The 60948-nt window shown below is 52.9% G+C and overlaps 2 protein-coding genes across 2 annotated transcripts; one reads left to right on the top strand and one right to left on the bottom strand.

Annotated features, from left to right (window-relative positions):
* Positions 1-2156: 2156 nt before the first annotated feature.
* AASDH (aminoadipate-semialdehyde dehydrogenase) lies at positions 2157-21020 on the top strand. Its single transcript, XM_038769263.1, has 16 exons — positions 2157-2273; positions 4483-4750; positions 6654-6774; positions 7383-7702; positions 8219-8411; positions 9356-9597; positions 10237-10343; positions 11827-11999; positions 13386-13578; positions 14862-14977; positions 16375-17020; positions 17147-17310; positions 17886-18011; positions 18707-18838; positions 19512-20021; positions 20935-21020. The coding sequence occupies exons 2-15, from the start codon at positions 4521-4523 to the stop codon at positions 19896-19898; spliced, it is 3150 nt and encodes a 1049-aa protein (XP_038625191.1). The 5' UTR covers positions 2157-2273; positions 4483-4520; the 3' UTR covers positions 19899-20021; positions 20935-21020.
* CRACD (capping protein inhibiting regulator of actin dynamics) lies at positions 20558-58241 on the bottom strand. Its single transcript, XM_038769124.1, has 12 exons — positions 58083-58241; positions 37380-37551; positions 33947-34040; positions 30494-30595; positions 30155-30310; positions 29344-29406; positions 27654-27836; positions 25020-27398; positions 24706-24988; positions 23657-23850; positions 22869-23034; positions 20558-22085 (listed from the first exon to the last, which is right to left on the bottom strand). The coding sequence occupies exons 3-12, from the start codon at positions 34022-34024 to the stop codon at positions 21925-21927; spliced, it is 3765 nt and encodes a 1254-aa protein (XP_038625052.1). The 5' UTR covers positions 34025-34040; positions 37380-37551; positions 58083-58241; the 3' UTR covers positions 20558-21924.
* Positions 58242-60948: the final 2707 nt, after the last annotated feature.

The raw sequence follows: 60948 nt of genomic DNA, 5'->3' as shown, positions 1-60948 counted from the left end.
CAATCAATCAATCGTATTTATTGAGCGCTTACTGTGTGCAGAGCACTGTACTAACTGCTTGGGAAGTACAAGTTGGCAACATATAGAGACAGTCCCTACCCAACAGTGGGCTCACAGTCTAGAAGGGGGAGACAGAGAACAAAACCAAACATACTAACAAAATAAAATAAATAGAGTAGATATGTACAAGTAAAATAAATAAATAGATTAATATGTACAAACATATATACATATATACAGGTGCTGTGGGGAAGGAGGTAAGGTGAATCAGTCAATCGTATTTATTGAGCGCTTACTGTGTGCAGAGCACTGTACTAAGCGCTTGGGAAGTACAAGTTGGCAACATATAGAGACAGTCTCTACCCAACAGTGGGCTCACACTCTAAAAGGGAACTGAGGTGCCGAGAATGGTAATAGTAATGGTAATGGTATTTGTTAAGCGCTTACTATGTGTCAAGCACTGTTGATTCATTCATTCAATCGTACTTATTGAGCAATTACTGTGTGCAAAGCACTGTACTAAGCCCTTGGGAAGTGTAAGTTGGCAACATATAGAGACGGTCCCCACCAAACAGTGGGCTCACAGTCTAGAAGGGGGAGAGAGAGAGCAAAACATTAACAAAATAAAATAAATAGAATAGATATGTACAAGTAAAATAAATAAAGTGCTTAAGAAATGCCATCATTATTATTATTACAGCCCATCAGAAGCTCTAGCGGGCCGGTCCTTCGGGCGCGCATGCGCGCGTCCCCAGGCAGCGAGGCGGAGGCTGGTGCGTGTCGGCGTCATGACGTCACGCCGTCACGCACAAGGGGCCGGGTTTGCTCCGCCCACGAGGCCGGGCCTGAGGCGACCTCGGCTGTCCGCCATTGACGTGAGGCCTGCGGCCGGAAGCTGAGGTAATGCCGGGCCCAGGCGTCCTTAAAACACCAACGGTCACCCTTACTAGTAGCCTTTTCCAGGCAGTAATAATCATAATACTATTTATTTATATTTATTTGGCGTTTACCAAATGCCAGGCACTGTACTGAGCGCTGGGGTGGATGCAAGCAAATGGGGTTGGACACAGCCCCTGCCCCACGTGGGGCTCATTTTCCAGATGAGGGAATCAATCAATCAGTCAATCAATCGTATTTATAGAGCGCTTACTGTGTGCAGAGCACTGTACTAAGCGCTTGGGAAGTACAGTTGGCACCATATAGAGACGGTCCCTACCCAACAGTGGGCTCACAGTCTATAAGGGGGAGACAGAGAACAAAACCAAACATACTAACAAAATAAAATAAATAGAATAGATATGTACAAGTAAAATAAATAAATAGATTAATATGTACAAACATATATACAGGTGCTGTGGGGAAGGAGGTAAGGTGAATCAGTCAATCGTATTTATTGAGCGCTTACTGTGTGCAGAGCACTGTACTAAGCGCTTGGGAAGTACAACTTGGCACCATATAGAGACGGTCCCTACCCAACAGTGGGCTCACAGTCTAGAAGGGGGAGACAGAGAACAAAACCAAACATACTAGCAAAATAAAATAAATAGAATAGATATGTACAAGTAAAATAAATAAATAGATTAATATATACAAACATATATACATATATACAGGTGCTGTGGGGAAGGAGGTAAGGTGAATCAGTCAATCGTATTTATTGAGCGCTTACTGTGTGCAGAGCACTGTACTAAGCGCTTGGGAAGTACAAGTTGGCAACATATAGAGACAGTCTCTACCCAACAGTGGGCTCACACTCTAAAAGGGAACTGAGGTGCCGAGAATGGTAATAGTAATGGTAATGGTATTTGTTAAGCGCTTACTATGTGTCAAGCACTGTTGATTCATTCATTCAATCGTACTTATTGAGCAATTACTGTGTGCAAAGCACTGTACTAAGCCCTTGGGAAGTGTAAGTTGGCAACATATAGAGACGGTCCCCACCAAACAGTGGGCTCACAGTCTAGAAGGGGGAGAGAGAGAGCAAAACATTAACAAAATAAAATAAATAGAATAGATATGTACAAGTAAAATAAATAAAGTGCTTAAGAAATGCCATCATTATTATTATTACAGCCCATCAGAAGCTCTAGCGGGCCGGTCCTTCGGGCGCGCATGCGCGCGTCCCCGAGCAGCGAGGCGGTGGCTGGTGCGCGTCGGCGTCATGACGTCACGACGTCACGCACAAGGGGCCGGGTTTGCTCCGCCCACGAGGCCGGGCCTGAGGCGACCTCGGGTGTCCGCCATTGACGTGAGGCCTGCGGCCGGAAGCTGAGGTAATGCCGGGCCCAGGCGTCCTTAAAACCCCAACCGTCGCCCTTACTAGTAGCCTTTTCCAGGCAGTAATAATCATAATACTATTTATTTATATTTATTTGGCGTTTACCAAGTGCCAGGCACTGTACTAAGCGCTGGGGTGGATGCAAGCAAATGGGGCTGGATACCGCCCCTGCCCCACGTGGGGCTCATTTTCCAGATGAGGGAACTTAGGCGCCGAGAATAATAATAGTAACAGTAATGGTTTTTGTTAGGCGCTTACTATGTGTGTCATTTATGAGCTCACCTCCTCCAGGAGGCCTTCCCAGACCTAGCCCCTTCCTTCCCTTCCCCACAGCACCTGTATATATGTATATATGTTTGTACATATTTATTACTCTGTTTTACTTGTACGTATCTATTCTATTTATTTTATTTTGTTAATATATTTGGTTTTGTACTCTGTCTCCCCCTTCTAGACGGTGAGCCCACTGTTGGGTAGGGACTGTCTCTATATGTTGCCAACTTGTCCTTCCCAAGCGCTTCGTACAGTGCTCTGCACACCGTAAGCGCTCAATAAATACGATTGAAAGAATGAATGAATGAATGAATCAACAGTGCTTGGCACATAGTAAGCCCCTAACAAATGCCATTACTATTATTATTCTCGGCGCTTAGTTCCTTCATCTGGAAAATGAGGGAAAATGAGACTTCTAGACTGTGAGCCCACTGTTGGGTAGGGACCGTCTCTATATGTTGCCAACTTGTGCTTCCCAAGCGCTTAGTCCAGTGCCCTGCACACAGTAAGTGCTCAGTAAATACGATTGAATGAATGAGTGAATGAATACAAGGTGTTCAGGTTGTCCCACGGGGGGCTCACAGTCTTCATCCCCATTTTACAGATGAGGGAACTGAGGCCTAGAGAAGTGAATTGACTTGCCCAAAGTCACACAGCTGACAATACGATTGATTGATTGATTTAAAAATATCAGCCTATAGGCGGGACTTGACTGAATCTGAACCGTTATGTAATTAACCGATATCTGGAAAGTTGTAATAAGGTTTACTTTAAGGGAATCGACTCTGAGTACTGTATTTCAGTCATTTAAAAGTGTCAGTCTAAAGAAACCTGACTGAATCTGAATCCACCATGTAATTAGCCAATATCTGGAAAGTTAGAATAAGGGTTACAGTAAGTGAATGAACTCTTTGAGTACTCTATTCATCTCTGTCATTTTAAAGTGTCAGTCTAAAGAAACTCAGCTGAATGTTGTTCAGAGAAGCAGTGTGGCTCAGTGGAAAGAGCACGGGCTTGCGAGTCAGAGGTCGTGGGTTCTAATCCTGGCTCCATCACTTCTCAGCAGTGTGACTTTGGGCAAGTCACTTCACTTCTCTGTGCCTCAGTTCCCTCATCTGGAAAATGGGGATTAAGACTGTGATCCCCACGTGGGACTACCTTTCAGTCGTATTTATTGAGCACTTACTGTGTGCAGAGCACTGTAATAAGTGCTTGAGAAGTACAAGTCGGCAACATAAAGAGATGGTCCCTATCCGACAACGGGCTCCCAGTCTAGAAGAGGGAGACAGACAACAAAACAAAACATGTAGACAGGTGTCAAAATCGTCAGAAAAAATAGAATTAAAGCTATATGCACATCATTGACAAAATAAGTAGAATAGTAAATATGTACAAATAAAATAATGATATCCAGAGCTTAGTACAGTGCCTGGCACATAGTAAGTGCTTAACACATAGCATCATTATTATCATTAGGGTGGCAAATTGTATAGCTACTGATCCAAGTATAAACACTCAATCAATCCATGGTATTTGTTGAGCACTTACTGTGCTCAATACCTTGCATCTACCCCGGTGTTTAGAACAGTGCTTGGCACCTAGTAAGCACTTAACAAACACCATCGTTATTATTATGTAATTAAAACCGATTCCCTGTTTAAATTTGTTATGACTTTGGTCTGGGAGAGAATATTGTCTCCCTAACAGGTCTGGCGATCACTTGGAGGGCAAGCATGGATAACAAGTCTGTGAAGAAAGACATCGGTGCTTTAAATTGCAAGGGCGTAACAAATACCATAAAAAAAAATCATTGGGGCGGTACTAAAGTGCATTCCAGTAGTATCTATTGCTTTTATCTTTTTTTCCTGGATTGCCTATAGGTAGTGTTTGTATACCGTTTCTTCTGACTGTTCTCTGGTGGGGGGTTTCAATATGTTCCCATTTCAGGGAATTGGAAACCACCATCAAAATGACGCTCCATGAGTTGGTGCAACAGACAGCCGTGCTGCATTCAGACCGGCCAGCCGTCTGTTTCGACCAGTGCAATGACCATCTTCCCGTGTATTTCACGTATAAGACAGTCGTCGAAGTGGCCACGGAACTCACCGGGTTTCTGCAGACGCACTGTGACCCCCAGGAGACACGTGAAATCGGCCTCTGTTGCTACCCTGGAATAAGGCTGCCTTCTTGGATTTTGGGGTGCGTCGTGTAAATTGGGATTTTTTCACATTTAGACTCTCCAGGAGACGCGTGTGCTTTCTGCACTGAGGAGTCTCAAACGGGAGGCCAAGATCGGGTCACAAATGAGTACATCTCCTGAAACTCTCAAATCGACCCGGATTGCTTAATCCGTCCTGGGAAGGGGGAGGGAGAGCACATTATTCCTAATGAAACTTCCTCTTTAATCTCTTGGGCAGAATTCCGACCCGAATATATGCGTATTTGCTTTGTGTGTGCTAGAAATCGTAGATGTTGTCAGTCATATTTATTGAGCACTTACTGTGTGCAGAGCAGTGCACTAAACACTTGGGATTGCACAATGTAACAAAAATGTGAGTGGCATTGACCTGGTAGAAAAGACCTTGGGCAAGTCATTTCACTTCTCTGTACTTCAGTTACCTCATCTGAAAATGGGGATTAAGACTGTGAGCCCCACATCAGACAGGGACTGTGTCCAACTGGAAGAACTTATATCTAGCTGAGCACTTAGTACAGTGTCTGGCTCATAGTAATCAATCAGTGGTATTTATTGAGCGCTTACTATGTTCAGAGCACTGGACTAAGCCCTCAGGAGAGTGCAACACAACAAAATCCGTAGATATACTCCGTGCCCATAACGAGTTTACAGTCTAGAGGGGGAGGCAGGCATTAATTTGAATAAATGAGTAATTTCTAATATACTATTTAAAGGTATGTACATAATGTAAAGCTAGTAAGCACTTAACAAATACCATAAAAGAAAGAAAAGAAAAGCTCCGCCCTGAAGATACCAATCCCTACCTCGGTCAGTTTGGTCCAGCCAAATCATGTAGTTGGAACAAAAAAAAAAAAAACCCTCAAGAAAATTAACAATTTTCATACAATTGAGCCACTAGTGGGAACCAGGATATAAGGCCGTTCCTTGCACCAGATTTCTTAGCTAGGATTTCATCTGTAAATTAGAGAGAATAATTCTTGCCCCCTTCTCCTTGATGCAGGAGGAGAAAGCGTATTAAAACTAAAAGTAGGAACTTGGGGGAAAAAGAAGTACTGTTCTAACTAAGGATTGTGGTAGTAATAGTATTGACTAGGGTTGTGGTAGTGTAGTGGTGCCTCTCGTAGCCCAGATCAGGTGCTTAAAAATGCAGGCCGCAGTGGTTACCTTTGTGCAAACCGAGATTACACAACATCTTCTAGGTTTTCCCTCAATCCAGTATATGGGACCTTGCAGTTTCTCTAACCTGTTTTACACGCTCTTTGGGTGCAGGAAATATAAATTATGGCAAGTGTGTGTCAAGCTAGGAAATTTGGGGTTGGGGAGGGAACATATATTCTTCATAACTGATGATGACTGTCCTTACTATGTGCCAGGTACTGTACTAAGCGCTGGTCAGTATCCTTTATAATAAGACGAACTCTGTGGCTTAGGTTTCAGTGGGCCCTTTAAAAACAGATTCCCCCAAAATGAAATTTTTTAACCAAGAAAAATGCCCCTGAAAGTCCTGAGAATTTCTAAGTGTAGGCTGGGTAGAGTAATAGAAGCCTCTTTTCTTTAATGGTATTTGTTAAGCACTTATTATGGGCTAAGCACTGTACTAAGCTCTGGGGTGGATACAAGTTAATCAGGCTGGACACCATCCACGTCCCACAAGGGGATCACAGTCTTAATCCCCATTTTATAGATGAGGTTTCTGAGGCACAGAGAAGCGAAGTGTCTTCCCCAAGGTCACACAGCCACAAGTGGAAGAACCGAGATTAGGACCCAGGTCCTTCTGACACCCAGGCCCATACTTTATCCAGTAGGCTAAGCTGCTGCTCTTTAAAATGTGTTTAAAATGAGTATATATTGCTTTAAAAAAAGAACCAGGGGATCCTGAATTGGCTCATCTTTTTGTCTCCCTAGAATTCTCCAAGTCCCTGCTGCTTACTGTCCGATTGACCCAGATGCCCCAGCAGTGTACTCTGCATATTTTATGAGAAAATGTAACCTGAAGTACGTCCTCGTGGAAACCAGCCAAGTGGATGTAAGTGTGGATCCTGGACATTGCGTTTTTTGCATAGTTGACCACGAATTCTCGGTTTGAAGGGCTTTTCATCAGAAACCAGAATTCACCCAGTTTTCTTTGTGTGTCAAGAGCTTTCAGCGCTTTCAGTCATTGGGAAGTTGTAGTAAAGGGGCGGTCTCCTCTTCCTCCCCTTTCAGAGTACCCAAGCTCACATAGCAGACAAGTGACGAAGCCGGGATTCAAACCCAGGTCCTTTCAATCGGATTTATTGAGCGCTTACTGTGTGCAGAGCACTGTACTAAGCGCTTGGCAACATATAGAGACGGTCCCTACCCAACAGCGGGCTCACAGTCTAGAAGGGGAAGACAGAGTCTCCCCCGCTACACTATAAGCGCTTGAGGGCAGGGGTCACAGTCTGCCAACGCTTTTGTTCAGTACTCTCCCAAAGTGCTTAATACAGTGCTCGGCACACAGCAGGCGCTCAATAAATCCCACTGACTGACTGACTGTTGAACACGGCCGTAGGTACAGGCTCTGGTGACCACCTTATAGAGGACTGGGCGGGCGCTCATGCCGCCCTCAATTTGGTCTGATGTTCCGGGAGCTTAGTTTCCGTCTGTTCACAGAAGTTCCAGTCTTCCTTCGCAACTTGGTGGAGCCAACATACGATACCAGGGGGCCACCTCGGCCTGACGCTCTTCAAACTTCACTGGAACGGCGTCGACGTGGACCTCCCGACCAGAGACAGCAAAGAGGAATGCGCAGAGGGAAAAACGAGGGATGCTGGGAGTTTTCCGAACGGGTCCGGAGGAGGTCCAGGAGCAAGCATGGATGCCAGGGCGCCTCGTTGCCTGGCTTACGTTCTGCATACGTCCGGGACGACGGGTGTCCCCAAGATAGTCAGAGTGCCGCACTGCTGCATAACGCCAAACATCCAGCATTTCCGGTGAGCGGGTTACCCCCCTGCCCTCTGGGAAACGGCATCCAACCGTTCGGGCGGAGGGGAAGTGGCGTTTGGGAGCGGGCACGGTGGCCACCTCATAGCCGGGCGATGAAGTGGGAGCCGGGGGTGGTTCTTGCAGGAGGGCGCGGAGAAGTAGAGGTGGTCTGCCCAGCGTCCGTGGCCCTGCTCCCACCAGATAATACTGGCAAGTGGGGCATTTGTTAAGCGCTTACTATGTGCTGAGTGCTGGGATAGAGACAGGATAAGTCAATCAGTCGGCATTCCCTATCCCACCTGAGACTCACAGGCTAAATCCCCGTTTTACAGATGTGGAAAACTGAGGCACAGGTTACTATTACAGCCCAACTGGCTGCATCTTCGGCACCTAGAATTAGCAGCACCCATCGGGTCAATCTAAGGACTGTTTGGCCCCCTTTCACCATCTACTTTTCCATCGGATCTGCCGCTTCTTACCCAAGGCGGGGTGGATTCTCACAGCGGTCTAACGTTCTCTCCCAGAGCCATTTTTCAAGTGAGGCCAGGCGACGTTTTGTTCATGGCGTCTCCCCTGACCTTTGACCCATCGGTCGTGGATCTGTTCGTCGCTCTGACCAGCGGCGCATCCCTGCTGATCATCCCCGACGCCGTTAAAGTGGTCCCGTCCCAACTCGCCGCAGCCCTCTTTCATCGACACAGGGTCACGGTCCTCCAGGTATCAGTCATTCAATCAGCCGTATTTGAGTGCAGGCCGTGCGCAGGGCCACGGTAGAACAGAGTTGGTAGGCACGTCCCCTGTCCACAACGAGCTTCTAGTCTAGAGGGAAGAAAAATATCCCAAAAGCTGGCAGCCTAGGCGTAGAATAGTAATAATAATGATTATGCTGTTTGTTAAGTGCTTATTATGTGCCTGGCACTGTTCTAATAGTAATAGTAATTATGATGTTAATCGCTTACTATGTGCCAGGCACCGTTCTTAGCACTGGGGTAGATACAGGCACATCAGGCTGGTCACAGTCCCTGTCCCTTGTGGAGCTCACAGTCTTATTCCCCATTTTTACAGATGAGCGAACTGAGGCCCAGAGAAGTGAAGCGCCTTGCCCAAGGTCAGACAGCCGACAAGTGGCGGGGCCGGGATTAGAACCCGTGACCTTCTGATTCCCAGGCCCGGGCTCTACCCACCAAGCCATGCTGCTTCTCAGCAGGTTACTGATCGTTGAAAGCCCACCCCTTTAAAGAATGAAACATTCTCAATCATCATCAGCAGTGGTAATTATTGAGCGTTTATTGTGCGCAGAGCGCTTTCGGTGTGCAGAGCACTGGGCTGAGCACTCGGGAGGTTCAATACCACAAGAGTTGGTAGACACATTCCCTGCCCACAGCGAGCTTCCAGTCTGGAAGGCATCGCTCGGAAATCTGGCTTAGCAGCAGACCAGCGAGGTAGGCTTGTTTTCCCCGCAGCTGTTTTTTAGCTTTTGGAGAGAACCCTGGGATGCCTTCCTGCACTCTGTTGGTGTCCTTCTCTCTGGACTGTTTCCCATCCTGCTACCTTCTGTCCCAACCCAGGATAAGAATTCAGAGGCTGCTGAAATGGATGTCTTTTGGAAGGGAGCAAGAGGACCCGTGGCTGATAATCATGGTGTGTATGTGTGTCTGCAGGCCACCCCAACGTTGCTGAGGAGATTCGGGGCTCAGCTTCTGAAATCGACTGTGCTGTCGTCTGGCAGTCCCCTCCGGGTCCTGGCCCTGGGCGGAGAACCCTTCCCCTCCCTGGCCACCTTCCGGTCCTGGCGAGCCGAGGGCAACGGGACGCAAGTGTTCAATGTCTACGGCATCACCGAAGTGTCCAGCTGGGCCACGTGCTACAGGATCCCAGCGGCCGACCTGGACCCCTCTTTGAGGTGAGGGACGGGAGGCTCTCCTGCCTCGGGGACAGGGGTCCCCCCTGAGAAATGCATTCGCGACCCAAGCTCCAGTGGTCCTTTGGCACCCCCATTTGTCTTCCCTCCCGGTGACGTAGAGACCGAGTGCGAGGGGTAGGGGGAGGCCCACCGCATGGCCTGGGTTGTAATCCTGGCTCCGCCACTTGCCTATCCGTGACCTTGGGCAAGTCTTTTAACTTCTCTCAGTCTCAGTTCCCTCATCTGCAGAATGGGGATTCACTCCCCGTTCTCCCTACTTAGGCTGGGATAATCAAGTCCTCCAATCAGTCAGTCATATTTATTGAAAGCTTACTGTATGCAGGGCACTATACTAAGCGCTTGGAATAGTACAACAGACACATTCTCTGCCCATAATGAGCGTACATGATTATCCTGTGTCTACTCCAGCTCTTAGTATGGTGCTTGGCACATAGTAAGCACTTAACCATAATTATTATTATTCTTTGCATTATTTTCGTTATTACAACTTGGATCATTTTCCTCTTTGACCGCCTTGAGCCCATGAGCATGCTAATAATAGAAACCCTCCCGTGGAAGGAACCCATTTGATGTGCGGATCACGTGTTCCGTGGTGGGTCTTGGGTGTCTTCTGCACAGCTCGGAGAGTCCTGTGCCCCTGGGAGCCCCGCTGCTTGGGACAATCATCGAAGTCAGGGACCAAGACGGATGTCTAGTTGAAGATGGCGACGGCCAAGTCTTTATAGGTCTGTTACTGGTGGGGACACGACCCTCCCCCTAGCCCCTTCTCCGGTCTGACTCCTCAGGCCTTGCAGTGGTGGAAGAGTTCGGATCGCTGTCCCAATTGTTCTTTTTTTTTTTTTCCTTTTTAGATGGTATTTAGTATATACTGGGCACCGTACTAAGCACCGGAGTAGATATAACCAGATTGGACACAGTCCCTGTGGGACTCACAGCCTTAATCCCCATTTTACAGATGAGGTAACTGAGTCCCAGAGAAGTTAAAGTGACTTGCCCCAAGTCACATAGCAGTCGAGTGGAGGAGCCGAAATTAGAACCCAGGTCCTTTTGACTCCAAGACCCGGGCTCTATCCCCTAGGCCACGCTTCTTCCCGTTGACCGATTGACCGTTAAAGGTTTTGAGAGGATCGCTCAGGCGGGCAGCCGAAGGCCGACCAGCTTCTTTTGAGGACTAGAAGAAATGGGTCGGCAGGCGGGGCGGGTTCAGGCCCAAAGCGTCGAATCGTTTCCAGGGGCGATGCCTCTCGTGTCCGGGATTCCTGGCGGGTGGTGGCCAATGTGTGTGGGTCAGTCATGCCGGAGGCCTGCCCCACAATCGTCCTCCACAGAGTAGGTTAGCTGCCGCTCAGGCCTGCATTTCTGGCCTCTGGGACAGAGGCATTCTCTGTGCTGTGCGCTCCACCGGTCTGAAACCCGCCTTCGACGGTGCCCTGACCAGGGGCCAGAGGGAGGAACGTCAGCACTCCGCTGAAGTGGGAGATTAGATGGCCCTCCTGCACTTATTTTCCCAGTACAGTTAGTGCCTTTGGGACCCCCCCAATCTGGTGCTCAGAGAGAGGGCCCCATTTGTGTCCCCTTTCTTTCCTCCCCATCCCAACCAGGCTCATACCCACCTCCTTCCCCCGGGTCACCATCGAGGCGGCAGGGATCAGGCAGGGGACATACTGCCACGGGCCACCCCCTCCAGGTTCAGACGGCCCCAGGCTGGCAGGACACAGGGCCTCCGGGCCCTTGTGGGCCATCGGGCCATCTGGTGGGGGCTGTGGCCTGAGGGAAAGTTTAGTATGCTTTGTGGGGGTGGACGGCCCTGACCGTCCGATGGCCAGAGCCCCGGAAGAAGGAACTGGAGGCCCTCCATTCCTCTATGGGGCCACAATGAGGGGAGCCCAGGAGCTGGGGTTGGGCAGGTGGCCCCACCTTGACCGTAGACAGCACGGCCTAGTGGATAGAGTGCAGGCCCGGGAGTTAGAAGGACCTGGGTTCCAATCCCGGCTCCTCCACCTGTCTGCTGTGTGACTTTAGGCAAGTCACTTCACTTCTCTGGGCCTCAGTTCCCTCATCTGTAGAATGGGGATTAAGACTGGGAGCCCCATGGGGGACAGGGATTGTGTCCAACCTGATCAGCTCATATCTACTCCAGGGCTTAGAACAGTGCTTGACGCCCAGGAAGCATTTGACAAATGCCTTCATCGTCATTATCGTTATTAGGTGGTGAAGAGCGGGTGTGCTTCCTCGACGACGAAACCACAGTGCCCTTGGGCACCATGCGAGGCACGGGGGACCTCGTGACCGTGAAGGGGAAGGACATGTTTTTCTTGGGCCGAAAGGATAGTCAGATTAAACGCCACGGCAAGCGCCTCAACCTTGAGGGAGTGCAACAGGTACGATTTCTTTTGTCCATTGAGCATTTGGGGGTGAAAAGAGTCAGAGGCCATTGGCTTTTTTATTTCAGTTGCATGTAGGGGGTGTGGTTTTTATCAAGCTGTGCACTGTACTAAGCGCTGGGAAAGAGTGGAATCAGACACGGTTCCTATCCATTGGGGGGCTCACGGTCTAAGAGGGGGTGGGTGGCTTAACTGCCTGTTGTTCCCACACTCCTGTGAGATGTCTGGACTCTGGGAGATGAGGGAAAATGGTTCTTTCCCGTCTTGTCAGCACGTGCGCCAGTGACCAGATGGGCCCCCGGAGCTCGGTTATCTGCTAGAGTGGTGGTCTCCTACCTCGTCATCATTTAAAGAATCCACGTGTCCTAGCCCTGCCCAAGAACAATAATCATCATTGTAGTAAGGCGGGGCATATGTCTCCCAACTCTGACGTTTTGGACTTTCCCAACTGCTTAGTATAGTGCTCTGCACAGAGTAAGCGCTCAATAAAAACCACCAGTTGATTATTAAGCGTTCACTTTGGGTCGAGAACTGTTCTAAACTCGGAAGTATGTACAAGATAATCAGTCCAGACACAGTCCCCGTCCCCTATGAGGCCTGCAGTCAAAGAGGGAGGGTTACCAATGAGGAAACTGAGGCACAGAAGTGAAGCGACATGCCGAGGGTCACACAGCAGGCAGGGGGTGGGCCTAGGACAAGAACCAAGGTAATAAGGTATGTTTGGTTTTGTTCTCTGTCTCCCCCTTTCAGACTGTGAGCCCACTGTTGGGTAGGGACTGTCTCTATATGTTGCCAACTTGTACTTCCCAAGCGCTTAGTACAGTGCTCTGCACACAGTAAGCGCTCAATAAATACGATTGATGATGATGATGGTGATAAGGTAATTATGGTCTTCATTAAGTGCTTACTGGGTGCTGAACACTGCACAAAATGCAGGGTAGGATCAAGATAATTAGGTCAGGCACGGTCCTTGCCCTGTGTGGGACTGATTGCAAGGGGTTTTTATTTCCTCCCGTCCGTTCATTATTTTTATTATTTTTATGTCTGTTTTCCTCGCTAGATTGTAAGTTCTTCGAGGGCAGGGACTTTGTCTACCAACTCTGTGGTACTTTACCAACTGGGGATGGGGACGGGGGGGAGCACTCTCTGACCCCATCTCCCTGCCTTGGTGTGGCCATCTGTCCGGCCCAGGCCATTCTCACCCGGGACCGGTCTCGGAGCGGGTGTCAGTGCCAGTATCCAAAAGTCCCAAAGCCTGATCTCGGAGCAACAGCTACTGGGTTTAACGGCGAATTCAGAAAAGTCCGGTGTTCTTCCAGCTTTCTTCCCAGAACTCCTGGGGCGGTTGTTCCCCCGCTGATGTGACACCCCATTGTGTTGCAGGCCGCCGAGCGCCTCTGTGGAGCGGAAGCCTGCGCGGTGACGTGGGGGCCCCGGGAAGGGCTGCTTCTCTTCGTGGTGCCCTCAGATGGTCTGACCAAGGAGCAGCTCCTGGGGCAACTGGAAAGACACCTTCCGAGTCACGCGGTCCCCGACGACCTGGTGTTTGTCGAGGCCCTGCCGTTCACCTCCCACGGTAAACTCCCCCGACTCTGGCCGCTCAGCCTGCCCGCCGGCATCTCAGAGGGCAGTTGGGCCCGGGACCACGGCTATCTCCCCACTGAGCGTCTCGCTTCTGCGTTGTGGGGTCCTGGAGTCAAACGATACCAGTGTGGTCTGTTGCTTTTCTCACTCCTTGGTGCTCTGTGCCCGTGGGCAGTGCCCCTGCGGAGGACATTGGGGACATCTGCTGACTGCCTGTCCATTACTTGTTCTGGTGAGGAGGGGGTTGAGCAGTCACACCTAACACAGACTGTGAGCCCACTGTTGGGTAGGGACTGTCTCTATATGTTGCCAACTTGTACTTCGCAAGTGCTTAGTACAGTGCTCTGCACACAGTAAGCGCTCAATAAATACGATTGATTGATAAGTCTTCTCCCTCACACACTCCTCTCTTACACACTCTTCTGTCACGCTTCTCTTACACACACTTCTCTCTCTCTCAGCCTTTTCTCACTCCTCACATACTCTTCTCTCTCCCACACTCTTCTTTCACACAGTTTTGTCACATACTCTTCTCTCACACCCCTTGTTACACACACTTCACTCACACACACTCTTCGCACATATTCTTCTCAAACTCTCTTCTCTCTCTTCTCACACGTGCCCTTCTGCTACGTATGCACTTTTCTGTCTTCTCTCAATCTTTTCTTTCATACACTTCTCTCACACGCTCTTCTCACAGTATTCACGCAGTCACACACACTCTTCTCACACACTTCCTCACACGTCTGTCTCACACACTCCTCTCTCACATACACACATGCACATTAGACACTGACCTGTCTTCTCGCTGGCTCTAATTCTCTCTTGGTTTGGTCTTCCTGATGCTTCCTGAAGTTCCCCAAGTAGCTGGAGTGACAGGAGCCAGTGGTAGCAAGGGGGTCATGGAGCGGGGGAGCGGTCTGGAGGATTGTGGCAGGAGGAGGAGGAAAAGGAGGGAGGAAAAACCCTCTGAACAGTTGTGACGGGGAAAGCAGCTCGAATGGACTGAGAGCAAGAGGAGTTGGGGAGAGAGCAGGCCGAGATAGCCTCTCGGGGGCTGCCGGAAGGCCAGGGAAGCTTCCCATTCCAATTTGGGAGAGATGATCCAAGATGTGATCGGCTCCGACCCCATTCCCTGCTGGGCCAGAAGGGAAAGGAACGGCATCTGCCTGCTCTTCCCATCGTAACGAAACAAATGATTGCATGTCTCTGCACCTCTGAAGAGGCATGGGGGACCTGAAATTGAAGCTAGTCTTTTTCCATTTTGACGTTAAGGCAAAATTGACAGGCCTGCATTGACCAAGATGTACTGGAGCCACCGAAAACTGAATCGTGCCTGCAGGCTCCGGGGAGAAGAGCAACTCTGGGAAAGGTTGCAGGATTTATGGACGGTAGTGGAATTTTTGCTTTTTAAGTTCTTTCCGTATTGCACTGCAAGAGGGTCATTATCCCTGGGGCAAGAATTAAGCTTTCTTAATGAAGCTGAACTGATTATTATCCCCAAGCACTTAATAGTCTCCACACAGTAAAGGCTCAAAAAATGCCTTTGATGATGATTGTGGTAGTTGTTGAGCACTTACTGTGCGTCAAGCACTGTTCTAAGCGCTGGGTTAGATACAGGTTAGATTGGACAGAGTCCGTGCCCCTCATGAGGCTCACAGTCTGGGAAGGGGGGGAGAACGGATATCCCCACTTTACAGTTGAGGAAACTGAGCCACAGAGAAGTGAAGTGAATTGCCCCGGGTCAAAAAGCATGGAAGTGGCAGAGGTGGGATTAGAACCCAGAACCCCTGACCCCTAGGCCTGGGCTTTTTCCACTAGATCGTGCTGCTTTTCTGATGCTTCCCAAGCTCAACTGCTGCCCAGTCTTCCTGTTCCAGACCCCTCAATCTGAACAAAACGAAACAATACACTTTTGTCTGTCGCACGTGCACGTCAGCTCTGAGTCTCTCTTGGTTTGATCTTCCTGCTGCTTCCTGAAGTTTCCAGGCACAGCCCGAGTAGCTAGAGTGACAGAGAGGACCCAACGGTAGCAGGGGGGCATGGAGTGGGAGAGCTGTCTGGAGGATTGTGGCAGGAGAAGGAGGAAAACGAGGGAGGAGAAACGCTTTGAGCAAGTTGTATTGTTGGTATTTAAGTGCTCGCTGTGTGCCAGGCATTCTGCTAAGCACCGTGGCAGATAACCAGATCATCAGTTCGCTCAGTAAGGGAGAGATCAAGCATTGAATCCCCACTTTTCAGATGAGGAAACTGAGGACAGAGAAGCGAAGTGCCTTGCCCAAAATGGCTCTGCCACCAGGCTGCTGTGTGACCTTGGGCAAGCCACTTCACTTCTCTGGGCCTCAGTTCCCTCGTAGGGCACAAGGGACAGGAACTGTGCCCAGCCCGATTTGCTCATATCCACCTCAACACTTAGTATAGTTCCTGGCACGTTGTAAGCGCTTTACAAATGCCAAAATTATTCTTATTATTATCGGGAAGCAGGTGGAGGAGTCGGGATTAGAACCCAGGTCCCCTTTTAAGCACTGATTCATTGACCTATCCACTTGGCCGTTTGCTTTCTTCCTCCTATCTAAATCATTTTGCGTCTAGCTCTCCGCTTAATACTCCTTGAGAGCAGGAGCAGGTCTTTTTCCTCTAACGAAGTCTCCCAAGTGCTCAGGCAAGCGCTCCGCAACCCCGGGTGCTCAGTAAAATCGCTGCTCGATTGCAGCTTAAGGGGGCCCGTCCCCCCCCCCCATCACTCACCGGGGCCCACCCTCCTCTTTGGCCTCCTTGTGTCCCGCAGTCCGTCCTGAGCCCTGGAGGAGACCCTCGAGGAGTTCCCAAGGACGCGCTGTTCCTCAGCAGCGGGGGGGACTCCTTCAAGTGTCTGCGGTTCCTGGAGGAGGTGGAAGGCCTGGTGGGCACGGCTGTTCCCGGGCTGCTGGAAGTGATCCTCAGCTGCCCCATCTCGGAAATCCACAGCCACGTCCTCCGGGCGGTGTTCCCCAGCGCCAAGGGGATGAGGAAGCGCCGGCGAGGGGAGCACTTGGGCCCGGAGGCCGGTGATGCCGACCCGGGGCCGGAGCCCGGGAGGCCCGGCGATACCGACCCGGAGCCGGCCGCCTTCGCGGCCGTGAGCCGCGGGAGCCAAGGCCCGGAGCTCAGCGCGCCCAGCCGGGGACCCGCGGGCCAGCGGGCCGGGCCGGGGGCCCTGACGCTGCGGGTCCGGTGGCGGTCGGACACGGGGCGGTGCGTGGACGCCTCCCCGCTCGTGGTGGTGGCAACGGCCCCCGGGACGGCCCCCTCAGCCACCGTGTACGTGGGCTCCCACTCGGGCCGGCTGCAGGCCCTGGACCTTGGCTCCGGCCGGCTTAAGTGGGAGCGGGTCCTCGGCGACCGCATCGAGTCCTCCGCCTGCCTGTCCCGCTGCGGACGCTTCGTCGCCGTCGGTAAGTGGGGGCGGGGGCGGCCGGGGGAGGAGCCGGCACTGGTCAGTCACCTCGAAAGGTGGGGACCCGAGCCGAGCCGCCCCGTCTCCCCCCGGGCCCCCGGCCGGGGTCCTCCTCCCCAACCAGGCTGCTACGACGGCTTCGTGTACGCGCTCCGGAGCGCCACGGGGGAAACCCACTGGCGTTTCGCCACCCGGGACGCCGTGAAAAGCTCCGCAGCTCAGGATCCTTCCACGGGGCTCTTCTACGTGGGCTCTCACGACCAGCACGTGTACGCCCTGGACCTATACGTGAGCACTCTCTCATCGTATCTCCCCTCCCCGGCCCCCAGCCCGGGATAGCTGTGAGCCCACTGTTGGGTAGGGACTGTCTCTATATGTTGCCAATTTGTACTTCCCAAGCGCTTAGTACAGTGCTCTGCACATAGTAAGCGCTCAAGAAATACGATTGATGATGATGATAGCTGGGGAAGAGGCAGAGGAGCCGGTAGCCTACCGTGCTCCGTCTGTTAGGAGGAGGACGAAGCCGACAAGAGGTGGCTGCCAATTTGTTCAGTAACTTGGCGGCTGCCACCCCAGCTTCGAGCCGCTTCACTGTGCAAAGCCGGGCAGGCCTGGTCGGGGGAGAGCGGCAGGCGTCTTTACCCGGGGCGGTTGGGGGCGGGGGTCCTGTGGTGGGCATCAGCCCCGTTTCAGTCAAATCACTGTCGTAGTTATCGAGCGCTTACCGTGTGCAGAGCACTGTACCGAGCATTTGGGAAAGTCTAATATAATAATACGACACGTTCCCTGCCCACCACGAGCGTACAGTCTAGAGGTGTCGGTGACTCGGGGGCCGCTGAGGGGGTTTGGTCTCGGCCCCGCAGGAGCGGAAGCGCGTCTGGGAGCTGCACTGCGGAGGAGGAGCCGTGTTTGCGTCCCCGTGCCTGAGCCTGGCTCCGTACTGCCTCTACGTCGCTACGCTGGGAGGACTCTTGGTGGCCATAAATCCGGTAGGTGGTCGGCGGGCGGGCGGGAGGGCAGTCTGGCGGCCTCAGCTTTTCACCCCCGTAGTCCGCTTCGCGGCCAAGGCCGCAGAGGGTGGTTGCGGGGGTGACCCCTCTGATCCATCGGGCCCTGGTCAGGAGAGGGGAGTCCGGGGGCACCTCTGGCTTTGGAAACAGATGATGCCAGCCGCTGCCCTGTCGGAGGCTGCTGCGGTCCAGCTCATTCATTCATTTCATTCGGTCGTATTTATTGAGTGCTTACTGTGTGCAGAGCACTGTACTAAGCGCCTGGAAAGTACAGTTCAGCAACCAAGAGAAACAGTCCCTGCCCACAATGGGCTCACAGTCTAGACCCTCCCAATTTCTCCCCAGAACAGGACGGCCCCGGCTGTCAGAGGGGTCGGGACTGGGCCTGACCTCACCCCCCGGGAGTGCAGGGTTCCCGAGGTGGTCACCCGCAGCCCGTCCACCACCACCACCTCCCAGCCCTTCCTGGGGCGGAAGGGAGAGGGGCCCAGACTCACCCCCCCCCCCAACTGGCTGGGGAGGCCGAGCTAAAGCCCGTTCCTGTGGGCTTTCCTCCGATTTTTACAACTAGTGGCACCGCCGGGGGGCCACAGTTTGCAGGTGGCCGTGGTGGGGCAGGGGCCAGGGTTGGATCTGGTATATTGACGGTGACCGGTTGCCTTGGCCATTACCAGGCGAGCGGGCACGGCGTTTGGAAGCACTCGTGCGGAAAGCCCCTCTTCTCCTCGCCCCGGTGCTGCCCGCCGGGGGTCTGCGTTGGCTGCGTGGACGGGAATCTCTACTGTTTCAACCACGCTGGAGAACAGGTGAACGGGCCCCTCGCCGGGCAGATCCGTTGCTCCTTTGTGGGGTGGGGAGGGCCGGGCCGGCGACTCTCTCAGCACGACCCGATTCCCGGCCTCTTCGCTCCCCCAATAGCCCCGGGTCACGTTTCATGGTTATTACCCCCTCCCCCAACTCCCACTCCCTTTTTCTTTAATGGTATTTGTTGAGTGCTTACTATGTGCCACGCACCATACTAAGCACTGGGGTAGATACCCGCTAATTAGGTTGGACACCGTCCATGGCCCCTCAGGGGCTCGCAGTCTTGAAACCTGTAGGAAACTGAGGCCCGGAGGAAGTGAAGTAATAATACTAATTGTGATCTCCGTTAAATGCTTACTATGTGCAAGCACTGCCGTAAATGCGGGGGTAGATACAAGGTAATCTCACCCAAGTGACTTGCCCAAGGCCACACAGCAGACAGTTGGTGGGGTCAGAACTAGAACCCAGGTCCTTCTGACACCGAGGCTGTATTCGCTAGGCCACAGTGTGCCACCCTGGGGACTTGGAAACAGCTTTTCTGGGCACAGCCATGCACATACTCCCAATCAGTGTTGGGCGAGCGCTTAGTCACCCTTGCCGTAGACCGGTCAATTGGCCCCGGGCCTTCGGCTGGACGCCGCGGGCTGAGCTGGCCTCTGCTGTCACCCCCTCCAGGTGTGGCAGCTGTCCACGGGCGGGCCCATCTTCTCGTCCCCCTGCGTCTGGGCGGCGGACGAACGGAACCTCTTCCTCGGCTCCCACGACGGCTGCGTCTACTGCTGCGACCCGGAAGGCCGCCAGCGGTGGAAGTTCACAGCCTCGGCCCCGGTGTACGCCACCCCGTTCGCCTTCCGGAGCCCTCGCCCACCCGGCGAGACCTTGGTAGCCGCGGCCTCCACGGATGGGTGGCTGTGGGTGCTGGACGCTCAGAGCGGACGGGCGCGGGCCACGGCGGAGCTACCCGGGCAAGTCTTCTCTTCTCCCGTGGTCTGGGACGCGCTCCTTGTCATCGGCTGCAGAGATGACGGCGTGTACGGGCTTGAGCTGGTACCAGCCTCGTAGCCTCCAAAGCCGGAGCCGTCAGCCTGGCGCCGGGGCCTCCTGCACCCCGATGGATCTCCGCCACCCCCGGGCCCCATACGATCAAACCTGCGCGCCGAGGGAAACTGGGAAACAAAGGTGCCGGTAAATCCCTTTTGTTCACCGTGTCGGGCCGTCTCGGGAGTGATGGGGGTGGGAAGTCCAAGGCGATGGAGGCTTTTCAGGGAACGCCCCTTCCAGCCAAATCGGACATGACCCGGCATCTCTGGGTCCGATAGAAATTCCCCGACTCCGTGTCCCTTTTCCTGGCGAGTCTCACGAGCGTGTTTTATCCGGGGCCGCGACACGGCAGGCCCCCTCCGCTCCGATGCCTCTTATTATATTGAGACGGCGAAATGCGCCCTGCCGTCAACTGAAGACACGGACGGGCTTCCCCTTGAGTGGCAGGTAGCGATAGTGCGATGAGAGTAACCCCTGCCCGGAAAAAATCCACCCGCTGTTACGCCCGGGCCTCTATGTTTGCACATAGCAATCCGGGCGGACGGAGGGCTTGTCATCGGGGATTTACCTTGCCCAGAGGTGAGAACCGAGTGAGAGACAGAGACAGAAAGTATTTGTGAGAGAGCGAGAGAGAGAGAAAGTGATGGTGAGAGACCCAAAAGACTGAGCCAGGCAGTCACTGGATTTTTGAAAGATTTTTACTGTCTCGAATAAGTTAATCAGTAGATCTTTTGCCATCATTCCAGCAGGGTGTTTGTTGGTCAGAAAAGACGGCAACACAGCTCAAGACCAGTAACACTTCATTGGTATTTAGTGCAAATCTTGGAGGATGTTTGAACATGAGTAATTTTGACATGTACGTGTTAAAAATCGTTCCAAGTCCACCGTGGGACAAGGCTCCCCTGCCCCCGGCCATCTCCAAAGGATGCGAATGGGGGAGTGCCTTGGTTCCGAGCTCAGTTGTCGAGGTCCGATGTCCCACATCCTGTCAGCCCCAGCCTCGTCCATGATTCCCTTCCCCCTCCTGGCCCAAATGTCCCCCGGCCCCTGTCTTCAGAGTCCACCTGTGACAGTCATCCCCAAACAGCTGGGCTCGTCACTTGGCCGCCTCTCACCCCGTCGAAATCTCCGTCCAACCTTCCCGACTTGGGAGACCCGCCGCCAACATCGCCAACCCTGCAGGCCCCGGGAGCCCGGCCGGCCCTGGGACCCGCCGCGGACCTTGTGGCATCCTTGGCGCCATCCAGAAGAAACCGGACCCGAGCATGCCGAGAGGTAAGGAGCCCTAGAGAAAGACCGCTTCCTGGCTGCTAAGATCCCGTGACTCCTTCTTGGGTCAGTGCGTTTCGAGGGTGACTAAGAACACATGGCGTCAGGGGATGTTGGATGGGGTCTCCCAGTTCCCTCGTTAGTCCCGGCCCCCGGCTGATGGGGGGCTCCGGGTCCCAACTGGGAAGAGGGAGGGGGCCTCACCAAGATCCCCCAGCTTGGTGGTGGGAAGACGGGTGACTCCTTGAGAGTGGGGCCAACCCTTTCAGCTGGTGGTGGGCAGGAGGAAGCCCCGTGGTAAGCAGTAGAGCTGACCCCTCCCTCGCCCCCCAGGCCGGGAGAGGCGGGTGGGAGGACTTAGCCCCTCTGGGGTGGCCAGAGGCTCGGGATCCGGAAAAACGGCGGGTCCCCGAATGGTGACTTAGGTGCGCTTTCTGTTCCCAGTGGTTCTTACCAAGAGAAACCCCGGCCGCCTCCACTGAAGAGCACAGGCCGACCTGCGGCCGACGCCACCCGCGGTCTGTCCGTCCGGCCCGGGGCTCCGCGTGCTCCTGGAGGAACTGCGTGGCGGCAGCGGGCCGGGCAACCACGCTGGCCTTCGGGGGTAGGCCGGCTGACCATTCTTTGGATCCAGTAGGACATGCTTCTTCCCCTTCCCTCCCCACCCGCCACCCCCCCATTCCTTTACCTTATGGGAAAATGAGAAATAAATAACAAGGGTAGAGGGGGAACGTGTGTATGTGTCCACCTCCAATCGCCCAGGCGTCAGGTGGTGGTTCTACTTAATGATCTGGGGGCAGTCGCTCCAGGCCTTGGCCTTCCTCTTGGCCAGGGCCAGCCAGGCTGGCTCGGTCGCCACGGGCGCCGCGTCCGGCGTGGAGAACCTCTTGGCGACCTCTTTGAGCAGCGGGGCCGGCGGGACGGAGTCCGAGATCTCCACTGGCGCGCGGGAAGAGAGAAGCGTTAGCGAGGTATGCCGTCTCCGAGCCGCGTCCACCCGAGGGAGGGGAGGGGCCCACGGGTCCCCGAGCAGCAGGGAAGGCGGGTGGGGGTACAAGGGTGTGGGGGGCCAGAAAGCCCCCGGCCCTCCCCGCCTCAGGGTGAGCGGCCCCAGTGACCAGCGGAGGAAGCCCGGGCGCCGCGGGGCAGCCAGCAGAACCGAAGCCCAGTTGCACCCAACGGCCTAGACTGGGGCTGCAGCAAGCCTCCCGGGAGGGCGATGATGCCCGGGTAATTCGGTGTCCTCCTTGGCCCTCCTCCCTCTCGTCCCTTAGTGTTGGGGAAGCAGGGTGGCCTAATGGGAACAGCAGAGCTGGGAGTCCGAGGACCTGGGTTCTAATCCTGGCTCCGCCACTCACCTGCTGTGTGACCATGGGCTAGTCACTTAACTTCTCTGGGCCTCAGTTCCCTCATCTGCAAAATGGGGATTGAATACTTGTTTCTCCCTCCTATTTAGAATGCGAGCCCCATGACTGATTGGCCTGATGATCTCGTATCCACCCCAGCGCTTAGTCCAGTGCTCGGCCCATATAAGCGCTTAACAGATACCACGGTTATCATTGTCGCCGAGTGTCCCCCCCCGCCCCCAGTGTGGAATGCATTTTCTCTCCCCAGGCTGGAGGTCCAGGGGGCTTCCAGGGTGAAGGTGGGGAGCCCCCCAAGCTACGTGGTCCTTGCTTTGCCATTCGGGGTTAGCCACCGCTCGGGGGTCCCCCGCCCTACCTGTCACAGAGGTGGGGAGCGTGTTGGACTTCTGCAGCAGCTCTCGGCGTTGGAGCCTGGACACCCCCGTCTCGTCTGATTTCCTCTTCTCCGGAGCTGTGGGTTGGTGCGGGGAACCCACGCTGCTGCCCTCACTGGCATCCTCAAGCTCCTCGCGGGCTCCAGCCTGGGCAGGAAAGCGGGGAGGGATGAGGTTATAGTATAGGCCCCAGTCCCGACCCAATCCTGGCTCTCCCGGCCTCCCCGCCCCGGCTGTAGCATCAGCCACCTGCTCTACCCAGGGACTTCCTCCTGGCTATTGGGCAGAGATGGGTGCCCCTCGGAGGGCCCAAGGTTGGCCGCACAGGCCCTGGCACCCCACTCGTTCACAAGCTCTGTTGCAGTGCCCGGGAACAATGGCACGGCTAGCCACCCAGACTTTAGGACAGCTGGGACATACGTTGGACCCGGTGCAGTGAGGGCCCAGGCCGTAATTTTCACTAAACCCCACGTCTTCCGGGCATGTCAGTCGGGCACTAGCCAAGTTCTCTGGAGCCGGGCTAGTTGCCCGACGAGGAGCCTCTCCCAGCCCCTCCTGCTAGGTGGGGAGGTGAGCCAGAGTGGCGTTGGATCCTAATGTTGCCTCTTGGTCTTCCCTCCGCCACCCAGATGCTCTCCAGGGACAGCAGAGCCCAGCGTCACCCTTCCGAGGGTCCCACGATGCCGGCGCCGCCCCCGCTGAACCACACCAGCGAGCCGTCCCTGCTCCGAGGGCAACCCCACCCGGGCCCGGCCACCGGAAGACCTGCCTGCTGGCCGGGCCGCCGGCCGGCCTGTTTGGCCTCCCGAGCTTGCTTCCTCCGCTCCTCCCGGGAGGCCTGCTGCTCCCGGAATCCCCTCTGCTTCTCGAGCGCCAGGTTGATCCACGTCGGCTGGGCCGCGTAGCCCTCGTCCATCCGTCCGGAGGCGTCCAGTGAGTGGTGACTCTGAAGCCCCGGCTTCTCTGCGGGGAGAGCGGGGTGGGGCGGGGGGGTGTCAGACCACGACCTCAGATGGGTCCGGACGTCCCCGGCCCGGGGTTATCCTTCGGGGGCCGCTTCCCGGGCTCAGCAGAGTGTGTGTCCCTCCCCCGAGAGGCAGTGGGTTTGTTTCCCTAATGATCTGGGGGGCTGCGGGGCAGCGGATCCAGGCCTTGGCCTTCCTCTTGGCCAGGGCCAGCCACACTGGTTCAGTTGCCCCGGGCACCGCATGCAGCCACCCTTCCACTCCTGAGGAGCAGGGGGTGAAAGGCAGCCAGCTCAAGGACTCCCGTCATTCAGTCTAGGGAATAACAATAATGATGATGGTATTTGTTAAGCGCTTACTACGTGCAAAGCACTGGGGGGGACACAAGGTGATCAGGTTATCCCACGTGGGGCTCACAATCACAGTCTTAATCCCCATTTTACAGGTGAGGTAACTGAGGCACTAAGTGACTTGCCCAAAGTCAGCTGACAAGTGGGGGGGCTGGGATTCGAACCCACGGCCTCTGACTCCCAAGCCTGTACTCTTCCCTCTAAGCCGCACTGAGGAGCCATTAAGGCTGGTCTCCCTAGCCCCCCGGCCAGGCTGTTGGTCGCAAGTCGGCCGTGTTGAAACTTGGCCCCCACGTCAGCTGGCCAGTTGTATTAATTATTGAGCGGTTACTGTGGGCAGACGGATTAAGCGCTTGGGAGAGTACCGTACGACGATAGGCACATTCCCTGCCCACAACGAGCTTAGTCTACAGCCTCTGTGTCCAGAGGGCTTCTCTCCGACCCTCCCTCAGTGACCAGGATGGGCAGTGCGGCCAGGGGTGGAAGAGGAGGAGGGTACTTACCTTTCTTGACGGTCTCTGGCCCGAAGAGAGAGGCTTTCCCCGTCGCTCCCTCCTCTCGGGCCCCAGGCCGGTCGCGCGGAGACCGTGGGCCCTGGTCCCCAGACTCCGGTTCTGGTCGTGCCGCCCTCGGGGCCGGCGGCCCGGCCCAGAATGTTCCGCTCCCTCTGGAGAGGGGGGACGGCGGCGGGGTCTGGTGAGCAGGTTTGGGGGCCAGGGCCGGCCTCTGGGGCGGTGGCCACCTGAACCCCCCGGGGGGGCGGGCTGGCGGGGGCGGGGAGGCGGCCCGACGAGTCCTTCGGTGACCACGGGGACGCCTCCGTGTCCGTCTGCCCGTCCGCAGGCACCGGGGGAGTCAGGGTCCCGCCCGAGCTGGCCCCGGGGCTGCTGCTGCCGCTGCCACCACTGAGCCGCTTCTTCTTCTTCTGTTCCGCCTGCTGATCGTAGTGGAAGCGGAGTGAGTAGTTGGTCCGCCTCAGCTTGATGCCGAAAGGGGAGGCGCCGTCGTCCGTGCCAGGCGGGGGCCTCTCGGCCTCTCCGGCCCCGTCGGGGGGTGGCCCGCGGGGCGGAGACGGGGGGAGGCCGGGGACCAGGAACGACGGGAGGTCTTTGGCAAACTTACAGCCGTCCGCGTCGCCGGCCGGCTCGGGCCGGGGCCTGGGCGGGGTGCGGCGGCCGGGGCCTCCGGGCGGTTGGGCCGGTCCATCCGCCGGGCCCGGCTTGGGTCCGGACCCCTCGACTTGCGCCTCCCGTCCGGTGTCGTCCGCGCCCCCGCCGGGCCTGGCCGGGTCTGAGAACTTGTGCCAGGCGGGCGTGATGGAGAACTTGGGGGTGACCAGCTGGGTCTTGGTGATGCTCCCCCGGGGTCCGCCCCAGGCGGCCGGCGTCCGGCCGGCCTCGGCCCCGTCGGCGTTCTTCAGGATCTTGGACCGGATGGACGCCCACTCGGCCAGCGCGGCCTCGTTGCGGGCCGACTCTGGACCATCGCGGGCTTTCCCGTCGCCCGCCCGCTGGGCGGGGGGACCTCGGAAGGTGGACTTCCTCTCCTCCGACCGTCCCAGCAGCGACCGGCAGGCTCTGTCCTTGATCTGGCTCAGGTTGACCGCGGGCCCGCAGAGCTGGGCGCCGGTGACCAGGATGGCCGTGTGCGGGATGCCCAGCGAGGCCGGCAGTGGGTGGGCGCCGGCGGCGGGCCGCGGGCCGGGGGGCTCGTGGCCGGAGGGAGGCGGTGGGGCCACCGGGCTCAGGTTGACCTTAGGAAAGAGGATCTGCCTCCCTCCCGACGACACTTGGAAGGTGTACGGTCGGGGCGTGCTCTGCCTCTCGTCCACTTCCCGCCACCTCATCTCCTCCTCCTCTCCCCCACGGTACCGCTCCTGGGCCCCTGCCCCTTTTGGCTGTGGCGGGGCCGACTCTCGGGGCCGGTCTCCGTCTCCTCCTCGTCCTCCCCGGCTCCTGGGGTCCTGCTCACTCTCCCCGCCACTCGGCGGCTCCAGTTTGGCCTGTCCTCCGGCGTTTCGGCTACCAGCGGCATCTCCTCGCCTCTTCTTCCCCGGGCCTTCCTGAGGTGGATTCCCTTTGGTCCCCAAACGTTTTCCATCTTCATAGTCCAGGGGTTGCCGACGCCCTTCGGACCTCCACTCTACTCCTCCTTCTTCTTCTTCCTCCCGGAGCTGCTTCTCTGCCTCTGGCCTTCTGGGGGTCTCAGCGGGGGGCTCCTGTCTCTTCAGCTCCTGTGGACGCTTGACTGCCTCTGCCAGACGCTGCTGTGCTTCCACCTCCAAGGACATTTTTGCTGCTAATTCTTGGTGTTGCCCCTCCTCCAGCCTCCGTCTCTCCTCTTCCTCCAGTTTCCGTCTCTCTTCTTCCTGGCATCTCTGCTCCTCCTGTCTCTGTCTCTCTTCTTCCTCCAGCCTCTGTCTCTCTTCTTCCTCCAGCCTCTGTCTCTCCTCATTCAGACTCCTTTGTCTCTCTTCTTCCAGCCTCTGTCTCTCTTCTTCCTCCAGTCTCTGTCTCTCCTCATCCCGACGCCTCTGTCTGTCTTCTTCCTCCAGTCTCTGTCTCTCTTCTTCCTCCAGTCTCTGTCTCTCCTCATCCCGACGCCTCTGTTGCTCTTCTTCCTCCAGCCTCTGTCTCTCTTCTTCCTCCAGCCTCTGTCTCTCTTCTTCCTCCAGCCTCTGTCTCTCTTCCTCCTCCAGCCTCCGTCTCTCTTCCTCCTCCAGCCTCCGTCTCTCCTCATCCCGACGCCTCCGTCTCTCTTCCTCCAGTCGCTGTCCCTCCTCTTCCCAGCGCCTCTGCTCTTCCAATTTCTGTCTCTCTTCTTCCTGGCAGCTCTGCACCTCCAGCTCTAACCACTGCTCCTCCACTTCCTCCCCTCGGCCCCCTTCTGGGAGTGACTGTTTTCTCTTGTCCCCCAAGAGGCTTCTCCTGCGCTTCTCTTCCTCCTCCTCCTCTTCGTCCTCCTCTTCCATCTCTTCGCTCTGGCTGTCCAGTCTCCAGAAGCTTTGCTCTTCCAGACGTTTCTCTTCAGCCGCCTCCGCCTCGTGTCCCTGCCCCTCGGCCTCACCGCGCCTCCCATGCTCCTCTTCCTGCCTTTCCTGTTCCTCCCGGATCGATGGCTTCAGGACCTCCCCAGGCCAGGTGGGCATCTCTCCGGCACAGTGCCCGTTGTGTGTTTCCAGGCTTCCCCATTGGCTCTGTGGGTCCAAGGAAAGCGGGATTAGGACTCAGCCCGGCGGCTTTGCAGCTCAGAGCCCTGGTCCCAGGGAAGCGGGCCGCTGGGTGGTTAGTCCTTCCCCTGTTACCCGTGGGCCTCACTCCCTCTCCCTTGGGGCGTGATGGGGTGGCATCCCTCGTCCCGTCCAGCCGCCTCCTGTCCCGGCCCCCCCGGGTCCGGTGTCAGCCCTGAAAGGTGAGAAGTCCTCCTGCAGGCCCCCCCGCCGCCCACTCACCCGCCTGAGCCTCTGGTGCTTCTTGGACACGCGCTGGTTCCGCGGCTTGACGGCCAGCCTGTGCTTGGCCGCACTGTTGTCCAGGTGGGTCAGGGCCAGCGGGATGGCGTCCAGGTTGACGCTCTCGATGGTCCCCGCTGTGGAGAAGTGCCTTTTGGGCCGAGACGGCCGGACTGGAGGAACCTGACGGGGGAGAGCAGAACGAGGCCGCGGTCAGGCTAGGGATTGGGAAAAAAAACCCACCGCCCAACACGATGGGGGTGCCGGGGGTCTTCCCTTTTGAGCAGTGCCATGTCCGCCTGGCCTTGTTGGTTTATTAACGGTATTTCTTAAGCTCTGTGTCACAACCCAGCCCTCACCTCATCTCGGATATATATATATAATATATTATATATATATATTATATATATATATATTATATATATATAATCTCCTTGCCCACATCCTGCCTCTGTCCTGTTATGTAATGTCCTCCTTAAATGCGGCAGACAATGACTCTTCCCCACTTCAAAGCCTTATTGAGCACGCATCTCCTCCAAGAGGTCTTCCCAAACTAAGCCCCTCCTTTCCTCCTCTTCCACTTCCTTCTGTGTCTTACTCCCTTTGTTCTTCCCCCACTCCCAGCCCCACAGCACTTAGGTCCATATCTATCATTTATTTATTTGTATTGATGTCTGTCATCATCATCATCATCATCAATCGTATTTATTGAGTGCTTACTATGTGCAGAGCACTGTACTAAGCGCTTGGGAAGTACAAATTGGCAACATATAGAGACAGTCCCTACCCAACAGTGGGCTCACAGTCTAAAAGGGGGAGACAGAGAACAAAACCAAACATACTAACAAAATAAAATGTCTCCCCCCCTCTGAACTGTACGCTCGTTGTGGGCAGGGAGCGCTTACTAGGCACTTAGTACAATGCTGTGCACACAGTAAGTGCTCAATGAATATGACAATGAGTGAAACTGTTTACTGTTGTACTCTCCCACGCACTTAGTACCGGGCTCTGCACACAGTAAGTGACCAGAAAAATGTGACAAGCATCATCATCATCAATCGTATTTATTGAGCGCTTACTGTGTGCAGAGCGCTGTACTAAGTGCTTGGGAAGTACAAGTTGGCAATATATAGAGACAGTCTCTATCCAATAGTGGGCTCACAGTCTAAAAGGGGGAGACAGAGAACAAAACCAAACATACTAACAAAATAAAATAAATAGAATAGATATGTACAAGTTAAATAAATAAATAAATGAATGGGACGGTAAGTGCTGAACAAATAGAAGCAGCATGGCTTAGCGGAAAGAGCACGGGCTTGGGAGTCAGAAGTCGTGAATTCTAATCCTGACTCCACCACTTAGCTGTGTGACTTTGGGCGAGTCACTTCTCTGTGCCTCAGTTACCTCATCTGTAAAACGGGGATTAAGCCTGTGAGCTCCATGCGGGACAACCTGATTACCTTTGCATCTACCCCAGCCCCACATAGGGCTCACGGTTTTAATCCCCATTTTACAGATGAGGGAACCGAGGTCCAAAGAAGTGACTTGCCCAAGGAAACAAGTGGCAGAGCCAGGGTTAGAACCCAGGTCCTCCTGATGCCCAGCCCCGGGCTCTATCCACTAGGCTACATCCAGCGCTCGGCTCCTTGGGCTCAGAGAGAGAAGCCCCCCAGCCAGGGGCGGCTTGTACCTTGTCTTCCATGGCGCTGGCAGGGCCTGGTGCTGGAACTGGGGGGTCAGGAACGTCACGGGACTGCGGAGAGACGGCAGCGTGTTAGACGCCCCCGCACCCAGAATCTCACCCGCTGCTCTGCCACACACACGAACATACACACAAAGATCCCTCCTCCTGCCCCCACCAGTGCTCCCCCCCCGCCGTCCTCTCCCCCAAAACTGAGGGCACAAAGCCCACCCGCAGCAGAGTCCACAAGCCCCCACAACCCCTGAAGCCACCCTCACAGGGAGGGGAAGAAAACCCCTCCCCGTGCACATCTGTCTCTGTGCACACCTGTGTGTATGTGAGAGAAAGTGTGTATATGTGTGTGCATGTGCGCCTTTTGAAGAGGCATGGCTCAGTGGAGTCAGAGGTCATGGGTTCAAATCCCAGCTCCGCCAACTGTCAGCTGTGTGACTTCGGGCAAGTCACTTCTCTGGGCCTCAGTTACCTCATCTGTAAAATGGGGATTAAGACTGTGAGCCCACCAGGGGACAACCTGATCGCCCTGTAACCTCCCCAGCGCTTAGAACAGTGCTTTGCACATAGTAAGAGCTTAACAAATACCATCATTATTATTAATTTGATGTGCATCAGGCTCGGTTACTGCCCCCGAGTAGCCGCAACCCACACGTGCGCCCCACAATGCAGCCCCCTAGCCCCATGCCTGCCCTCAATCTGTGCCCCACATGCAAGCCCATGTGTGTGTGTGTATGTGCGTGTACCCCACCTCTGTGCCCCCCCAATGCACCCTGAGCCCCTCCGGCCCTAGGCCCCGGCCACGTACCCAGAGCCCGGAGGAGAGAAAGAGCAGGCTCCGGCTGGCGTCCCAGGAGCAGGTCTCGGGGAGCGATCTCAGGTCCGGCTCCCACGCCCCCGCGGCCTCCGCTCTGCCCAGGAAGCTGCTCTCTTCGCCCAAAGCTGGCGAGCCAGGGGCACCTTCCTGGGGACAGGGACCGGGGCTCAGACCTCCTCCTTTCACCCCAAGGTGCCCCCCTCTCCACCCCGGGACTCCTCTGCAGCCAGATAGTGAAGGAAGGACGCCGGTCCCCACCCACGCCTTCAGGTGACAGTGGGCAGAGGCTCCTGGGCAAGAGAAGGGCCCAGGGCCCGGTGCAGGCCTTACTTGATTGTTGCTATCTGGGAGTCCGAGGGTCAGCCCGGTCTCTGTTTCCTCGGTGGCCAGCGGCGGGCACTGCCCAGGCACCAAGTCCTGCCCCGGCTGCTGCTGGAGGAGAGACAATAGAACAGTAAACAGGCCTGCAAGTGGGAGGAAAACTGCATAATTATTTTGGTGTTTATTAAGTGCTTATTTTGTGCTAAGCACTGGGATATTACCTCCTTCCCTTCCCCACAGCACCTGTATATATGTATATATGGTTGTACATATTTATTACTCTATTTTACTTGTACATATCTATCCTATTTATTTTATTTTGTTGGTATGTTTGGTTTTGTTCTCTGTCTCCCCCTTTTAGACTGAGCCCACTGTTGGGTAGGGACTGTCTCTATGTGTTGCCAATTTGTACTTCCCAAGCGCTTAGTACAGTGCTCTGCACATAGTAAGCGCTCAATAAATACGATTGATTGATTGATTGATAGATACAGGGTAATCAGGTTGTCCCATAAGGGGCTCACGGTCTTAATCCCAGTTTTACAGATGAGGTAACTGAGGCACAGGGAAGTTTAGTAGCTTACCCAAAATCATATAGCAGATAAGTGGTGGAACCAGGATTAGAATCCACATCCTCTGACTCCCAAGCTCCCTCACTCCCTGGCACGGGGGGCCCCTAAAGCCCCGCTGCCGTCCCGTCCCGGGGCCCGCCGGCCACACGGCTGGATCTCGGTTTGGGATGTGGCCCTGGGTCTCAAAGGCCCAGGAGCAGCATGGTGTAGTGGACAGAACCCAGCCCTGGGAGTCAGAAGGGCAGGGGTTCTAATCCCAGCTCTGTCACTTGCCTACTGTGTGACCACGGACAAGTCACTCCCCTTCTCTGTGCTTCGGATACCTCATCTGGAAAACGGAGATTGAGACTGTGAGCCCCACATGGACAGGGAGTGGGTCCAACCCAAATTGTTTGTATCCACCTGCTTGGCACATAGTAAGCGCTTAACAAATATTAGTAGTAATATTAATAAAGGGATGGGCACCTCCTCAAAGCCTGGGACAACAAGCAGGCCTGGGTGCCTCCAGGACCAGCGGGATGCCAGCCCCAAGGGCACGCCAGCCCAACGGGCACCGGCCCCTGGAATCCAGGCTACGGGCACCTGAAGCGGATCCACCCGGGCCCAGGGCGCACACAGACAGGCTGCCGGCCACGCTCCTCCGCCCAGCTCCGCGGTAAGCCCACTCAATTATATTTTTTGAGTGCTTACTGCACGCAGAGCCCTGGACGAGGCGCTTGGGAGAGGACAAAAGTGGTCAGAGGACCTAGGTTCATTCATTCATTCAATCATTTATTGAGCACCTACTGTGTGCTCAATAAATCAGTGCAGAGCACTGTACTATGCGCTGGGGAAAGTACAAACACAACAATAAACAGTGACATTCCCTGGGTTCTAATCCCGGCTCTGCCAATTGTCTGCAAGTCACTTCAATTCTCCGGGCCTCAGTGACCTCACCTGGAAATTGGGGATTAAAACTGTGAGCCCCATGTGGGACAAGGGACGGTGGCTACCCTGATCTACAGTGCGTGGCACATAGTAAGTGCTTAACAAATACCGTTTTTAAAAAAACCCAAAAACCTCAGCTTTGGTCCCCTGGCTGGCCATGTGGAAGGATCAATCAATCAATCGTATTTATTGAGCGCTTACTGTGTGCAGAGCACTGTACTAAGCACTTGGGAAGTACAAGGTGGCAACATATAGAGACAGTCCTTACCCCACAGTGGGCTCACAGTCTAGAAGGGGGAGACAGAGAACAAAACCAAACATACTAACAAAATAAAATAAATAGAATAGATAGGTACAAGCAAAATAAATAGAGTAAGAAATAAATAGAGTAATAACTGTAATAATTATGGTCTTTGCTAAATGTCATGTGCCAAACACTGTACTAAGCGCTGGGAGTCGATACAAGATAATCAGGTCAGACACAGCCCCTGTCTTATCGGGGGCTTGCAGTCCCAGATTTTATAGATTTTATTTTGCTTTACTTTTACAGATGAGGAAATAGAGGCGCAGAAGTTAAATAGCCTGACTAAAATCATGGTAGGCAGGTAGCAGAGTTGGTATTAGAACTCAGGTCCTCGTTCATTCAATCAAATTTATGGGCACAGAAACAGAAATTTAGGGGAAACTGGGGCACAGAAAAGTTAAATGACTTGAAGGATGCTCCCCAACCCTGGGCGGACCGTGCCTTTCCTACTCCAGAGGCTTGGGCCAACGCGCCGACCCTTGCGCGGCAGAGAGGAGGTGAAAACGGGATTCAAATTTCTCCAGAGGCCCCCAGCTCTCTGAACCTGGGTGTCCCCGAACCCCCTCTGCGAACCCCTCTGGCCGCTCTCACTGACCCTGAGGGCTCCGTAACGCCAAATGCCAATTCCCAAGCCCAGTCAGGGCACTTAAAGAAGCCTCGTCTAGCCTGGCAGGGGTTCCCGGTCATGCCCTGAGAGAGACACGCCTGTTTCCTGGTGGCAAACATCACCGGTATGTAGGTGTGCCCGGTGCCAGCACGATGGCCCGTTTAGGGGCGACACTTTTAGACTGTGAGCCCACTGTTGGGTAGGGACTGTCTCTATATGTTGCCAACTTGGACTTCCCAAGCGCTTAGTACAGTGCTCTGCACACAGTAAGTGCTCAATAAATACGACTGACTGATTGACATTGGTGGCAGGCCATGGCACAGCTGAGGACGCAACGGGCACAGCGTGGGATGCTCAGGGCCAGGGTGTGACGACTAGGTGGAAGTCATCCCTGTGGTGCCCCCATGGGATCCTGGCTTCCTAGGAGGGGGGCACCTGTTGCAGGGGGCATGGCTCCCCGCAGATAATAATAATAATGGCATTTATTAAGCACTTACTATGTGCAAAGCACTGTTCTAGGTGCTGGGGAAGTTACAAGGCGATCAGGTTGTCCCACAGGGGGATCCCAGGAGGCTGCTACCTGCACAGCCTTTTCAATCAGTCAATCAATCAACCACTGGAGTTTATTGACCGTGAGGCCTTCCTCCACTAATCCCTCTTTTCCTTTTCTTCAACTCCCTTCTGTTTCGCCCAAACTGGCTCCCTTTATTCATCCCCATCCCCATGGCACTTAAGTACCTATCTGTCTTTTATTTCTATTAACGTCTGTCTCCCCCTCTCTAAAGGGTAAGCTTGTCACGGGCAGGGAACATGTCTGTTTATTGTTGTATCGTCCTCTCCCAAGCGCTTAGTACAGTGCTCTGCACACGGCAAGAGCTCGATAAATATGGCTGAATGAGTAAATGCTGGCTGTGCCCCTCTTTCATGCCCGGGCTGAAGTCTCCCTGTGGCCAGCTGTCCTTACCTTCTCCCTAAGATGGCTTCACACAAAGACACCCCCGCCCGGTGCCTCTCTACTGGACGTCTGGTCAGCCCCCCCGGCCCCCTCCGCTTACCTGGAGAGTTCCGGCTTGGCTCTCGGCTGGTCCCTCGGGGAGGAAAATGCTGTCGTGGGAGAAGGCCCGGCCTCCCATAGCAGAGCCGAAGGACCTGCAAGGCGAAGCCCGAGCTCCGTTTGGGTTTTGGAGACGCGACCGACCACCGGCGGGACGCCCTGCCCCTCGTCCCACCCGAACTCGCGGCCGGTGCTCAAGGCCCCGTGCCCCCGCTGAGCCGCCACCTTCCTAAGCAGGTCAGCGTCCTCGGGAGACAAAGCCACAGACAAGCCTGCGTCCCCAGCTATCGAGGACAGCTTTCTTGGCACCCTGATGCCAAGGAAGGAGCAGCTCTTTTCGAGCAAAAGCTTTGTGAGAAAGGAGGCAAAACAGTGCCAGGCACTGTGAACGTCCAGCCTCACAACACAACAAGGGACTCTCCCCCTTGTGCCCCTCTCCATCCCCCCCATCTTACCTCCTTCCCTTCCCCACAGCACCTGTATATATGTATGTTTGTTACTATTTTACTTGTACATATCTATTCTATTTATTTTATTTTGTTAGTATGTTTGGTTTTGTTCTCTGTCTCCCCCTTTTAGACTGTGAGCCCACTGTTGGGTAGGGACTGTCTCTCTATGTTGCCAACTTGTACTTCCCAAGCGCTTAGTCCAGTGCTCTGCACACAGTAAGCGCTCAATAAATACGATTGATGAAGGGACAGGCTTTTTGTGTGCCCTACACAACAGGGGCTGTGGGCCCACATCGGTTTTTTTCAGCCCCACGTATTCAGAAGTGAGCTTCACCGCCTGGACTCTCCGAGCATTAACAACAGCTATACATCATCATCATCATCATCGATCGTATTTATTGAGCGCTTACTGTGTGCAGAGCACTGTACTAAGCGCTTGGGAAGTGCAAGTTGGTAACATCTAGAGACAGTCCCTACCCAGCAGTGGGCTCACAGTCTACATACAGAGACACACACACGTACACACCCACAGTAATAATAAGAGTGGCATTTGTTAAGTGCCTACTATGTGCCAAGCACTGGAGTAGATACAAGACAATCAGGTCCCACATGGAGCACACAGTCTAAGTCGGAGGGAGAACAGGTATGGAATCCCCATTTTACAGATGAGGAAACTGAAGCCCGAAGAAGTGACGTGACTGGCCCAAGGTCACCCAGCAGACCAGTGGCGGAGCCGGGATGAGAACCCAGGTCCTTCTGATTCCCGGGCCCGGGCTCTTCCCCCATAGCTCACGCCCCACGGGAGGAGTGGCTCCTGGGCCGCTTCTGAGCTCAGCCCAGGACCAGAGGGGCTACACATTCCCACCTTGGGGACCCCGACCCAGTCACGGCTAAAAGACGCCTTCTCCGTCACCCCCTGGCACGAGGTCATCCGCCCCGTCCCCCTGCATCAGGGCAGAGCCACACCCCCGGCCCTGGGAAAGACAGAGCAAGAAAGCCATCACCACGCCTGGCCCAAGCGATCGGGATGTGCGAGCACGACTCCTGACTCCCTACGAATCAATCGTATTTATTGAGCGCTTACTGTGTGCAGAGGACTGTACTAAGCGCTTGGGAAGTACAAGATGGCAACATACAGAGACAGTCCCTACCCAACAGTGGGCTCACAGTCTAAAAGTCTATGAAGACCTTTAGACCCCACGGGCCCTGATTTGGGGCCCCAGAGGCCCTTTGACCCTCTGCGGCGTCCCCGTCCCCGTGCCAACGGAGGACGACCGCTTCGGAGTGAATCCTGGTCTGCCCAGCCCCAGGGACCCACCCCTGAGAAGCCTCCCATCCACCCTTCCCCTCTCCCAGCTCTGTTCCCGGCCCCTGCTCTGGGTTCAAGTTCAGACATTTCCTCTACCCCACCCCCCAAAAACCGCCAGCACCCTGGTTCTGACACTTTTCTTAACCCAGCTCATTTCTCAGCCTCCTCGCTGACCTCCCTGCCTCCTCCCTCTGCCCTTCCCATTCCAGAGTCCGGATCATTCCAGGGGATCCACGGGAGCAGCCCAGAGGGGAGCCGGAGGACAGAATTGGACCTAAGCTCCTTGTGGGTGGGGAACAGATCTACCAACTCTTTCGTGCTGTACTCTCCCAAGAGCTCCAAACAGCGTTCTGCAAACGGCAAGTGCTCCGTGAATATCCCTGATTGACTGTTTGACCATAGCGAGGGGGTGTAGAGCCCGGGAGTCAGAAGGACTTGGGTTCTAATCCTGCCTCTGCCACTTATCAGTCACATAAGTGACTGTGGGCAAGTCACTTCACTCCTCGGGGCCTCAGTTCCCTCATCTGTAAAATGGGGATTAAGACCGTGAGCCCCATGTGGGACAGGGACTGTGCCCAATCTGATCAGTGTGTATCTCCGGCATTTAGTACAGTGTCTGGCACTTAGTAAGCCCTTAACAAATACCAAGAAAAAAAATGGTGATGAATGATCTATTTCCCCTGTGGTTCTTGGTGAGGGGAGGATAGAGTCCCCCAAGGCCAAGTACAATGTCAAGAGAAGCAGCATGGCTCAGTGGAAGGAGTACGGCTTTGGAGTCAGAAGTCATGGGTTCAAATCCCGGCACCGCCAACTGTCAGCTGTGTGACTTTGGGCAAGTCACTTAAATTCTCTGAGCCTCAGTTCCCTCATCTGTAAAATGGGGATTAAGACTGTAAGCCCCACAGGGGACAACCTGATCACCTTGTATCCCCCCCGGCGCTTAGAACAGTGCTTTGCACATAGTAAGCGCTTAACAAATGCCATTATTATTATTATTATCATCATCTTCACCGCCCATCTCTCGACTCCCGTAAAAGGCCCAGAGTTAGGCGTGGATGCACACTGGGGCCTGCCCGGATCCACCCACGGTCCAGTCCTCCCCACACAAGGCCCCGGCAATTTGGGGGCACCGGAATCTGGGCATTGGAAAATGCGAGTTGGTCCGCCTCGCCTCCGCTGCCAAGCCCCGTGACCTCGCCGGCGAACCTTCTTCTCCTGCCTCCACCTGCTCCTCTGGGAGAGGCTGGGCAGGCCGGGCCCTGAGGTTCTCGGAAGGGCAAAGGCCCGGCTCATAAAAACCGCCGGGCACCGCCCACCGAGGGCACCGCTCGTTTCTCATGACTCAGCGGTGGGGCTCCGGTTCGTGCCCCGAAAACCTCCCGCTCGGCGGGGCAGGCCCTCCCCGTCGCCCGCCGGGGCCGGGGCGGCGGGAGGCCGAACTTCTCCCCGGCCCCAGGTGGGTGAGCCAGGGCTGCCCACTACTGCCGCAGGGATTCCCCCCATCCTCCCGAGGACCGCCTCTGTCGCCTCCTGCCCTTGCAGGGATTTGCTTCCCATTCCACAGATGAGGCTCAGGAACATGCAGGAAAGCCGGCCCTGACCTCCCCACGCCCCCCACCCCCAGGCTCAGCCCCTGCGGCGGCCCGGGGCGGGCTGGGCACGGGCCCTCGCCTCACCTCACGTGGTCTTGGAGGGTCTCCTCGTCCGACGAGACGACGCCATTGCAGTGTCTCCCGAGGGAGCGCCGCTTCCTCAGGGCGGGCGCTCCCCGGGCCTGGGGGCTCTCCTTCTTCTCCCTCTTGCCGAACAGCCTCCGGAAGGGCCGGAACCCGCCCGCTTTCTTCTTGCCTGCAGACGCCACGACAGAGCCGGGCACCGTGGGCCGGAGCGGCTCCTCCGCGGCACCCTCCGCCGCCCCGGCGGATCCCGGCCCAGCCCCGCGGGCGGGACGAGGAGGGACCACGGGTCAAAGAGCGGCCACCGGCCTCGGCGGGGGCCCAGCCCGGGACATCGCGCGGGGCACTGCTACCTCCAGCAGGGAACGGGCCTGTTTATTGCTCCACTAAATTCTCCCAAGTGCCGTCCTGCACATCATCATCATCATCATCAATCGTATTTATTGAGCGCTTACTGTATGCAGAGCACTGTACTAAGCGCTTGGGAAGTCCAAGTTGGCAACACATAGAGACGGTCCCTACCCAACAGTGGGCTCGCAGTCTAGAAGGAGGAGACAGAGAACAAAACCAAACATACTAACAAAATAAAATAGATATGTAGAATAGAATAGAATATGATACAAATAGAATAGAATAGATATGTACAAGTAAAATAGAGTAATAAATATGTACAAACATATATAGTAAGCGCTCAATAGATACCATCGACTGACTGCCTTCCTGCACACCCAGGCCCCCCGGGGACGGGTGGCGGGGCAGGGAGGCTGAGTGTTTTGCGACCTAACATTCCCAACTGATCAATGGTACGTACTGAGCGCTTTCTGTGTGCAGAGCAAGGTAGTGACTGAGCACTCGGAAAAGTAGGATAGAGGAGTGAGTAGACACGATCCCTGCGCTGCCGGACTTTCCAGTCTACTGTATTAAGAGCATCTGGGAGAGACAATGCAGTCGCTAGACACGATCCCTGTCCTCCAGGAGCATCCAGTATGAAGACCACTGTACCGAGCACCTGGGAGAGGACAATGCAGTCACTAGACATTGATCCGTGCCCTCCAGGAGCTTCCAGTCCAGTGGTCACAGACATCAGGACATAATTACTATTATTACTACTAAGCACTTGGGAGAGTTCAATATAGCAATATAATAATAATAATAATGGCATTTATTAAGCGCTTACTATGTGCAAAGCACTGTTCTAAGCGCTGGAGAGGTTACAAGGTGATCAGGTTGTCCCACGGTGGGGCAGACGTTCCTGCGGGGGTAGACCTCAGGACTTTGCACGTAGTAAGCGCTCACTAAATACCATGAGGAGGAGAAAAATCGGGCCTGACTTCAAGGTGATGCAGAAGGGGGTGGGAAAAGAGGAGAAGAGGGCTTAGTCAGGTAAGGGCTCTTGGGGAAGATGTGCCTTCAATAAGGCTTTGAAGTGGGGAGAGTAATAATAATAATAATGGCATTTATTAAGCGCTTACTATGTGCAAAGCACTGTTCTAAGCGCTGAGTAGTTAGTTGTCTGTCGGATAGGAGGAGAAACAGCGATCAAGGCCGGAGGAAGGATGTGGGCGAGAGGTCAGCGGCCAGCTAGATGGGACGGAGGCAGAGTGAGTAGGCTGGCATTCGGGGAATGAGGTGAGGTAGGAGAGGGCAAGGTGATGGACAGTTTTAAAGCCGGGGGTGAGGACTCTCTGATACAGGTGTGGATGGGCAAGCACTGGAGGTTCTTGAGGAGGGGAGAAACGCGGCCTGAACATTTTTGTTCAGACTGAGCCCCCTCCTTCCTCTCCCCCTCGTCCCCCTCCCCATCCCCTCCGTCTTACCTCCTTCCCTTCCCCACAGCACCTGTATATATGTTTGTACATATTTATTACTCTATTTATTTATTTTACTTGTACGTATCTATTCTATCTATTCATATATTCTACATATCTATTTTATTTTGTTAGTATGTTTGGTTTTGTTCTCTGTCTCCCCCTTCTAGACTGTGAGCCCACTGTTGGGTAGGGACCGTCTCTATATGTTGCCGAATTGTACTTCCCAAGCGCTTAGTACAGTGCTCTGCACACAGTAAGCGCTCAATAAATACGATTGATGATGATGATGATGATATTCATATCATATTCTGTTCTATTCTACATATCTATTTTATTTTGTTAGTATGTTTGGTTTTGTTCTCTGTCTCCCCCTTCTAGACTGCGAGCCCACTGTTGGGTAGGGACCGTCTCTATGTGTTGCCAACTTGGACTTCCCAAGTGCTTAGTACAGTGCTCTGCACACAGTAAGCGCTCCATAAATACGATTGATGATGATGATATATATTCTATCTATTCTATTCTATCTATTCATATCATATTCTATTCTACATATCTATTTTATTTTGTTAGTACGTTTGGTTTTGTTCTCTGTCTCCCCCTTCTAGACTGCGAGCCCACTGTTGGGTAGGGACTGTCTCTATGTGTTGCCAACTTGGACTTCCCAAGCGCTTAGTACAGTGCTCTGCACACAGTAAGCGCTCAATAAATACAATTGATGATGATGGTGATATATATTCTATTCTATCTATTCTAGTCTATCTATTCATATCATATTCTATTCTATTCTACATATCTATTTTATTTTGTTAGTATGTTTGGTTTTGTTCTCTGTCTCCCCCTTCTAGACTGTGAGCCCACTGTTGGGTAGGAACTGTCTCTATAGGTTGCCAACTTGTACTTCCCAAGCGCTTACTACAGTGCCCCGCACACAGTAAGCGCTCAATAAATACGATTGATTGATTGATTAATTGACTGTAGAAAAATGATCCGGGCAGCAAAGTATGGACTGGAGTGGGGAGAGACAGTAGGCTGATCCAGCAGTCAAGGTGGCATAGGAGAAGTGGTTGGTTGTCCTGCCCAGCCCCTGGCCCCAAGTCAATCAATCAATCAATCAATCGTATTTATTGAGCGCTTACTGTGTGCAGAGCACTGGACTAAGAGCTTGGGAAGTACAAGTTGGCAACATATAGAGACAGTCCCCTACCCAACAGTGGGCTCACAGTCTAAAAAAAGTCTAAAAAAAAGACAGAGAAGCAGCATGGCTCAGTGGAAAGAGCCCGGGCTTTGGAGTCAGAGGTCGTGGGTTCAAATCCCAGCGCCACCACTTGTCACTTGTCACTTCACTTCTCTAGGCCTCAGTTCCCTCATCTGGAAAATGAGGATTAAAACTGTGAGCCCCCTGTGGGACCACCTGATCACCTTGTAACCTCCCCAGGGCTTAGAACAGTGCTTTGCACATAGTAAGCGCTTAATAAATACTATTATTATTATTATTATTATTATTATTATTATTATTATTATTTAAAAAGGTCCTGGACAATGCAGGGTGCCAGGGGTCTCCGAGGCCAAGCTGGGCCCAAAGACCCCCAAGGAGACGCCTCTCCTCACTACTGCAGCCTGCACTCCGTCCCCTCCCCTCCCCGCTGGAAGCCCACCTCTCCCAAGCTCCCTCCTCCCTCCCCGCCGGGCTCATCCACTTTCCTACCCTTCCCAGCTGTACCTCACCAGGAAATCTCCCACCCGCTCAACCCTCTACTAGTCATAGCTAGATTTGCCCTCCTGCCCATTTATTTTATTTTGTTAGTATGTTTGGTTTTGTTCTCTGTCTCCCTCTTTTAGACTGTGAGCCCACTGTCGGGTAGGGACTGTCTCTAGATGTTGCCAACTTGGACTTTCCAAGCGCTTAGTACAGTGCTCTGCACACAGTAAGCGCTCAATAAATACGATTGATTTTGGACTATCAACTCCTGGCGGACAGGGACCGTTTAACTTCTTTTACTTCATTCATTCGGTTGTATTTACTGAGCGCTTACTATCTGCAGAGCACTGTACTAAGCACTTGGGAGAGTACAATATAGCAATATAATAATAATAATGGCATTTATTAAGTGCTTACTATGTGCAAAGCACTGTTCCAATAATAATAATAATAATGATAGCATTTATTAAGCGCTTACTATCAATCGTATTTATTGAGCGTTTACTGTGTGCAGAGCACTGTACTAAGCGCTTGGGAAGTACAAGTTGGCAACATATAGAGACAGTCCCTACTAAACAGTGGGCTCACAGTCTAAAAGCCTTCCCTCCCGTGTTGTGTAGCAGGCCCAGCCAACTATGTGCAAAGCACTGTTCTAAGCGCTGGGGAGGTTACAAGGTGATCAGGTTTTCCCACGGGGGGGCTCACAGTCTTCATCCCCATTTTCCAGATGAGGTCACTGAGGCCCAGAGAAGTGAAGCGACTTGCCCAAAGTCACCCAGCTGACAATCGGCGGAGCCGGGATTTGAACCCGTGACCTCCGACTCCAAAGCCCGGGCTCTTCGCGCCGAGCCACGCTGCTTCTCCCAATATAGCAGATACATTCCCGGCCCACAGCGAGCTGGCAGTCGAGGGGTCGGGGGAGAGGGAAATCAATAAATGACAGATACGGACGTAAGCGCGGTGGGGCCGGGAGAGGGGAAGAACAAAGGTAGCGAGTCAGGGAGATGCCGAAGTGGGAGTGGGAGAAGAGGAAAGTGGGGGCTCAGTCAGGGAAGGCCTCTTGGAGGAGATGGGTCTTCAAAAAGGCTATGAAATTGTTCTCCCCTAAGCACCCAATCTGGTTCCCGGCCCACGATAGGTGCCCAGCCCACAGCCTTGCCCAGCCCCCCTAGACTGTAAACTCGTTGTGGACGTTGAATCAATCAATCAATCAATCGTATTTATTGAGCGCTTACTATGTGCAGAGCACTGTACTAAGCGCTTGGGAAGTACAAATTGGCAACACGTAGAGCCAACAGTGGGCTCACAGTCTAAAAGGGGGAGACAGAGAACAGAACCAAACATACCAACAAAATAAAATAAATAGGATAGAAATGTACAAGCAAAATAAATAAATAAATAAATAAGTAGAGTAATAAATATGTACAACCATATATACATATATACAGGTGCTGTGGGAAAGGGAAGGAGGTAAGATGGGGGGATGGAGAGGGGGGACGAGGGGGAGAGGAAGGAAGGGGCTCAGTCTGGGAAGGCCTCCTGGAGGAGGTGAGCTCTCAGCAGGGCCTTGAAGGGAGGAAGAGAGCTAGCTTGGCAGAGGGGCAGAGGGAGGGCATTCCAGGCCCGGGGGATGCGTTGAATGCGTCTATTATATTGTACTCTCCCAATACAGCGCTCTGCACACAGTTAAGTGTTCAATAAATGCGATTGACTAAGGCACATCCAACAGCACTTTGCCCTTACAGGTGCCTAACACCCGCGGTGGGCGCCCAGCACGGCCCCCTGACCACCATAAATGAGTTCAATAAATACTCCCGAGTGACTGAGTGCTTTGTTTGTGTCTCTGTATCTTCTCCCCGCTGCAGCGAGTCCCTGACGGAAATTGGACCCGACGTGGCCGAAATTAGATCTCCTGCCTAGAATTTCCTCCGAGGATCGTCCCCGGAAGCGGAATTTCATAACCTGAGCGGCTCTGGGGGGCCTTATCCTCACGGGCCGAGGGCCGTGGTGGCCGTTTTTGGAGAGAAGGACGGTGATTCCTGGGAACCAACCAATCGACGGAGGGTCCGCTGTGTGTGCAGAGTTCGAGTCCTGCTAAACCCTCGGTCAATTCCTGAGAATCAAGAGGGAGATAAAACATTTTCCCCGACTCTTCTCGGTAGTTGGGAAGAAATTCTCACCCCCTATCCCCTCTCTCTCTTTTCGCCCCCAACCCTGTCCCTCTTTCTTTCTTTTCTCTCTCTCTCTCACACACACTCTGTGTCCTTCCCCTTGTCGCTGGCCCCATGAGAGGACGGTGGGTAGTTTCGACAACGTCGGTGGTTACAAGGCAAACAGAGAGGGTAGACTGTGTGAACCCCCACAATCAGGGCACGATGAATCGAGGGTTTTGGGGTGCAATGGTAGGCTCCGGGCACTTTACACAGGAAACAGCATGGCCTGCTGGAAAGAGCCTGGGCCTAAAAGTCAGAAGCCCTGGGTTCTAATCCCAGCTCCGCCACTTGCTTGCTGGGCGACCTAGGGCAAGCTGCTTCACTTCTCTGTTCTTGGGATTGGGATTCAATACCCATTCTCCCTCCTGTTTAGACTGTCAGGCCCATGTGGAACAGGGACTGTGTCCACTGTGACTAACGGGTATCTACCCCGGCGCTTAGGACAGTACTTGGCACGTAGTAAGCGCTGAACAAAAACCATTGTTCCGGCAGAGGGAGGTGCCCTGTCTATACCAGTGAGGATGGTGGTGTTCCCTGGAGTCCGATCAGGGGCCGGATGCTGTACAAAACAAATGCAGTAGACACAGTCCCTGCCCTTTATTCTTTCATTCACTCAATCATATTCCTTGTGCACTTACTGTGTGCAAAGCACTGTACTAAGCGCTTGGGAGAGTACAGTTAAGCACAGGCTTGGGAGTCAGAAGGTCCCGGGTTCTAATCCCAACTCCACCACTTGTCTGCTCCGTGACCCGTCCTCCCCCTGACTTTCCCATCACTGTAGACGGCACCACCATCCTTCCTGTCTCATAAGCCCGTAGCCTTGGCATTATCCTCAACTCCTCTCTGTCGCTGAACCCGCATATTCAATCCACTGCTAAATCCTGTCCGTCCCACCTTCGCACCGCTAAAATCTGCCTTTTCCTCTGCATCCCAAACTGCCGCCACATTAATATACAATCGCTTATCCTTTCCTGCCTGGATTACTGAATGGGCCTCCTCGCTGACCTCCCTGCCTCCTGTCTCTCCCCACTCCAGTCCACACTTCCCTCTGCTGCCTGGATCACTCTTCTACGAAAACACTCAGGACATATCATCCCGCTCCTCAAAAAACTCCAATAGTCGCCCATCCGCTCCTCTAGTGCTGCTAACTCACCTGTCTTCCCTCCGACCTCTTGCCCACATCCTGCCTCTGGCCTGGACCACCCTCCCTCTTCAAATCATCATCATAATAATAACAATGGCATTTATTAAGCGCTTACTATGTGCAAAGCACTGTTCTAAGCGCTGGATAATAATGCTGGCATTTGTTAAGCGCTCACTATGTGCAAAGAAAGCACCGTTCTAAGCGCTGGGGAGGATACAGGGTGATCAGGTTGTCCCATGTGGGGGCTCACAGTCTTCATCCCCATTTTACAGACGAGGGAACTGAGGCCCAGAGAAGCTAAGTGACTTGCCCAGGGTCACACGGCTGACAATTGGCGGAGCCGGGATTTGAACCCATGACCTCCGACTCCCAAGCCCGCGCCCTTTCCATTGAGCCACGCTGGACAATGCCTCTCCCCTGGCTTCAAAGCCTTATTGAGGGCGCATCTCCTCCGAGAGGCCTTCCCAGACTAAGCCCCCCTTTTCATTCATTCATTCAATCGTATTTATTGAGCGCTTTTCCTCACCTCCCACTCCCTTCTGCGTCACCCCGACTTTCTCCCTTTGCTCTTCCCCCTTCTCAGACCCACAACACTTATGCACATAGCTCTCGTTTTATTTTATTTATCTGTATTGATTTCTGTCTCCACTGTAGACTGTAAGCTCGTCGTGGGCAGGGAATGTCACTGTTTATAGTTGTAACGTACTCTCCCAAGCGCTTAGTACAGTGCCCTGCACACAGTAAGCACTCAACAAATACAACTGAGTGAATGAATGACCTTGGGCAAGTCACTTCACTCTTCTGTGCCTCAGTTACCTCATCCATAAAAGGGGGATTGGGACTGTGAGCCCCATATGGCTCAGGGACTATATCCAACCTGATTTGCTTGTATCCACCCCAGAACTTAGTACAGGGTCTGGCACACAGTAAGAGCTTAACAAACACCATTCATTCATTCAATCGTATTTATTGAGCGCTTACTGTGTGCAGAGCCCTGTACTAAGCGCTTGGGAAGTACAAGTTGGCAACATATACAGTCCCTACCCAAAAGTGGGCTCACAGTCTAAAAGTCTCGTACAGAAGCAGCGTGGCTCAGTGGAAAGAGCCCGGGTTTTGGAGTCAGAGGTCATGGGTTCAAATCCCGGCTCTGCCAACTGTCAGCTGGGTGACTTTGGGCGAGTCGCTTCACTTTTCAGTGCCTCAGTTATCTCATCTGGAAAATGGGGATGAAGACTGTGAGCCCCCCGCGGGACAACCTGATCACCTTGTAACCTCCCCAGCGCTTAGAACAGTGCTTTGCACATAGTAAGCGCTTAATAAATGCTATTATTATTATTATTATTATTATTATTATTATTATTATTATTATAAGGATCCTGTTATCTCTCTGCTTCTCTGTACACCCCATGATTAGTGCAGCTGTTCGGACCGGAGGTCAGGCCGCTGCTTTAGCTCTGTTCCCCTGACTTTCCCTGTCTGAAAAATGGGTCTGTCTGCCTCCCCATCTTACGCTGTACACTCCTTGAGGGCAGGGAGAAAGACACACGGAGAGAGACAGAAAGAGAGACAGAGTGTGTGTTGTCTTGAGCACTCTTCCAAAGGCTCAGTAGAGTGCCTAGTCCTCTAGACTGTAAGTTCACTGTAGGCAGGGAACATATCTCTGTTGCATTGTACTCTTCAGAGTGCTTAGTACAGTGCTCGGCACACAGTAGGCGCTCAATAAATACGATTGATTGATTGATTGCTCGGCACACAGTAAGCGCTCAATAAATACCACTGATGGGACTGATTGATCCCCACGAACTCAGAGGACCTGGCCCCTTCAGAGCATCCCCTTATCTGCAGATTCGGGGGTCCTCCCCAGCTCCTAGGAGTCCCTCACCTTTCACAATCTACCAGTCAATCAGTGAGAGTGGACTCTCCCAAGCGCTTAGTACAGTGCCCTGCACACAGTAAGCACTCAATAAATACAACTGAGTGAATGAATGACCTTGGGCAAGTCCCTTCACTTTTCTGTGCCTCAGTTACCTCATCTGTAAAAGGGGGATTCCTCTGTGCAGAGCACTGAAATCCGGACCGTGCAGGAGGGCGACGACAGCCCTGCTGGTGCAACTGTATTTATTGAGAGCTTATTGTGTGCAGGGCACTGTACTAAGCGCTTGGGAAAGTACAATAGAACAATAAATGAACACATTCCCTGCCCATAATGAATTAATGATTAGTTAATGAATGATGGCATTTTTATTAAGCGCTTACTATGTGCAAAGCCCTGCTCTAAGCGCTGGGGAGGTTACAAGGTGGTCAGGTTGTCCCACGGAGGGCTCCCAGTCTTCATCCCCATTTTACAGAGGAGGTAACTGAGGCACAGAGAAGTTAAGTAACTTGCCCAAAGTCACACAGCTGACAGTTGGAGGAGGCGGGGTGAGGGAACAATCTAGCGGCCCCGTGCTAAACAATCAATCAATAGTACACACTGAGCGCTCAGTGTGTGCAGGGCACTGTACTAAGCACTTGGGAGAGTACGGTATAACAGAGGAGCAGCGTGGCTCAGTGGAAAGAGCCCAGGCTTGGGAGTCAGAGGTCATGGGTTCTAATCCTGGCTCCGCCACTTGTCACCTGGGTGACTTCGGGCAAGTCACTTAACTTCTCTGTGCCTCAGTTCCCTCATCTGTAAAATGGGGATTAAGACTGTGAGCCCCACGTGGGACAACCTGATCACCTTGTAACCTCCCCAGCACTTAGAACAGTGCTTTTGCACATAGTAAGTGCTTAATAAATTCCATCATTATTATTATTATTATTCTCTGTGCCTCAGTTACCTCATCTGTAAAATGGGGATTAAAACTGTGTACAGGTATGTACATCATAAGTTCTGTGGGGCTCAGAGTGGGGAAGAACAAAGGGAGCAAGCGGGATCAGAGGAAAGGGGGAGGCTTAGTCAGCGAAGGCCTCCTGGAGGAGAGGTGCCTTCAATAAGGCTTTGAAGGGAGGGTAATTGTCGCTAACCCTAACGCTAACCCTCACTCGGCAGGAACCCGGAGATGCGGCTGATGGAAATAAAAGCTGGAACTGTATATGTTGCCAACTTGTACTTCCCAAGCGCTTAGTACAGTGCTCTGCACACAGTAAGCGCTCAATAAATACGATTGAGTGAGTGAACTGGGCTCTCCACCCTTCCTTGGCGGCCACTGCCGGTTCCTTACACCTCGCGTTTGATTTCTCCTTTCCTTTGGCGCCTCACCCTCCGTTAACCGGCTCCTCTGGTTTCCCTCCGGGACTGTGGGTGTTCTTCCTGGTGTACTGTTCCCCGGTTTGGGTGGGTATCCCCAAGCCAGGCTCTCCCTCACCCTTCTCCGGCCGCCTCCAATTTCACCTGCCATATCCCCATTCCGCCTGTCACAATTGGCCGTGACTTTCTCCCCCCTACCTCCGCCGCGCCCTTTCAATCCTTTATGGAGGCCGGGTTCCAGCAAGCCATACCCACCACCCGGTGGGTGACAATATCCGTGACCCGGCTGAAGGCGGTCGTCTCCCCTGCTAAAGTGTTTCCGCGTCCCCACTCTTCAGGAACCTCCAGCAATCGCCCGGGCATCAGACCAAAACTCCTCACCACCGGCTTTAAAGCCCTCAAACCCCTTGCCCCGTCCTCCGTCACCTCGCTACTCTCCAACTCCATCCCAGCCAGCACTCTTCGCTCTTCTAGGTTCACCTACTCATGAACCTCAGTCTCCCCTATCTCACCGCTGACCTCTCGCCCGCAGCCTGCCTCTGGCCTGGGACACCTTCCCTCTTCCCTTATCATCATCATCATCATCAATCGTATTTATTGAGCGCTTACTATGTGCAGAGCACTGTACTAAGCGCTTGGGAAGTACAAATTGGCAACATACAGAGACAGTCCCTCCCCGACAGTGGGCTCACAGTCTAGAAGGGGGAGACAGAGAACCAAACCAAACAGACTAACAAAATAAAATAAATAGAATAGATATGTCCAAGTCAAATAGAGTAATAAATATGTAGAAACATATCATCAATCGTATTTATTGAGCGCTTACTATGTGCAGAGCACTGTACTAAGCGCTTGGGAAGTCCAAGTTGGCAACATATAGAGACAGTCCCTACCCGACAGTGGGCTCACAGTCTAAAAGGGGGAGACAGAGAACAAAACCAAACAGACTAACAAAATAAAATCAATAGAATAGATATGTACAAGTAAAATAAATAGAGTAATAAATATGTAGAAACATATATACATATATACAGGTGCCGTGGGGAAGGAAAGGAGGTAACGGGGAGTTGGAGAGGGGGAGGAGGGGGAGAGGAAGGAAGGGGCTCAGTCTGGGAAGGCCTCCTGGAGGAGGTCTCTTATCCGACAGACTATTCCTCTCCCACCCTTCAAAGCCTTACTGAAGGCCCGTCTCCTCCGAAAGGCCTTCCCTGGCTTCCTTTCCTCTTCTCCCCCTCCCTTCCGCGCCACTTTGATTCATCGCCCCCTCCCAGCCCCACAACACCTGTCATTTATTAGAACCCAGGCCCCTTTCCTCTCAACCGGCTTCTGGGCTGGGGGGGCTGCAGACTCCAACCCCCTGCACACGCGGTCTCACACACACAACAAACACACGCTCACACAGGAATCCGGGGGGCGGGCAGAGCCCTCGCTGCCAACACGGGGCTCTGGGACGAGGGGCCAGAGGGGTGGGGTCCACGCCACACCCTGGCACCCAAACCCTCCAAGTTATTCCCCTCTCTCGAATAACTTTACGGTCTGGCCATGCACACGCAAACACACACACGCCGCACACAGCAGCAATAACCACAGCATCACACAGCACAGCATCAGCTGCCTTAAAGACACAGAACCATTTCGAGCCCCGGGGGAGGGTCTGCCAGCCCACCCCCACCGTAGGAGCCTTTGGACCTTGGGGTCTAAAAAGGATTGTCGGAGGGCAACGGAGAGTAGAAAGGATGCTCACGGAAATAGCGTGGTCTAGTGAATAGAGCGTGGTCCTGGGAGTCATCAGGACCTGGGTTCTAATCCTGACTCCGCCACTTGTCGGCTATGTGGCCTTGGGCAAATCACTTCACTTCTTGGGGCCTCAGTTACTTCATCTGTTAAATGGGAATGAAGACTGTGAGGCCCATCTGGGACACGGACTGTGTCCAAACAAACTGGACTTATTATTTATTTATTTTTTATTTATTTATTATTTTAGACTGTGAGCCCACTATTGGGTAGGGACTGTCTCTATATGTTGCCAACTTGTACTTCCCAAGTGCTTAGTACAGTGCTCTGCACACAGTAAGCGCTCAATAAATACGATTGATGATGATGATGATGACTTTAACCAGCAGGATTAGCTTGTATCTATCCCTGAGTTTAGGACAGTGTTTGACACATAGTAAGCGCTTAACAAATACCATCATTATTATTATGATTATTGCTCCTACTGGGCAGGGAGCACATCTTCCAACTCTGGTTTATTGTGCTCTCCCGAGCACTTAGCACAGTGCTGTGCACACAATAAGCACTCAATAAATACCACTGATCGATTCATAGCAGAACCTGCGGGGAGGAGGAGAGTGCTGAGACACTGCTAGGAGCCCATGAGATCTCTCCGCTGTATGACCACCGCCTCTCCCCGAACCTCCCCCCGGTGATTAATAAAAACATCAATGCAAGAAGCAGCATAGCCTAGTGGCTAGAGCCCAGGCTTGGAAGTCAGAGGATCTGGGTTCTAATCCTGGTTCTGCCACTCGTCCATAGAGTACGACCCTGGATAAATCACTTCACTTCTCTGTGCCTCGGTTCCCTCATAATAATAATAATAATAATGACGGTATTTGGTAAGTGCTTGCTATGTGCGAAGCACTGTTCTAAGCGCTGGGGATACAAGGTGATCAGGTTGTCCCACATGGGGCTCACAGTCTTAATCCGCATTTTACAGATGAGGTAACTGAGGCACAGAGAAGCAAGTGGCTTGCCCAAGGTCACACAGCTAAGTGGCGGAGCTGGGGTTCGAAGCCATGACCTCCGACTCCCAAGCCCGTGCTCTTCCCACTGAGCCACGCTGCTTCTCTTCTGCTTCTCCTCTGGAAAATGGGGCTAAAGGCTGGAAGCCCCACGTGCGATAGGGACTGGGTCCAATCTGATTCGTGTGTATCTACCCCAGCACTTAGTATAGTGCCGGGTACATAGAAAGGGCTTAACAAATACCATTAAAAAAAGCAAAAGTCGCGGCGACAGACCGCTCTGAGTTAAAGAGGGCTGCCGCCGCCATGTCCAATGAAAAGTCATGGAAAAAGAAGGGACTGAAGTCCATTAGTCCCTGGCCAGAGAGAAGCTACCTCTGTGCTTCTGCTACTCCAGAGGGAACAAGAAGCCGTTTGCCAATAAGAGTAAAGCATTGTGCTCTTCTTTCTCTGCTCCCCCTGCCCTGGCCCCTCAGAATCTGCTAGACTGAGACCCTCCAAACCAATTCTCTAGACTGTAAGCTCCTGGCGGGCAGGGAACACGTCTGTTCTATTGCTCCCGAGTGCTTAGTACAGTGCTCCGCACCCAGTAAGCACTCAATTAATATAGCTGAGTGATTGCTCTCGGCCTCCCGCTCTTCCGAACAGAAAAAGGCCCAGCATCAGAAAACCGGGAAGGCCTGGAAGTGGGGATGGGGGCGCGGGGGGAGAAATGGCTTCAGTGTCTTTAAGCGGCCCCTCCAAGCAGCAGCATGGAGCTCGGTACCTGCAGGATCCGCACCCGGGACCTCCGCCCGAGCTGGCTGCGGGAGGTCCCGCTCTCTCCCCGGGGCGGCCGAGGCCATGGCCGGGCCCGACGCGACTGCAAAGAGAAGGCGGGCGGGTGGAGCTGTGAGCAGGACGGGCAGGGGTCCGGCATGGGGGGAGCAGACCGGACCGGGCTTCCTGAAGTTGGGCATCGGAAGCCTGTCCGCTCGTTGAAGGTCGCATGTGCCCCCCTTAGACCGCCAGACCCCATCCAGGGTCGGGGGCGACTGGAGAGAGAGAGGCGACCCTGACCACCACGCGCTAAACCTGCTCAGAGGCAGTGTGGTCCAGTGGGTAGAGCTCAGGACTCCTCCTGGCAGGCGTCACCTCATCTCTCCGGACCTCTGTTTCCTCGCCCGGACAATGGGGAGACCAGTCTCTGCCTCTCCCTACCTCCCAGGGCTAGAAGGACGATACCACGAGACGGGGAACGTAAACGCCCGCTGGAAAAATAAAAACGCTGGACAAAGTCAAGGTGCTGTTAGTTCCGGATAACCGATCGAAAGGGAGATAAGCTATCCCCTGATGGGAATGTTGTAGGCTTCCAAGCCGAGAGGCCTGGCTTGGCCTGAATCGGAGAAAAAAGAGACGATCGGCAGCTCGAAGGGAGAGCGACACTGAGGTTTAATGTCTGTCTCCCCTTCTAGACTGTAAGCTCATTATGGGCAGGGGACATGACTACCAACTCCGTTGGACTGTGCTCTCCCGAGCGCTTAGTACATTGCTCTGTACATGGTTAAACACTCAATAAAATATGATTGATTGGTATTACTCAAACCGATAAATAAGCCTCATTTAAGAGGAAAAAAATGGTATACTTCGGTGAAAAGTCCCTGAAGAAGGAATCTGCTATCTCCTAAAAAAAGCAGGCTGACACCCTATGAATCACGGGCCAGGTCCCAAGGATCATATATTATACATCCCTACCGAAGACAGACTACTGTTATTAATACTTTGCATTCTATAGCTTGTAAGCTCCTTATGGATAGGGATCGTACCTGCCAACCCGATTGTACTGTGCTTTCCAAGTGCTTAATACAGTGTTTCAGACACATTGAGCGCTCCATAAATACCACCATTTGACTGACTGATTTTAAAACCAGTGTCTTCTTGAAGGCAGGATTGCAAGACTTGATTTTCCTCCCTCTCGCTCTTCTGAGCAGTGGACTCTTTACTAGTATATATGTATATACCTGTATATATGTATATATGTTTGTACATATTTATTACTCTATTTATTTTACTTGTACATATCTATTGCATTTATTTTATTTTGTTAATATGTTTGGTTTTGTTCTCTGTCTCCCCCTTCTAGACTGTGAGCCCACTGTTGGGTAGGGACTGTCTCTCTAGGTTGCCAACTTGTACTTCCCAAGCGCTTAGTACAGTGCTCTGCACACAGTAAGTGCTCAATAAATACGACTGATTGATTGATAGTAGGTCAATACTGACCATGTGCCTGTGGGATGCATTGTAATCAATCACACAGTGGTAATTATGAATTATGAATTAAGAGAAGCAGCACGGCACAGTGGAAAGAGCCCAGGCTTTGGAGTCAGAGGTCAGGGGTTCAAATCCTGGCTCCGCCACTTGTCAGCTGTGTGACTTTGGGCAAGTCACTTAACTTCTCTGGGCCTCAGTTACCTCATCTGTAAAATGGGGATTAAGACTGTGAGCCCCACGTGGGACAACCTGATCACCTTGTATCCCCCAGCACTTAGAACAGTGCTTTGCACATAATAAGCGCTTAATAAATGCCATTATTATTATTATTATTCTTATTAATTATGGAGTGCTTGCTGTGTGCAGAGCACTGGGCTCGGGGCTTGGAAAAGTACAAGACAATAGAGTTGGTAGCCCCGTTCCTGCCCTCAGGGAGCTGACAATTTAAACTTACAATCCCACTGCACTGATCTAGAACCGTGGAAAAGGGCCCTAGACACATTAGAACAGTGCTTGGCACATAGTAAGCGCATAACAAATACCCTCATTATTATTCCACGTGGATCCCTGACCTTTGGAAATTTGATATTCACTCCACTCTCACCCCCACAGCACTTGTGTACACATCTTAAAGGTATAAATTATAAATTTTATTTATCCATATTAATATCTGTGCCCCCCTCTAGACAGGGGACAGGGAGTAGGTCTGCTAACTCTGTTGTAATAATAATAATAATTATGGTCCTTTAAAGCACTTACTATGTGCCCGAGCACTGTTCTAAGCACTGGGGCAGATACAAAAATTAATCAGATCAGACACATTCCCTGGCTTAACCTTAATCCCCATTTTACAGATGAGGAAACTGAGGCGCAGAGTTCAGTGACTTGCTCAAGGTGATGCGGCAGATATGTGGCAGAGCCAGAATTAGAACCCAGTTCCTTCTGACTCTCAGGCCCGGGCTCCACCTACTAGGCCACACTGCTTCTTCCAAGCGCTTAGTAATACGCTCTGCACAGAGTACAAGCTCAATAAATACCATTGATTGATTGACTGCCTGCTAATTCTGTTGCATGGTACTCTCCCAGGTGCATAGCACAATGCTCTGCATATAGTAAGCGCTCAATAAATACCACTGATTGAATGTCTGTCAAATAAAACAAAATTTTATTTTGTTAGTATGTTTGGTTTTGTTCTCTGTCTCCCCCTTTTAGACCGTGAGCCCACTGTTGGGTAGGGACTGTCTCTATATGTTGCCAATTTGTACTTCCCAAGCGCTTAGTACAGTGCTCTGCACATAGTAAGCGCTCAATAAATACGATTGATGATGATGATGATGTCTGCTAATTCTGTTATACGGTACTCTCCCAAGCACTTAGTACAGTCTCTGTGCATAGAAAGCGCTCCATAAACACCATTGTCTAATTCTGTTGTACTGCACTCTCCCAAGCGCTTAATACAGTGCTCTGCACACAGCAAGCGCTCAATAAATACGATTGATGATGATGCACACAGTAAGTGCTCAATAAATACGATTGATTGATTGATCTGCCCATAGTAAGAGCTCAATAAATACCACTAATTGATTGACTGCAGGGCACTTGTGGTGTGAGAGGAAGGCTTTGTCCCTCCTTTCTTGCGGGCAACGTCTGAACCTGGGCCCCCAAAGCGGACCACCAGCCCCACCCCATTCAATCCCAGCCTCTCCACAATTCCCAGTGGTCAAGCGGTCTGCGGTTGTCCCGAAGATGTCTGCTAGCCTTTTCTTCTCCCGGCTGACCGGATCACACCCCCCAACGTCAGGGCTCCGATTTCAGCCCTCTCTGGTCAGGTGAGACTTTTCCGCCTCTCCAGAAGAGAAGGAGGAGGAGGCTGAGAGGGAGCACGTCCCAACCAGGCCCGCTCCGACCCTCAGAGAGGAACATCCCTCCTCTGGGGCCGGGAGGGAGCCGGAGCAGCAGGCCACGGCGGGCCGTGACGCCGGACGTCGCGGTCGGTGTCCTTGTCCCTCCCAGGGGCCCGGGCCGGGCCTGACCTGAAGGAACCAAACCCCACGGCAGAACTCGATCCACTGTTAATCAGGTCCGGGGCCGCTGCTTCCCCCTCCTTTCTTTCTTTTTTTCCAGTGGCACGTGTGAAGCGCTGACTGTGGGCCAGGCACTATGTTGCCAACTTGTACTTCCCAAGCGCTTAGTACAGTGCTCTGCACACAGTAAGCGCTCAATAAATACGATCGATGATGATGATGACGATGTACTGAGCACTGGGGTAGTTCTATCAATCACTCGATGGTATTTACTCAAAAATGGTATTTTTTCAAGAGAAGCAGCGTGGCTCAGTGGGAAGAGCCCGGGCTTTGGAGTCAGAGGTCATGGGTTCAAATCCCGGCTCCACCAATAGTCAGCTGTGTGACTTTGGGCAAGTCACTTAACTTCTCTGTGCCTCAGTTACCTCATCTGTAAAATGGGGATGAAGACTGTGAGCCCGCCGTGGGACAACCTCATCACCCTGCCACCTCCCCAGCGCTTAGAACAGTGCTTTGCACATAGTAAGCACTTAATAAATGCCATCATTATTAAGCGCTTAGTACAGTGCTCTGCACATAGTAAGCGCTCAATAAATACGATTGATGATTTATTTATTTATCAAAGCACTTGCTTCTTCCCTCTCTAACTGCCATCCTCACTGTTGGCTCTTGCCCACTGTTCCTGGTCTTACCTCCTTCCCTTCCCCACAGCACCTGTATATATGTATATATGTTTGTACATATTTATTACTCTATTTATTTTACTTGTACATATCTATTCCATTTATTTTATTTTGTTAATAAGTTTGGTTTTGTTCTCTGTCTCCCCCTTTTAGACTGTGAGCCCACTGTTGGGTAGGGACTGTCTCTAGATGTTGCCAACTTGTATGTCCCAAGCGCTTAGTACAGTGCTCTGCACATAGTAAGCGCTCAATAAATACGACTGATGATGATGATGATGTTGGGTAGGGACTGTCTCTATACGTTGCCAACTTGTACTTCCCAAGCGCTTAGTCCAGTGCTCTGCACACAGTAAGCGCTCAATAAATACGATTGATTGATTGATTCCCCGCTGTTTTCAAACATGCTCATGTCTCCCCTAGCCTATCCACAGCTCCCTCCAGTTATCGCCCCATCTCCCGTGGCCTAGTGGATAGGGCCCGGGCCTGGTAGAAGGACCCGGTTCTAATACTGGCTCTGCTGCGTGACCTTGGACGAGTCACTTCACTTCTCTAGGCTTTCAGTTACCTCATCTGTAAAATGGGGATTAAGCCTGTGAGCCCCGTGTGGGACGTGTGGACTGTGTCCAACCTGATTACCCTGTAACTACCTCAGTGCTTAGAACGGCTCCCGGCACATAGTGAGTGTTCAAAAGTTAGGGTGAGGGGAATCTGCAGCCCAGAGACCCATGTCCTCTGGGACCACCCTCCTGGAGTCCGCAGCTGGGCTGAGGGGGTCTCGCTGGGTGGGTCAGAGGTCAGGGATCTGGATCCATTGGGCGGGGGGCAGGGGGGAGGACCGCCAGGCTCTGGTCATCAGGGAAGAGGGGATGAGAGGAGGAAGGAGGAGGGCAGGATGGAGAGGGAGGAGGGAGACTCTACCCCGCCAAGTCCACCCAGTGGCTTGGCTCCTCGGAGGAAATAACTCCATCCCGCCCGCCCCCGTTTTCTAATTTTTCCTGCCAACATCCTCTCCCTGATCCACTTAGCCGGAGGGGGAAGACGGGGATCCTATTTCCATTCTCCTTTCAGATGCATGAATTGGAGTGGGAGGGAGCAGAAGAAGGGAAGCAAAGTGAGGGAGGGGGAGCGGGGGGCGGGGGGGAGTTGCGGGCCACCTCAGAAAGAGACAATTGAGAAAAAAGGTCCTCGGCCAGCATCATTTCTGATTCCACTAGGAAAGGTCAGGCTTTGTTTCTACGACTGCAATATAATCTTCGGTTAGAGCGGAGCCAAAATATCAATTACAAGTGCACCTGGATGATGGAATATATCGCGCAGAAAAGCATTAGAGCGTGAGCGAGGTGGGAAGCGCCCAGTTGGGTGTGGGGTAAAAGGAAGAACAAAATGGGTCAGGAAGGTGAAAATGCCGGCTTTTCGCCCTTTCAGGCCCCAGAAGGCCAAGCCTCTCCTTTCTGAACGGTTCCTCTGACTAGCTGAGAGCAGGGCGGCCTTCCGGAGTTGCTCATCATCATTAATCGTATTTATTGAGCGCTTACTGTGTGCACAGCACTGTACTAAGCGCTTGGGAAGTACAAGTTGCTCCAATCGGGAACCGCTGCCGGCTCACTGTTAATCACCCAGAAACGAGGAGGGCAGGGGATGGGTCATGATGCCACGGGGAAGGGGAGTGGGGAATCCCTCCAATCTGGAGCTGTTGCCGGTTCACTGTTAATCAACCAGAAATCAGGAGGTTTGGCCCATGGAGAGGACAGGAGATGGCCCATAAAAAAAAAAAAAAGAAAGCACATATTCATTCTGACACGAAATCCTGCCAGTTCTACTTTCCCAGCATCATTAAAATTCACCCTTTCTTCTCCATCCAAACTGCTGCCTTGCTGATAATAATAATAATGTTGGTATTTGTTAGGCGCTTACTATGTGCCAAGCATCGTTCTAAGCCCTGGGGGGGAACACAAGGTAATCAAGGTTGTCCCACGTGGGGCTCACAGTCTTAATCCCCATTTTCCAGATGAGGGAACTGAGGCCCAGAGAAGTGAAGTGACTTGCCCAAAGCCACACAGCTGACAAGTGGTGGAGCCGGGATTAGAATCCATCACCTCTGACTCCCAAGCCCGGGCTCTTTCCACTGAGCCACGCTGCTTCTCTATCCAAGCTCTTATCTTATCCTGCTTGACTACGGCATCAGCCTCCTTGCTAACCTCCCTGACTCATCATCATCATCATCATCATCATCAATCGTATTTATTGAGCGCTTACTGTGTGCAGAGCACTGTACTAAGCGCTTGGGAAGTACAAGTTGGCAACATATAGAGACAGTCCTAGAGACTCCCGCCTCTTCCCCCTCCAGGAAACATCTGTTGTATTGTACTCTCCCAAGCACTTAGTAGAGAAAGCAGCGTGACCTAGCAGATAGCATATGGGCCGGGGATTCAGAAGGACCTGGGTTCTAATCCCAGCTCCGCCACTTAGCTGCTGTGTGACCTTGGGCAAGTCGCCTCACTTCTCTGTGCCTCAGTTCCTTCACCTGCAAAATGGGGATTAAGGCTGTGATCCTTATATTCTAAGACTGCGAAGGGGGGTGAGGGGGAGAGACCCCCAAGGAGAGACCATTTGTCCACTTTCTATCTGCTGAAATAAAAGCCAAGGAGCCTCTCTGACAAGATGAAACGCATTCACGTTCACTCATCGATGTCGACCCAAGTCACAATTCTGACAGATTTTGGCCTAAACAGGGTGTCCGGCCTTGGTTCCAGAGCCAAAATCCCCGCTCTACCATGGCAACCCCACGGGAAAACCAGTTTTGACGGAAGGCAAGCGACTCAAGAAGCCGCCCTCGGGACCAACTGGGATCGTCAATCCAAGAACAGCTCAGATCTTCATCTCCTTCCATTAACCAGTCGCTCTCTTACCTTACTCACTCGTCGGTCAATCCCCTGCGGTTGGGCCTCTAATTCAGAAGCGCTTTCTGGAAAGTTGACGCCTCGGCCTCGGGGTAAGGAGAGGGGGTGATGGGTCAGGAGGGGAGGTGCATGTCCGGGGCACCAGGAGATCACCGCTCCTCACGACCACTACCTAGGAGAGAAAGGACAGAGAGAACCCATATGTCATTTCCTCAGTCTCCCCTCCAGAGAGAGCTTTCTGCCCCTCTCACAAGGGCCTGAATATGACCTTTGCCCTTTGGGGCAGGGTACCGGGGGTCTTTCACCCCTAAGCTCTTCCCTGACGTGGATGGATGGGGATCAAATCTGACTTGGGCCCTGTCCCAAGTGGGGCTCACGGTCTGAGGAGGAGCGGCTGCAGGTATTTAATCCCCATTTTACAGATGGTGGAACTGAGGCCCTGAGAAATAAAGTTCATTCACTTATTAAGTCATTCAATCGTATTTATTGAGCGCTTACTATGCGCAAAGCACTGTACTAAGCCCTTAGGAGAGGACGACAGAACAATAAACAGGCAAATTCCCTGCCCACAATGAGCTTACAGTCTAGAGGGGGAGGCAGACGTTAATATGGATAAATAAATTACAGATAATAACAATAATTATGGTATTTGTTAAGCTCTTTGTGCCATGCACTGTTCTGAGCACTGGGGTAAATACAAGGTAATCGGGTTGTGCCACGTGGGGCTCACAGTCTTAATCCCCATTTTACAAATGAGGGAACCGAGGCCCGGAGAAGTTAAGTGGCTTGCCCAAGGTCACACAGCAGACAAGTGGCAGAGCCGGGATTAGAACCCACGACCTCTGACTCCCAAGGCCGGGCTCTTTCCACTAAGCCACGCAGCTATGGGCGTAAGTGTGCTTGGTACATAGTAAGCGCTTAACAAATACCAATCATCAGCTCTGAACCGTCGCTGCTGAGGCCGGTCGGGGATGCTGCCTTCCAATCAATCAATCGTATTTATTAATAATAATAATAATAATATCTATTAAGCGCTTACTATGTGCCAAGCACTGTTCTAAGCACTGGGGTGATACAAGGTGATCAGGTTGTCCCACCTAGGGCTCACATTCTTAATCCTCATTTTACAGATGAGGTAACTGAGGCACGGAGAAGTTAAATGACTTGCCCAAAGTCACACAGCTGACAATTGGCGGAGCCGGGATTTGAACCCATGACCTCTGACGCCAAAGCCCGCGCTCTTTCCACTGAGCCATGCATTTATTGAGCGCTTACTGTGTGCAGAGCACTGTACTAAGAGCTTGGGAAGTACAAGTTGGCAACATATCATCAATCGTATTTATTGAGCGCTTACTATGTGCAGAGCACTGTACTAAGCGCTTGGGAAGTACAAATTGGCAACATATAGAGACAGTCCCTCCCCAACAGTGGGCTCTTCAGCCACAGCGCTTAGTACAGTGTTCTGCAGGCACTGAGTGCTCAAGAAATATCATTGGCCAACTGACGCTTTGCCAGTTCCATGGGGCTAACGCCTTCCGCCGCCTTGCAGGGGTGAAAACAGAGGCCCAGAGAGGTCAAGAGGCTTCCTCAAGGTCACCCAGCAAGGTATAGCGGCAGAGCGGGGATAAAGAGGGATTGGTCAGGGCAGACCATGTTGTGGGGAGAGAGAGAGTCAGTGAGTGAGGAGGTGGAGTGGGTGGGGGGCATTCCGGGATGGGAAAACCAGCAGAATCTGTCCACAGTTGTGTCAGAGATTGTGAGCCCCAGGTGGGACAGGGACTGTGTCCAACCCAATTCGCTTGTATCCACTCCAGAGCTTAGAACAGTATTAGAAATACGATTAAATGAAAATGAAAAAATGAAAATTCATTCATTCATTCGACCGTATTGAGTACCTACAGTGTGCATAATTATTATTATGGTATTTGTTAAGCTCTTACTATGTGCCAAGCACTGTTTTAAACACAGGGTGGACACAAGGTGATCAGGTTGTCCCACGGGGGGCTCAGAGTCTTCATCCCCATTTTACAGATGAGATAACGAAGGCACAGAGAAGTGCCTTCCTTCCTCTCCCCCTCCATCCCCCCATCTTACCTCCTTCCCTTCCCCACAGCACCTGTATATATGTATATATGTTTGTACATATTTATTACTCTATTTATTTATTTTACCTGTACATATCTATTCTATTTATTTTATTTTGTTAGTATGTTTGGTTTTGTTCTCTGTCTCCCCCTTTTAGACTGTGAGCCCACTGTTGGGTAGGGACTGTCTCTATATGTTGCCAACTTGGACTTCCCAAGCGCTTAGTCCAGTGCTCTGCACACAGTAAGCGCTCAATAAATACGATTGATTGATTGATTGATTGAAATGGCTTGCCCAAGGCCACACAACAGAAGAGTGGTGGAGTCGGAATTAGAACCCACGGCCTCTAACTCCCAAGCCCGTGCTCTTTCCACTCCGGCGCTCAGAACAGTGCTTTGCACATAGTAAGCGCTTATCAAATGCCATTATTATTATTATTGTTATCATTAAGCCATGCTGCTGCTTATTATTAAATGTTTATCGTAGTTATTCTGCTTGCTAGGTTCATTCATTCTAGACTGTAAACCCGTTGTGGACAGGGATGGTCTGTCTTTATTGCTGTATTGTACTTTCCAAGCACGGAGTACAGTGCTCTGCATACCGTAAGCGCTCAATAAATACAATTGAATAAATGAATGAATTCAGTATAAAAGCACAATAGAAGCACTGCGCTGAACCCTGGGCCAGACCCAAGATACAAAAACCCATTCCAATCGAGATTTTTCTGCTCCTTGGCTTTGCTGGACGTCAGTGGTGTTAGCAATTTGTTAAAAGATTACAGACTCGGTTG

This window comes from Tachyglossus aculeatus, chromosome X5 (assembly GCF_015852505.1).
Source record: "Tachyglossus aculeatus isolate mTacAcu1 chromosome X5, mTacAcu1.pri, whole genome shotgun sequence".
Lineage (NCBI taxonomy): Eukaryota > Metazoa > Chordata > Mammalia > Monotremata > Tachyglossidae > Tachyglossus > Tachyglossus aculeatus.
Note: the sequence above shows the minus strand (reverse complement) of the source record. Positions and strands in the feature narration are given on the sequence as shown.

Excerpts from the sequence above, each read along its gene's own strand:
- CRACD (XM_038769124.1), bottom strand. The coding sequence starts at position 34,024 with ATGGGAGGCCGGGCCTTCTCCCACGACAGCATTTTCCTCCCCGAGGGA. Across the intron at positions 23,851-24,705 it reads GCCAGAGACCGTCAAGAAAG|AGAAGCCGGGGCTTCAGAGT; the intron begins GTAAGTACCCTC and ends CTCTCCCCGCAG. Across the intron at positions 22,086-22,868 it reads GCTCCCCACCTCTGTGACAG|TGGAGATCTCGGACTCCGTC; the intron begins GTAGGGCGGGGG and ends CCCGCGCGCCAG.
- AASDH (XM_038769263.1), top strand. The coding sequence starts at position 4,521 with ATGACGCTCCATGAGTTGGTGCAACAGACAGCCGTGCTGCATTCAGAC. Across the intron at positions 8,412-9,355 it reads ACAGGGTCACGGTCCTCCAG|GCCACCCCAACGTTGCTGAG; the intron begins GTATCAGTCATT and ends GTGTGTCTGCAG. Across the intron at positions 18,012-18,706 it reads TCTTGGTGGCCATAAATCCG|GCGAGCGGGCACGGCGTTTG; the intron begins GTAGGTGGTCGG and ends GGCCATTACCAG.